The sequence below is a fragment of the Lontra canadensis genome, unplaced genomic scaffold (assembly GCF_010015895.1).
Source record: "Lontra canadensis isolate GAN:19392208 unplaced genomic scaffold, GSC_riverotter_1.0 scaffold77, whole genome shotgun sequence".
Lineage (NCBI taxonomy): Eukaryota > Metazoa > Chordata > Mammalia > Carnivora > Mustelidae > Lontra > Lontra canadensis.
This window is the reverse complement of record NW_022631071.1, coordinates 407,464-479,552: the sequence shown is the minus strand read 5'-3', so window position 1 is coordinate 479,552 and position 72,089 is coordinate 407,464. Positions and strand designations below refer to the sequence as shown.

The following is a 72,089-nucleotide window of genomic DNA, read 5'->3' as shown; positions in this document are numbered from 1 at the left end:
GAGGATGGGAAGAATGAATGCATGATTATCAGAAGACACCAAATAAATAAATAATTGCTACAACTTTGACCCTTTTCGTGGCTGTGTGGGGATGAGAGTCTGATCCTTTTGCCTAGTGAATGTTTATCTTATACTTTTATATTCCATATAAGCCATGACCATCTAAAAGACTCTCTGGTCTTTCTGCCAAATATAAAATACCAGGTATCTTCTTTAAAAAAAAATATATATATATATTTATATTTTTTTAAAAAATATTTTATTTATTTATTTGACAGAGAGCACAAGTAGGCAGAGCAGCAGGCAGAGGGTGAAGGAGAAGGAGGCTCACCACTGAGCAGGGAGCCTGATGTGGGGCTCAATCCCAGGACTCTGAGATCATGACCTGAGCGGAAGGCAGAGGCTTAATTCACTGAGCCGCTCAGGCACCCTAAGATATCTTCTATTTAGTCACTATAACAGCTGATACTTGTACAGCACTTACTGTGTGACAGGCCCTGTTTAAAGTGTTTTCCACATATTAATGCATGTAACCCTCACAACAAACCCCTGAGATACATATGCCACAATCATCACTATTTCAGTGAAGAACAAGTTGTTGAACACTGAAGTTAGCTGCCTTAACCAAAATTACACCAGGTAGTAAATGGTAGTTCTGGAATTTGAAAGGTAAGCAAGTAGACAAGTAGGCAGGCAGACAGGCAGAAAGTATGGCTCACGAATCCATAAGCTGAACACTTCACCTTTGCTACTTCTGTGCTTGAGTAACAGGAGAGCTATAACTGACTCCGAAGCCTGAGGCATGTTTGTTTAACAGAAATATTCTAACTCCTTTAACTGGGAAGTAAAGGAACAAAGGAATGCCTTGTGTAGATGATTGACCATTCAGATTATCCTGCTTTAAATGCCAGCTAATGGGGGAAGCAGTAAAGTTAGAAGTCTTCTTCCTCAAAGTTTACTGCCAAAACCATCTTATTAGCAGTTTTCCACATAATAACATTCCACTTCAAATTACAACTCAACAAGTGCTAAGAATATATTTTTCATCTAAGATGTTAGAAAGTTTGCCAGAATAGTTTTATGTGGTTAAGTTAGTGTGAAAATGGTGTGGCTCAGTCAGATGCTATGAGTAGATGTTAATAGAGCTTACCTTTTTGAAAGCCTGGACTTACTTTGGAAATTGTTTAGAACTCTTATGGAAAGAGATGGGAAGAAGAACAAGGGAATGGGAATGTGGGCAAGCTCAGCATGAAGCTGGAAGAGAGAGGCTGGAAAAAAGAAGAGAAAGTGCAGAAAAAGGAGAAGGGAAGAAATTCACTTTTTACATTATATGTTTTCACACTGTTGAATTCTTACCACAGTGAAAACTTTTTTTTCTTATTTATTTGTCAGAGAGACAGATGGCAGATGGCAGGCAGAAGCAGTCTTATGTATCTAAGTTGAAGATTGATTTACCTTCACTGTAGTGTCTGTTTTATTGTGTAAGCCAGCCTGAGAAAAGGAGTCTAAAATCCATCACTCACCAGGCAGCCATAAGAGAGTGGACCAGGAGAAGAATTGAGCCCATAGAGCATCCCAGAGAAACTCTCAGCTTTACCTGTCCCTGTGACTCCTCTCACAGGACATGGGGTTATGGATATAGCTCCCCAACATTTCTGAAGAGGAAGGTGCCAGATTAACAGTCCCACTAAATGAAACACCTTAAGTTTTGGGGTGGATGTAAAATTACAATGAAACACCCATTTTAAGAATGAAAAAAAATGGAAGAAGAAACCTCAGTGACAGAGACAAACATAAATCATTGAAAACAAAACTGGGCTGAATCACACTAATTTGTCCAGAAGCCCCTGTAAGAGAATTCTGCCAAAATTTTAAAGAAGAATTAACACCAATTCCAGAAAAAAGAAGCTTTCATTTTATGAAGCTAATATTACCCTAATACAAGACCAATACAGAAACAGTACCCCCCCAAAAAAAAGAAAAAAAGGAAAAAAAAAGAAAAGAAAAAAGAAAGAAAGAAAGAAAAAGGAAAGAAACAAGAAACTACAAACCAAACCATTATGAATAGAAGGATGAAAACCTTTAACAAAATATTAGCAAATAGAATTCAGCAATATATGAAAAAATTATACAGCAACATATAAAAAGAATTATATATCATGATCAGGTGTGGTTTGTTCTAGGGATGCAAGACTGGTTCAAAAACCTGTACAAAGCCTGTACAAAATGAAAAACTTTTAGGGAGATAATGACAATAAAAATCCTCAAACAGTGTAAGCTACCATATGGAGAGCCTAAAGGAGAAAAATGTTATTGTATCATTGACAGAGGTAAGAAAAATCTGGCAAAATCCAATACCCATTCATGAAAAAACTCTCAACAAGAGTAGAGGGGGAAGTTCTTCAGCTTGATACAGAACACCTGCAAAAGATTACAACTAACATTGTACTCAATGGTAAGAAACTGACTGCTTATCGTCCTAAAATCAGGAGCAAGGCAAGGTTTTACGCTGTTTCTGATCTTATGCAACATAGTGCTGGAGCCATTGTGGTAAGACAAGAAAAGGAAATAAAAGCATGGAGATCAGAAAGAAAACTACCTATTTGCAGATGACACGAGTGCCTATGCAGAAAATCTCAAGGAACGTATATTTTGTTATCTTTTAAATAACTCCCACATGAATTTGCAAATGAATATTTTAGAGAGAACATCTTAAAAAATAAAATAAAATGAATAAAATAAAACATTATTTGCTGATGTGTAAAGGATTCACCTACTCTATACAAGTGTCATGAGGCTACTTATGAAATGCTAAGAAGCTTGGTTGTGTTGAGTCCGCACCAGGCTACAGCCCCAAAGGAGTTCATGTTAAGCTAAGGGAAAGCTGAGGGAGCCAGAGAAATCATCCCATGTCCCCAGTTTGTACACCCAAGGGTTACAGAAGACTGTCACACACTCTGCCCACCAGGGAATATCCCAAGGATTAGGAGTGTGTGTCTGGGTGTCAAATGGTCTGGGTATGAGTCCCATCCTTGCCACTTAAAATTAGCTGTGCTGTGGACAAACCCTCCAGCCTCCATTTCCTCTTGGGTAAAGCAGGCATAAAAATGGTACCTACCTCATAGGCTTGTGGTGAAGATTAGATGATAGAAGAAGAGCACTTAACACAATCCCTGTCACACAGTAAGGAGTATTTACAGTAAAAGTTACTTACAACACCTATACAAAATGAGAAACTTTTAAGTAGATAAGACAAAAATACGCAGAGGCAGAGACAAATAAATCTGCTGTTTCTTTATGTTTTCTGCTCTTATGTCAGATGGCGAGGAGATCCATGGTTTTGTGAGCAAAACCAGAGCCAGCTATTCAGTACCAAAAGGTGATGCTAAGGAACTACATAATCTTCTCCCTCTCAGCATGTTCTTTGTTCTTCTGAGAGTGGCAGATGACAACTGAGTTTGAGAATCTGTCATCTTAAAGAGGCTGCCTCTCCTGGAGTTAAGTTGTCCAAAGTTGTTTCCAAACATGAAAGGCCATGCGTGACGCTAAGGTGATGAGGAGCAGAAGAGAAAGAATCAGCTGCAACATGAAACAGTGATAGGGAATCATATCTGACCAACCACCCATTGTGATGGATGGGTAGTTCACACAAAGAAGGCGCTCTCTTTACTTCGCCAGCATCAGGGAGTTCATCATTTTGTGCTAGAAGAGGAGTCTTCCCACAGCCACAAACCCTTCAGGTTGTTGTCCCCTCTTCACTCAGTCTAAATTCACAGTGATGGGTGATTTGGGCCAGAGGTTTAAAGGGCGTGTGACCAGAGGAGTTCAATGTCTGTTGGCCTGGCAACGGGGTGGCTTCATTATTACCTGCCTGTTGTGTTCACCCTGAAACCTCCCTTATTACCCTAGCACTCAGCTCAGACTCAGAGCTTTCAGTTCAGCCTTGGGTGGAAGAGCTACTGCTAATTTGACAACGACCTTGTTCACTGGCTGACTTATTTAGTGTTCCTCATTGTGTACTGAAGAACGCGTTGTGATTCCTTTCTGCCAGCACATCAGGAGTGCTGCAGCTTTCATTGGAAGTGTCCAACCACTGCCTTACCACATGCGGTTATCTCCTTCTTGGCTTTACCACAGAGCCTTACTCTTGCTTTGGGTGGATTATGCTGAACATAGGTTCCCCTTGCCTCAGGACCCTTGAGGAAAGACTTCATCCAAGGGCCCTCTTTCCTTTTTATTTTTAATTTAAATTCAATTAGCCAACATATAATACATCATTAGTTTTTGGTGTAGTGTCCAATGATTCATTAGTTGCGTATGACTCCCAGTGTTCATCACATCATGTGCCCTCCTTAATGCCCATCACCCAGTTACTTCATCCCCTCACGCACCTCCCTTTCCATAACCCTCAATTTGTTTCCCGGAGTCATGAGTCGCTCATGGTTTGTCTCCCTCTCTGATTTCTTCCCACTATCTTTTCCTCCCTTCCCCTATGATCCTTTGCATTATTTCTTATGTTCCACCTATGAGTGAAACCATATAATTGTCTTTCTCTAATTGACTTATTTCACTTAGCATAATACCCTCCAGTTCCATCAATGTTGATGTGAATGGTAGGTGTCCATCCTTTCTCATGACTGAGTAATATTCCATTGTATATATGTGTATATATACACACCACATCTTTATCCACTCATCTGTCCACGGACATGGACATGTCTGGACTCTTTACACAGTTTGGCTATCATGAACATTGTATAAACACTGAGTGAGGTACAGGTGCCTCCTCGAATCATGTTCATATCCTTTGGGTAATTACCTAGTAGTGCAATTGCTGGGTGATAGGGTAGCTCTATTTTTAACTTCTTGAGGAAGCTCCATACTATTTTCCAGAGTGGCTGTACCAGCTTGTATTCCCAACAACAGTGTAAGAGGTCCACATCCTTGCCAACATTTGTTGTTTCTGGTCTTGTTAATTTTAGTCATTCTGACTGGTGTGAGGTGGTATCTCATTGTGGTTTTGATTGGTATTTTCCTGATGACAAGTAATGTGGAACATTTTTTCATGTGTCTATTCCAAGGACCCTCTTTCTATCCTTTTCCCCAACCGTTCACAGGGAGCAGGGGTAATTTCTCAGAAGCCCTTTGCCCAGGCCTCAAAGGCAACTCCCTTCATTTTGCCAGGAGACCTTAAATTAATTCCTTTAGAATCTTAAAGTCCTTAAATTAATTCTTTTAGAAAAACTATCTACCGCATGAACCACCTTACTCTATGACTAACTCTTTCCATGTCTAAAACTTCTGGACTGAACAGAACCTGTGATTTCCAGTTCTTGCCCAGAAACAACCTTCTCCCAAAGGTGGATTCTGCCACCTCCCTGCTCTTCTGGATTGATCCACTGGGCTCAGAAAAAATGCTCCTCAGAAGGCATCCAGTGCCTCTCCATGGTCCAGTGGGGATGGTGTAGTCACTTCCTGACTTGGGGCCTTGGGCCCTTTTCCTTCCAGCCTCAGTGGGCCTGGGAAGACAGAAGCTGAGCGGTACATTGGAAGGGAAAAGGAAGGGGGACTCATAATTTTTGAGGGTGGATCTGCGGAGAGTTAGGAGTCTGGCAGAGCTTTACCCTACTGGCAGTGGAGGAGGCAGGAGACTGTGACCTGCAGGTGTGAATATATTTGAGGAACAACATGATCTGGAGAACATGTGGAGAGAAGAAGAAAAATACATGTGTATTTCTATTTTGACCATGAATCAATGTCATTTCTGTGTGGTGGAATGAGTGCCCTGGTGGGGCTGGGGGAAGGGAATAAGACAATTATAACTTGCTCAACTGAGTCATGTACCCCATGTATGGAATTTAGGATAAGGGAGTGAAGTCACCATCCACCCCATTCTTGTGTTTTCCTGGTCCCTTACCTTACCCCTTTGTTTTACATTAGAGTTTTTCCTCTGACCTTCTGAAGATGAGATCCAAGCCCATACCACAAAAAAGCCACAGGGGGAAAAAAAAGGAGCAATGGATCCTAAACTTAGAAATGTAAGACTAGGTAAGAGAGGTGGTTCATGGAACCAAATCTAAGAATATAATATTACCACAAAGATAGCTTCTTCCTACCCTAACTAGTTGTCTAACAGCTCTGAAATAGAATAAGCAGGAACCCCTGAACTTCCCTGTACACCTGTTTTCAAGGAAAATTCTCCCTGCCTTCACCTGTCACATTTTGAGGTTGAATGTGTGTAATGTCATCCAATTAAAAAACTTAAAGAACAAAATTCATGCATGGGAAAAAGTATAAACAGCAACTTGTCAACTCCAGAGATTAAGATCAGGTAACTCAGGGAGACACTTGATTTTTATTATGAAAGTGTTCCAAAATATTTGTTATAACACTAGGGAATTTGCTAAATTTCTTTTATGCTGTTCTGCGTTGTATGATGTTTTATAACCTATGCAATGAAAAGATATTTCTTCCAGAAAGGGAAAAATAAACCCTAGAATTACAAAAATAAAGAAAGATCTTATTAGTTAAATATATGAAAATTTTAAGGTTTATCCTTTTATTTTGTACAAACATATTACCTTTAACCAGATTTTATTACTGCTTGAAACAGTTTTTTTTACATGTTTTGTTTGATTGAAAAGCTATTCATTTTTGATGGCATACATTTTAAAACAAATTCGTATGTGACTTATAATACTTCAATAAAAAACATTATACTAAACATGTTAATGAGAATATGTTCAAATTTACCAGTAAACATAAATACAAATTAAAACAATGTGATATCATCTTTCTAGCTGATAGGCAAAGTAAAAGGCAAAAAAACAAAAACCCAACAGGGAAAATATGTGTGACAAAAATATCAGAGTTAATATCTTTAGTATTAAAAAAAACTTACAAGAGGAAAAAGAAAATAATGTTCCATGGGAAATTCAAAGAAGTGGAAATACAAATAGCAAATAAACATAGGAAAAGATGCTCAGGTTCTCTAATAATCAACTAACAAAATAATATTTTTTGCATATGGATTAACTAAGATGAAAAAGAATGATAATACTCCATGTTGATAAAAGTATGAGAAATAGTTTCTCTTAATTTCTGTTGATTTGAGTGTCAATGCATACAGCTTTTCTGAAGGTAATTTGATATTATGTATCAAAATTAAAAATGTACTTACACATTCATCTAGCAGTTCTTTTGCTAGGAAACAATTAAGTGTGTACCTCGGTGTATTTACGGGATGCTTATTGAAGTTTCTCATAGTAGGGGAAAATAGAAAAAATCTAAATAACTAGGTAGTGGTTAGAAATATTATGGTATATTCATACATAAGAATGTTATGAAGACATGTAAAATGATGGTTTTAACCTATATATGTATAGACATGAAAAGTGCCTACAATATTCAATTATGTGACAAAAGGAGGATTACAAAGCTATGAATGATACACTGTAATTTTCTTTCAATTAAAAATTTAAATCTTATTAGTAATGCTAAATAAGCACAGAAAAAAATCTTGAAAATTATTCATCAAAATATCTCTGGCTGTAGGGATTTGGGGGATATTTCAATTTATACTTCTGTATTTGAAAAATTTATATTAGTTGAAATAATTTCTGAGCAAAAATAGTAAACCTATTGCCAATATGAAAAAATCAGATTATGAAAAGATGTTACAAGGGTGCCTGGGTGGCTCAGTTGGTTGAGCCACTGCCTTTGGCTTGGGTCATGATCCCAGAGTCCCAGGATCAAGTCCCACATCAGGCTCCAGTCCCACATCAGGCTCCCAGCTCCGTGGGGAGTCGGCTTCTCCCTCTGAACTTCTCCCCTCTCATGCTCTCTCTCTCTCTCTCTCTCAAATAAATAAAAATAAAATCTTTTAAAAATAAAAGAAAGAAAAGATGTTACAAGGTTGCTTACTGCAGCAGAATTTATAACGACAAAAAGACTGAATACAACCTTAAAGACCAACAAGTGTAGATTGGGTTATTGCAAACAATGGGGTATGGTCGACAATAATATTTTCAAGCATATTGTTGATGTGATGTATTGTTTTTAGAAATCAAGCAAAAATACTATATTTTCAATGTGTTCTCAGTTTGGTAAAAAAAAATATGTGTGGCAGAACAGACACATGAAAAGATGTTCAACATTTATCATCAGGGGATGCAAATCAAAACCACAATGAGTTATCACCTCACACTGGTCAGAATGGCTTATTTCAAAAAGACAAGGAATAACAAGTATCGCCAAGGATGTAAAGTAAAGGGAAAACTTGTGCACTGTTGGTGGGGATATATATTGATTGGTGCATTCACTTTGGAAAACAGTATGTAGCTTCCTTAAAAAAACTAAAAATAGGGGGACCTGGGTGGTTCAGTCAGTTGAGCATCTGCCTTTGTCTCATGTTATGGTCTTGGGGTCCTGGGATCAAGCCTCATGTCATCGGGCTCTCTGCTCAGTGGGGAGTCTGCTTCTTTCTCTCACTCTCCCTCTGTGTTCTCTCTCTCTCTCTCTCTCTCTCTCTCTCTGAAATAAATAAATAAAATCTTTAAAAAAACTAAAAATAGAAGTACCATATGATCCAGTAATTCCACTTCTGGGTGTTTACCCAGAGAAAATGAAAACACTAATCTAGAAAGATACATGCACTCCTATGTTTATTGCAACATTATTTATAATAATTAAGATTTGGAAGCAACCTGAGTGTCCATTGATGGAGGGATGGAAAAACATAATGTGATCTATCTATCTATAGATAGAGATATAAAATTCAGATGTGAAATATTACTCAGCCATAAAAAAGAATGAAATCTTACCATTTGTGACAAGGTAGGTGGACCTAGAAACTATTATGCTAAGTGAAACAAGCCAGACAGAGAAACACAAATGCCATATGTGGAAACTAAAAAACCGTCCAACCAAACAATAACAACAAAGAGAGAAACAAACGCATACATATAGAGAACAAACTGGTGGTTGCTGAAAGGAATGGAGCTAAGGAGTTGGGTGAAATGGGTGAGGTGGAGTAAGAAGTAAAAAACTCCAGTTTTAAAATAAGTAAGTCACAGGGATAAAAAGTATAGCATAGGGAATATAGTCAATAATACTGTAATATACTTGTCAGGTTGAGTATACTGTAATATACTTTGTAATGCATATAATTGTTGAGCCACTATATTGTACACCTGAAACTAAGTATAATATGTCAACTATACAACAATTAAAAATTTAAAAAAGGAAAGAAAAGAAAATGTAGTATTGAAAGTCAAAGTTTAAAAAAAGCTTTATTAACTTGAAGGAAATTATTTAAGAACTATGATAGAAATGAAAGGAGATAAGAATCAATGAAATATTATATCATGCTCCTGCTGGTTGAAAAGATTTGATATGCAGAATTCATTCAGTATTAGCCAAAGTCTCTGAAGGGTGGACTATAGAAGTTGGTAAATTGATTTAAAAATTAATTGAGAAGAATAAAAGGGAATGTGAATATCCTAAAAACATTGAATTATACACTTTAAGTGGATGAATTACATGGTGTTTATTTTAAATTAATTTTATTTATTTTAAATTAATTTTATCTTCATAAAGCTGTTAAAAATAATAACATTAAAATATTTTCAAGAGTTTATTTATTTGTCAGAGAGAGAGAGAGAGAGAGAGAACAAGCAGGGGGAGCAGCAGACAGAGGGAGAAGCAGGCTCCCTGCTGAACATGGAGCCTGATGTGTGACTGGATTCCAGGACCCTGGAATCATGACTTGAACCAAAGGCAGCCGCTTAACTTACTGAGCTACGCAGGCATCCTAACAACATTTTTTTTAAAGTTAAAAAAAGAAAAGTATGTGTGGCAGGAGAACGTATCGAGATATCAATTCATTATTTTGCGTTTAGCTCATGGTATTTTTCTTCTCTTCCACCTCCCATCCCCAGTTCCAAAAAGAGAATCAGCTCCATTGTACTCTTTTACCCCTGGGGAAGCTGATGCTGTAGGCTGAAAACAGATGTCTGCCAACAACCTCCCTTCCTCACTTTTGTTTTCTGAAAGTCCTGTGTTCCTAAGGAGGATTGTGCTGTTGTGGGGTGGGGTGATTAGGGAGAGGTGATTGAGAGAAGACAAGCAGTCAGACAGTTTTCCAAGACTGGGAAGAGGGCTCGAAGACTACAGATCTTTTGTCTGGTGGCAACTCCACTCCCAAGTAATTTCCCAAAGAGATCGATTGCAGGAGTTCAGAAAAGAACATCTCCATTGATAACAGTTAAGAGGGTTGGACCCCAGACCAAAACTTCTAACCTCTTTTGTGTCTTGGCACAGAGACAGTATGGTTCCCTGCTCTCTAGAAAGAATTCAGGCTTAAATGATGAACATATCAGCAACAACCATAGCACCCCATTTTCTGAAGAAACCTTGGGGAGGGAAAACTCCACCCAACAACAACAAAAAATAATCAACTGTGATTGCAGTTTCCACTGGTCAAGTGGGATGGAATCTTGAAATCAGATTAATTTGACATTTTAAAAATAACAATGTGGCATTTCTTTTTTTTTCTGAAGATTTTATTTATTTATTTGACAGGGAGAGACACAGTGAGAGAGGGAACAGAAGCAGGGAGAGTAGGAGAGGGAGAAGCAGGCTTCCCGCCCAGCAGGGAGTCTGATGCGGGGCTCCATCCCAGGACCCTGGGATCATGACCTGACCCAAAGGCAGATGCTTAACGACTGAGCCACCCAGGTGCTCCCAATGCATTTCTTACACACAAAAGGTTATGAAGTAAGATTCATACCAGCTACACATGTACATATAAACAAAATAGTTCTGGAAGGTTAAACACCAAAACGTTAATATTGGCTTTCTCCAGGTAATGAGATTATGGATGTTAGTATGCTTTCCAGTTTCCTTAACTTTATTTTCTAGTTTTTCTGTAATGGATAGATAATTAAATACTTTTCAAGTCATATATTCACAATATACAGAAAATCATGTTTAGCAATATCATTCTTATACCTTTCTTTAATTTATTCTCTACATGCATATGTATATTAGTCTTTTTTTCTGTATGGTTCAAGGCAGTTAACTATGCATATTATCCAAGATCATTAACCTAAAAGTGACATAGCCCTGAGTTTCACAAATAACTTCGCAACTTAGTACCAGTCTCAGCTCATGTTTCCCAGAAGCAGACCTAAGATAAGACTTCATGTGCAAGTGATTTGAAAATCTCCCAGGGAAGCAAACTAGTAAGGGAATAGTTGAGGCAGGACAGGAAAGGGGAAGAATTCAAGCAAGGGTAGAATTCAGACAAAGTGGAAGGAAGCTTCAGCTTGATCCTGAAGGGAGCTCTAAAGTGTAACTTGTGCCTCAGGTTTGCCATGCCTCCAGGCAAGAGAGCTAGCTGGGCTTTGCTATCTCTAAGTCAGTCAAGCCTATTGGGCCACCTAGGGAAACATAAATTCCCAGGATTTCCTGCTTTTTGCATAAGTAAAGCAACTTCAGGAGCCAAGAGCAGAAAAGTCACAGATGTCAGCTATTAGAGGCAAATTGCACAGAAACGGGATAGATGCAGAGAAACAGCAGAAGGGATAAAAGGAGATCTGGGAGTCCATAGTTTCTCATGGTTCGCCTCCCCTTCATCTCCCCCCACTTTCATTTTTCCCTTCCTTCTCCTGTTGTCCTCCATGCTATTCTTTATGTTCCACAAATAAGCAAAACCATATGATAATTGACTTTCTCTGCGTGACTTATTTCACTCGGTATAATCTCCTCCAGTCCCGTCCATGTTGTTGCAAATGTTGACTAACATAACATGTAAAAAAATTAAAATAAAAAAAAGAGATCTGGGTGTAACAAAGCCAATTTCTCCTACACGACTTCAGAGTTTTTGACCTGTTTGTTGCTTTCACCTGAAATATTTTCTTACCCAGATATCTGCATGGCTCAACCCCTCTCCTCCAAATCTTTGCCTAAATGTCACCTTCTCAATGAGGTCTATTTACTTCATTCTTTTAAATTTTCAATCCCTCTCCTGACCTTCCAATCGCTTTTAAAACATTTTATTTGCATTCCATAGTTCTTATCACCTTCTCACATATTGTATAGTGTACTTATTTATTATATTTACTATTTAATGTTTGCCTTCCCCAACTACAATATAAGCCTCATGAGGTCACAGGTTTTTGTTTTGTTCCCTGTACTTCCTCAGTATCTACAACAGTGCCTGAAACATAATAGGTACTCATTAGTAAATATTGAATAAATTAGTCAATGATGTAGGAATTTATACTAAAGATAAAAATTAACAATTTAGAAGAAACAAAGTACTCAAAAAACTCTCAAAATATGTCACTGGATGAATGTGGTTTTGTTGACCTCTATCAATATATAAATCAATATATCTATTATTAACTCCCTATTCTCAATCTCAGAATAATTATTTCATGCAGAATAGGTAACGAGGAAAAAAAATGAACCCATAAAGTAAAGTGATGTTCAAGTCCTCTATGTCTTTATTGATTTCTTTTTTGGTCTTGTATTATTGATTACTAAGAGGTATATTAAAATCTTTCACTATTATTATAGATTTTTCTATTTTTCAAGTACTTCTCTCACTTTTTGCTTATACTTTCCATGGCTGTATCATCAGGTGCAAACAAATTTAAATTGTTATTGAGTGCTGATGAATTGAACTACTATTCCTATAAATGTTTCTTTTTATCCCTGGTAATTTTTTGTTTGTTTGTTGTTGTATTCCTTTGCTCTTTGCTTCAAAGGCTACTTTGCTGATAGTAATATGAAGTTTTTTGATTTCTAGGTATTAGAAATTTGGCTTGCAAATTACATGAGAGTACCACAGGAGTCTGTAACATCATAACAGACTCTTATTTCTTCAGTGCCAAAGAAACTTTCCTGTAGTGGGGAAGATCGCCTGTATATACTTTCAGCATTAACAGCTTTATCAGGGGATGTCGCCTTTTAGCTTATTAGGTTGATCATCATAAGCAGATTCTGGACTTTGTTTTCTATTTCACAAATCTCACTAGCTCATGAAATTTTAGCTCAAGTTTAGTAGCTTGGTAAATGCCCTCAGAGTAAAAACAGTTTTGGTGCTTTGCTTAACAATTGAGTTTTTTTAATTAAAATATTTTATTTATTTGTCAGAGAGAGAGAGCACAAGCAGGGGAGAACAGCAGGCAGAGCAGGCAGAGGGAAAAACAGGCTCCCTGCTGAGCAAGGAGTCCTATGCAGGACTCATCGCAGGACCGTGGGATCATGACCTGAGCAGGAGGCAGCCACTTAACTGACTGAGCCTGACTGAGCCTGACTGAGCCACCCAGGCATCCCAACAGTTGTTTTTGCTTTCATATAGATTTTGGCCTGGCAATGTCTTAAAATCTTATCAACTCTTTGATGCTTTTAAGAAGAGTTTTAAAATATTTTATCCAATATTTTTTGGTGAGAGCTAGTGGTCTGGAAGATCGGGAAGAGGACTCCCTCATTTATCATATTTTGACATGAACTTGAATTTATAGACTAGTGGAGAAAACACAAGAGAAGTGCAACAGTGGAACTGCAGAAAGAAAGTGCAGGAACTTGTCTGAATAGCAGTTTTCTCTTGTCAGTTACAATATCTCCTAAGAATAATAATAAAATCTGATGTGGAAATACATACAAATGTATGTTAAAAACTTTGCACTTGGTGTTGGAGACTTTGAAGAGCAAGAAGATGGTATATGGTGGCTTAGAGATTAGAAAGATGGATTTATTAGGGAAATGTAGTAAGATTGCCAGGCAATGTTCAGTGCCCACTTGTCAAAATTTAAAGGGCCAAGAGTTGGCAGAGATGATTTATTTTAGCTGGTCAGGAGCAGAAGAAGATTGGAGGTGAATGGGTTTAACTAGGCGCAAGGGAATTAAGGGTGTAGGCAAATGAAATTAAAACATAGTTATGAGCTAGTGAAGTAAGAATAGAAAGAGGGTGATGAAAAATGTAACGTGGTAAGGCCAATGGTCTGAAGATTCTGGGGGAACTGAAGAATTTTTGAAGTAAGGCTACTAGAGCAAGTGACCTGGAACGACAGAAGCAATCACTGAAGAGTGGGATGCTCGAAATCAGTATTTTAGAGATGGTGTCATTATTGGTGGTGATAAGGTTCAGAGAATGATGAATGGGAGTAGTTAGCTGACAGGTGGAGGATAAGATCCAGGGAGATGAGAAATGTTGATGAATTGTTAATATGGGGTTGAACCCACCAAGAAAAACAAGGTTTGTAGGGAGGAGAAATGAAGACAATGAACTAGATGGTAAAGTCTTCAGTGAGGGAGAGATAACAAGAAGCAGGATTTTAGATGACTGTAACAAAGAAGATAATGACAGCTTAGGCTTCAAAAGAACTGGAATGTGTAAAAGATGAGGAGAGACATAGTCTGGAAATGGCAAGGAAGAGCAAAGAAAGAAAAATACATCACCTCAGGCTCAGTGTTGCCATGGGAATAAGAGAAAAAATAATAGAGAAAAATTGCTAAAATTCATTCATTATTTTATTTATTTATCTACTAATGTACTCAACAGCTACAATGTGATAAGTAGTTTGATATACTGTGGAATTAGTGAGACAAAAACACAGTGAAAAGTTGCTAGTGACTTTGTCTAATAGAAGCTAGAATGTATTCTCCTTTCATGAACAGATAATTTGGTCTAGTCCCATACTATCATGCCTGACTGGGTTGGCCCCAGGCCTAAAATGTTGCTGCCTAAGGATAAAAATAGTAATTGATTTGGAATCTGTCTGGTTCTAAAGGAAGGAAAGTTATCTTATTTAAGTACAACTGAACTTGATTTTAAAATTTAACTGTATAGCTACTGTAATCCAGATAGTGTGGTTTTGGTGTAAGTATGGACATAAAGACAAACGAAAAATAATAGAGAATCCAGAAATAGACTTACATTTCCATAGTCAACTGAATTGAATTCCCACAAAAATTTCAAAGTAATTTCATGAGGGAAAGACAGTTTTTTCAGCAAGTGGTACTAGGACAATGGGATATCCACATGCAAAATACAAAAACAAAACAAAACTCTAGAACTTCTCTTCACACCATATGAAAAATTCAGCTGAAAATGGACCATAGACCTAAATGTAAAATATAAACTCGAAAATTCTTGGAAGAAAACACAGAAAGAAATTGTGACTTTGTGTTAGACAAAACATTCTTAGACATGACACCAAAGCAAAATCCATTAAAGAGTTGATAAAGTGGGTCTTATCAAAATTAAGCATTATTGCTCTGTGAGACACACTGTTAAAAGATGAAAAGATAAGACAAATGTTGGTAGAAAATATTTAAAACCATATATCTAATAAAGGACTTGTATCCAGAATTCATAAAGAATTCTCAAAATTTTATGGTAAGAAAACAAACAGCCCAAGATTAATATGGGCAAAATACATGAACCAGACACTTCACCAAATAACATATTCAAAAGGCAGATAAACAAATGAAAAGATTCTCAACATCATTGGTCATGATGAAAATACGAAGTCAAGTCAGTGAAATCACACAATTCCCCCAAGGATGGCTATACTTAGAGGGCTGCCAGTATGAGATGCTGGAGAGGATATAGAGTGACTTGAACCCTTACATATTTCTGGTGAGAATGTGGAATGGTGCAGTCACTGAAGAAAAACAATTTGGTACTTCCCCAAAATGTTCAACATAGAGTTACCATATGACCCAATAATTCCACTCCTAGTTATATACCCAAGATGAATGAGAATATATCTGTACAAATATATACAAATGTTCACAGCAGCATTATTCACAACAGCCAAAAAGTAGAACCAACCCAAATGTTCATCAATTGATGAGTGGATAAATAAGTGTGTATGTATGCACATACAGTGGAATATTTGCATGAATGAGATACATGGTAAACATAGGTGAATTTTGTCAAGATTAGGGTAAGTGAAAGAAATCAGATACAAAAGGCTACATTTTTGTATGGTTCATTTATATGAAATATACACAATAGTCCAATCTACAGAGATAGAAAGTAGATTTGTGTTTGCCTAGGGCTGGAGTGTGGAAGTGGGAGGAAAATGGTGAGTAACTGCTGATGAATTCCTTTGGGGGTTATGGAAATACTTTATATTTTAATTGTGGCAATTTTTACATGACTGGATGTATTTGTCAAAATTTATCAAACTGTATGTTTAAGGATAGTTGATTCCATTGTATGTAAATTATACTTCAATAAAGCTTATTATTTTAGAAAAATGATTCAAACTTAACCTACATTGATTAATAACAAGGATCCATACTTTTGTATGGCAACTCTTGACTATATCCATTATAAACCACCTTTTGAGAATTAACTGAATTGGGCTACAAAATTTTTTTCACATTTACTGTACCCACTGGAACTTTTCTTAAAGGTTCACCGCATTTTTCATAACGGCATTCTTTCTAAGAAAACATTTTTCATTCAAGAATCAGTAAATGGGGGCGCCTGGGTGGCTCAGTGGGTTAAGCCTCTGCCTTCGGCTCAGGTCATGATCTCAGGGTCCTGGGATCGAGTCCCGCATCGGGCTCTCTGCTCAGCAGGGAGCCTGCTTCCCTCTCTCTCTCTCTGCCTGCCTTTCTGTCTACTTGTGATCTTTCTCTGTCAAATAAATAAATAAAATCTTTAAAAAAAAAAAGAATCAGTAAATGGAGGATTTGAACTACTTATACTCTCCCAATAAGAAAATCTATGAATACTATTGATTCATATTTTGACTAAATAAAAGTTATCTTCTTACAAATATGGTGTTATCATTTCAACCTGTATAAATGGTAGTTTCATATGGTTCAATGTAATGTTTTGGAATGTCACTGTAATTGGAAATATATGCTTTGAATTAGAATTTAGAGAAATTAGAACTCAAATTTAGATAAATATAGTCTTGGAATTTAAGTAACTGCCGGTGATACAAGTAATGGCTAGGTTTGCTTGAAGGGTGAGTAAATAAAAACCCTTAGAACAAATCTCTTATTACAGCTGGACGCGAATAGCATAAGACCTTCTATTGGAGTATGTCTGATAATCATTAGCTTGAGTACACCTAGCCTTTGTTAGTTTGGTTTTCAAAATAAACTCATTATTAATAACTTTTAATATGCTCAGGATCTTATTATCCTGTAGATTAGAATAATTATTTGTTATAAGCAATAAAAATTTTTAATTGCAAGTTTTAATATTAGGCCCACAGCATTAATGAAACAATTTTATTAGGAATTTAATTAATGTAGGGTTGTAATACTAATCATGTGCTGCTGAATTATGTATTGAGTTCATCATGTAAGATTTGATATGGTGTGTTTTGGGCTATGAAAACTCCAGAATTTACAAAAGTTGTACTGGAACATTTGATGAATGCATTGTACATTCTACTCAGAGAAATTTCAGCGTTTTCTAGACCTCAGTGTCTGAGAGCACTTTATAGTTCTGTATCTTAGAATGTGCAAGTCTGTTGGTTAGTACTGTAAGTCAGTGTTTTCCAAAAGTTTTTTATTATGGGTCTCTATTGGCAAAAAATGTTAGCATGTACATCAGTGTATATATATTTATCTATTCATAAATAATAAGTGTACAATATTTCACTGTTATGTACATTATAAAACAGAAAACTTAATCATTTAAAAGGGCATGATAAAAAGTAAAAAGCACCTTACATGTCTATTATGGCCTATCCACTCTTCTTGGAAGACCAGTGTTTCTAAATAAGAGAAGTACATAGAGTTATCCTTGGTTGGGAGCAAGATACAGGTATTAGTCCGTGTGGAAAGGGCAACACAGGAATTAATGTCAAATTTAAAAAACAAGGAAAATCGAAATCATAGATTTAAAGTGAGTAATCACTAAAGAAATGATACACTTTAATTAGAAATAAGAGGGTTCTTATATTAATGAGAACATTGTTTTAGTAGCTTGTGAAACCAAATAATCTGGTTAGCACAATCTAAAAGAGATGAAGAAAAAGACCATATGATTTCACTCATATGTCAAATATAAGAAACAAAACAGATGAACAAAGGAGAAGGAAAGAAAAAATAAAATAAGATGAAAATAGAGAGGGAAGCAAATCATAAGAAATGCTGAACTCTAGGAGACAAACTGAGGGTTGCTGGAGGGAGGTGGATGGGGGGATGGGGTATTGGGTGATGGGCATTAAGGAGGGCACTCGATGTAATGAGCATTGGGTGTTATATGCAATTGACGAGTCACTAAACTCTACCCCTGCAACTAATAATACAGTATATATTAACTAAAAAAGAGATGAAGATATAATCTCAGGAAAAGAATAAATTAACTGAAAAAGAATTTGTAAGAGGAATAATTTAACTGTTAGCCAAGGCATGATAGTGTTAAACTTGCTTTATAAATGTTAAAAACTAAGAGTAACAAAAGAAATATATATATTAATTTGTGCCAAATGGCATTCCCAACACAAAGAAATCAGATTCTTAAACTTAGAAAGGAGACACTCTTGTTTATCTATTTGAACGCAAAAAGGAGATTCAGACATAAAAATGAAACAAAAAGCTGCTCAGAGATGTGAGGACTAAAGATTCTAAAGGTAGATATTTCTGCAAGAACAACTATGGTATCTTGAAGAAAATTCACTTCAGTTTGAGAATGTGGCATTCAGGTTGACAACATTGATACATTACAGATATGACTTATTAAACCATAACAGTTCCCTGATTATCAGTAATGACCAGTAATGAGAAAGCAAAATGGATAATTAAAAAAATATATATTTGACTGAGAAAATGAGGTAAAATCTGACTTTGGCAGTAAATTATGAAATAATTCTTTCACCTGGTTTGATGAGATAAATCATGCAACTATAGATAATTTTTAAAAAGATCCTAAAGGAGGGGAGTTATTTTGGTAGATGGAAGCTTCATTGAGGTAAACACACACATAATCAAAGGGCTTGGAAACAAGGTGAAAGCTAAACAAGTAAAAGCCAGCCATAATGGATGTGATGAGTACCCTATCGAACACAATTGAAGGACTTGCCTGCTCAGGTATGAGAGCAGAATATGTACACATCCAACATTGCTAGTCAAGGTTGAGGGACCAGCCCTGGGGACCAGCCAGATGGAGGGGAAGAAAGAGTGTGTTCCAAGCAGAAGGGACAACACGTACCAAAGCTAGGAGGCGAGAGAGAGAATGACACATTCAGAGAACATGAATAAGTTCGGTATGGCCAGAACAGTGAAGGAGAAGTAGGCAGGGATGGGGCTATGGAAGGCCTTGCCTGCCCCTAAGGTTGTCTGGACCTTATCCCCAGTGCAGTGGGAAGCCAGGCATTGAGGTATTTTAAGTCAGATGTGAAGGAACTCAGATTTGAGGCAGATCACATTGGCTGCAGAGTGTGTTGGAGCCACTCTCACCCCCACCCTCTAGTGTGGGTAGACCAGTTTAGGAGGCTGTTGTCATCATCCAGGAGAGAGATGATTGGGCAAGGTTGGCAGAAGTGATAACCGGGAAGTGTGGACTGATGAGAGACAGTGCAGAGGTAAATGGATGGGATGTGGGCATGAAGTGGAGGAAGGAGTCTGGCTTGGGCAATGGGGTGGGTTGTTGAGTGAGACCCCTTGGAAGAGGAGAGCAGGAGGAAGGGGAAGAAGAGGAACAGTGGGAGGAGGAGGAGGAGGAGGAGCTCAGGCTGAGAAAAGTTGAATTTTAGGAGTCGGTGAGTTGTCCAAATGGAGTTCTTCACTGGCCAGTTGATCACATGGATCTGGACTTTGGGTGCAAGATAAAAGACGTGGGTATCATCAGCTTACAGACCCCAAGGGTGAATCCGCTGGCTATAGGAAGCCAGATCATGGAAATGGAGAAGGGAAATGGGAAACAGGGGAAAACCAGAGACTCAGACAGCAGAGGCCAAATGTGTATCACATGGCGTGGAAAAGGAGAACTTTTGTGACATCCCAAGTCAATATCATTTCTTTCCGTACTACTTTGGTTTCCTAATTACTGTGGGTCTGTGTTTCTGGAGGCCGGGTGGGCTGGGTTGGGGTGGGAGTGTGTCGTACTTTTATACTCCTTGTATCCTTGGGACCTTTGAGGGCTCTTGGTGTTCTTCTTCTCTTGAAGGCAATTTCCTTTTCCTTTTTTCCTCCCTCTTTTGGGCTGTTTATGCGATTCTGTCTGCCAGAGCCTGCTGGTGGGGCCTTCCTAGACATGTACATTAAGATGCAGCATAATCTAGTGGTGAAGAGTGTGGGTTTGGTGTCAGAGTCCTGATGGTTGTCATGGTTACCCAGTCATTAACATGGCTAGTAAGTAATTCTTGAGAAGCAGGCCATTGCCAGTGTCTTGGGAATCCTTCTTTAGTCCACAGCTTTAGAGACTCAATTGATTTTCTGTAATTAGTGTAAGTCATTTTATCCTTTCAAGCACTGAATTATACCTTTTAATAATAAAAAAGATGCTTCATAAAAGAAAAAAGTAAAATGAATTATAGGAATAAATTTCAACATAAAATAATTTTAACAATAAGATAGTAGCGACATTCCCAGGGACTCAAGGACCTGATTATATCATCTGACTCTCATTCCAATGTCTTGTTCATCAGACCGAGATTGTGCTTTGTGGATCTATAGTATCTTAATATTCTGGGGTTTAAAGACAACACTGACATCTAGTTCATGCGTATCTCCTAAAGGAAACAGGAAGTCACCCTGTACTAATGATACATGTGAATTGGGAAATATTTAGAAAATACAAATGAGTGCTGCTTGGAGCCTAGAGTCAGAACTGCAGCTTGAACATCAGAGAATGGGAATGTTGGGAAGGAAGGTAGGAGGGAAGGAATAAAGGGAAGAGGGACTGCTACTTTAACCTCCAGACCCAGCTTTCCAGAAGTTTGTATAGCATAAGAAATACATCAGGGACTGGCAGCCTCCACTGAGATTTTCTCAGCTGACTTGCATCTAGTCTATGGTGTTGGTTTCTCCTATTTCCTCTAGTCTATTGTGTTGGTTTCTCCTATTTCCCATCCTCCTCTTCCCCCTTCCTTCTTCTTTCCCTCACTCTCCTCCCCCTTAGTTTTCCTCCTTTCTTCCTCACCAGCTTACTCCTCCCACAACATACACAAAGCAGAGTGGGAGCAACTACCATTCAGAGAAGCCAGGGAGCCATCTCAGTCTTATGGAATCTAACATTCCCAGCTAAAAAGAATGCGTGTGTGTGTCTGTGTGCACGCGCGCGCGCGCGTGCATGCGCAGGAACAGACACACATTCAGGGTTTAAAGAAAAAATAAGATCTTGCTTGCAGCTTTTTTATTGTAAAAGGTATACTTGTTTATTGAGAAAAACATAAAGGATTTACTAAAGATAAAATAGGAATACGTTTGCAGCTTTTTTCTAATTATAGAAATTATACTTGTTCATTGAGAAAAACCTGTAGGATTCAGAAAAGATAAAGAATATATAAGTTACCTAGAAACCTATAACTTAAATGTTCAGTTGTGTTTCTGCATTTTTTTTACATTTTATTTACATTTATATTTATATTTACATTTTATATTTAGCCATTGTAGTGAATGTCTTCCAATGTCAGTAAATATACTTGTACCTCATTTCGTAAAAATTTGTAAAACAAATTCTTTTCATGTTTCAAATTTTAATCTCTATTTTTCTGATTTCAAAGGTAAAACATCCTTGTAAAAGTCAAACGAAATAGGAACGTATAATATAGTCTTTGCATCTCCTTCACCTGTGAAGTCTGTGGAAATATTCTTTATTTATAGCTTGAAGAACATTCCTTCAGAAGAGTTTTTTTTGTTTTGTTTTGTTTTGTTTTGTTTTTAGGGATACACACATATATTGTTACCACATAAATGAGACCATACTAAAAATATTATTCTACATATATCTTTCTAATTCTATCACATGCTTACAATGTTTGCAGGTTGCTCTTTTTACTTAGCAATGAATTGTGAATGTATTTCAGATCAATAAATACATTTTTACATTCTTTTGTGAATCACTCACTATTCAATAAGATTTCCTCCTTAGTTAAAAAATTTTTTTTAAAGATTTTATTTATTTATTTGACAGACAGAAATCACAAGTAGGCGGAGAGGCAGGCAGAGAGAGAGAGAGAGGAGGAAGCAGGCTCTCCGCTGAGCAGAGAGCCCGATGTGGGGCTGGATCCAAGGACCCTGGGATCATGACCTGAGCTGAAGGCAGAGGCTTTAACCCACTGAGTCACCCAGGCACCCCCTCCTTAGTTAAAATTTTTAACGAAGCTTTTTTTCTGGTTACAAACTATATATGCTTGCTGTAAAAATTCAAATGACACAAAATTACATAAATTAGAAAGTGGAATTTTCCTGTATCTCTCCCCTCCCTTATCAAGATAGGTCTTGGTGTCTATTCTTCCTGTTACTTTCTTTGCAAAATACCAATCTCTCATTCTCTCTCTCTGTCTCATTCTGTGTGTGTGTGTGTGTGTGTGTGTGTGCATAAAAAATGGGATCCTACAGGGTATATTGTGTAGCAAATTGCTTTTTTTTCTTAACAATATATATTAGACATCTTTCCATGATAGTACATATAGTTCCACCTAATTTCCTTTAATCCATTTAGAGGATTCCATTGTTTGAATGTACAATTTTTAATTTAACCAATCAGCTATATATGTGTTTTAGGTCCTTCAAAAAATTGTTCACTGTTACAAATTGTGCTGAAGTGGATATTTTTTACACTTATCTTTACTTAAGTGTGCCCATTACTTTTGTGTGATAAATTTTTATGAGTGAAATTGGTGTCTCAAAGAACATGCACATTATATTTTTAAATTCATAATCAATGTGGTTTCAAACCAATAATTTTAATGATTACATAAATTTTCAGATTTTTTGAATAATGTTTATTTGTTTAGACACATATATACTTATTTAAATATTATAACCATTAAATAAGTACAAAATTGGAAGTGATAATTTAACCTATCATTCAAAAATAACCATAATTAACACTTACTGTATAGCATTCATCAGTCTATCCATATACACAAGGAGGAGAGATACTGTCTAGGTAATAATTTTATAAATACTGGTTATTACTATGTGTGGATTTTTAAACAAAATATTGGAATTTTATCTGATTTAGCTTAAGTTTAATTGAAATGAATCTATAAACTATATTGAACTTTAGGTGTATATCATTATATCTTAATTTTTTCCTCTGAAAGATCTCACCAAGATTAAGAATTAATATGTGAATACAGTTTGAAGTCTTTATTTTTAACTATGTATTTTTTATTTTAGCAACAGCTGAACTCTTGCTATAGAAATAATCTCATGTCTAATATGTATTACTTAAAATTTTAATTTGTCAATATTTATGCCATCCATTTTCCTCATATTTTGAAGGAGCATGCACATTTTAAATTTGACTTCAAAAGTTTGAAGCAATTTATTATTCTACCAAGGGTGTATGAGAATGACAATTTTCCACACTCTGCAACACTGTATCTCATCAATATATTTAAAGAAATGTTTGTCTCCTAACCCTGCCAAAATCACACATGTGAATCCTAGGTTTTTAAGTAGTTTTTAAGAATCCTAGGTTTTTAAAATTGTCAATACTGACAATTTTTCTTACTGGTAGTATTGCTGATAGTAGTGGTATACTTGTGTTTCTGCTTATTTATGCAACTGCCTAGAACTCTTTTTTCTTTTGCATTTTCTTTGCTGCTCTTCCTGGGTGGTAATTACTTCTTCTTTAAATTAATGTCTATGCCTAAATACTGAAACCAGGGATTTATAGAGATGAACATTATTGTAACTTTATCCTTGTGCATATTCTGAGCTTTTTTTTTTTTTTTAAGTAGGCTCCACAAGTGTGGAGCCCCATGCGGACCTTGAACTTATTACCTTGAGACCAAGAGCCGAGCTGAGGTCAAGGGCTGGTAGCTTAAGAGATGTCCTTCAATGGATGATTGGATAAAGAAGATGTGGTTCATATATACAATGGACTATTACTCAGCCATCAGAAAGGATGAATATGTACCATTTACATCGACATGGATGGAATTGGAGGGTATTATGTTAAATAAAATAAACCAATCAGAGAAACACAATGATCACATGGTTTCACTCATATGTGGAATATACGAAAGAGCACAGAAGATCATAGGGGAAGGGAGGGAAAACTGAATGGGAAGTCATCAGAGAGGGAGACAAACCATGAGAGACTCTTAACTATAGGATATAAACTGAGGGTTGATGAAAGGAAGGTGGTTGGGGGCAATGGGGTAACTGGATAATGAGATTTTAAAAGGGCACGTGATATAATGAACACTGAGTGTTATATTCAACTAATGAATCATTGAACATTACATCAAAAACTAATGATGTACTATACCTTGGCTATTTGAATTTAATAAAAAAATAGAATAAAAAAAATAAAAAGAAGTCAATGACTTAACTGACTGAGCCACCCAGGCACCCCTGAACTATCGTTTTAGATGAACTCCTCAACATAGGATTGCTGGATGAAAGGATAAGTATATTATAAAGCCAAAAGCTTCATTTATATGCATGTAACTCCCATTTCTCTATTGTGCAGACTCCTCTGAGTTTTAGACCTGATAATAAGCAACCTTTTTTCACCTTAAAATTTCAAACTCAAGATGTCCAAAGCTAAACTCGTCATTTCTGTTCTTTCCCATCCTCCAGCATAGTCCTTCTTTATCTTTCTTAATTTCAGTGAATGGCAGGCAGCTTCATTCACTTTTAAAAACCAGAAGTGTTGACTTTTATCTCTCTGTCACATTCATTTCCAGTCTACTCCAAGTCCTATCTCCTATTCTATCTTCTAAATATATTTAAATCTGTCTGCTTCTCTCCAGTACCATTGCTATCATACTAGTCCAAAATAACATCTTTTCTTAGCCAGACTACTATAAGGTCCTCCTAACTGATTTTCTTTATCCATTTTTTTCAGAATAAATGCCATTTATTTATTTATATATTTTAAAAGGTTTATTTATTTGGGAGAAAGAGACTGCACGAGAGCATGGGAAGGGGCAAAGGGAGAGGAAGAGAGAATCTTAAGCAGACTCCCTGCTGAGCAGGGAGCCCACCTTGGGGCTCCATTCAGGACCCTGAGATCATGACCTGAGCCAAAATCAGGAGTCAGAAGCTTAAGGAACTAAGCCACCCAGACATCCCAGAGTAAATGGTATTTATTACATGAACTTCCAGGAATATGAAACATCAGGCAAATTATATCACAATCCACATAGAAACACTGAATTTCCCCATCTTGCACTGTTTTTAATATTTAGCCTCACTTTATTAAAATATGCAAAAGACACTAACGTTCACTGTTTGAAACTAGATGCCACTAATGAGCAAAGTGTCAGAGTGAGCAAACAAAAAACCTGAACATTGTAATTTCACCATTCTTTTTTTTTTTAAAGATATTACTTATTTATCTGTCAGAGAGAGAGAGAGAAAGAGACAGAGCACAAACAGGGAAAGCTGCAGCTGAGGGAGAAGCAGGCTCCCCTCTGAGCAAGTATCCTGATGAGACTCGATCTCAGAACCCTGGGATCATGACCTGAGCAAAAGGCAGATGATTAACTGACTGAGCCATCCAGGCATCGTCCATTTTTTTTTTAAGATTTCATTTATTTTTTTGAAAGACAGGGAGCGAGAGCACCAGTTGGGGGGAGGGGCAGAGGGAGAAGCAGATTCCCTGCTGAACAGGAAGCCCACTGTGGGACTTGATCCCAGGACCTCGGCATCATGACCTGAGCTGAACCCAGATACTTAATCAACAGCCACCCAGGCGTCCCATAATATTACCATTCTTGAAAAAAATTAGGTGTTTCCAACATAACTGATAAAACAATATGCAATTATTTTTTGGTTTTTGAAATATTATTAGACATGTGATCACATGCAAATCTTATCTATTCTGATAATACCATAGACTTAGGGAGAAGTCTAGAATTCAGAATGCAAAATTAATGTTTCTTTTTCTGGTTGTGGAAACAAATAAAGAGTAACTTCTCCTAAATGTTTAAGGTGAATGGAAAATATATGCATATATGGAATTATAATTTTAACTGAGAAATTGCAGACAGAAAATGCTCACTTTTCTTTACCCTTATTCTAACCAATTTCTCTATCACACTCCTTTCTTTCCTTCTTCCCTCCCTCTCCCTCTTCTTTCTTTTCCTTTTATTTCCTTCCTTTCTTTTTAAAAAAATTTTATTTATTTTTTAAATTTCTTTTCAGTGTTCCAGAATTCATTGTTTATGCACCACACCCAGTGCTCCATGCAATATGTGCCCTCCATAATACCCACCACCAGGCTCACCCAACCCCCCCCCCCCCCGCCCCCCCCCAAAACGCTGATTGTTTTTTTTTTTCAATTTTTTTTTTATTTTCAGCATAACAGTATTCCTTGTTTTTACACCACACCCAGTGCTCCATGCAATCCGTGCCCTCTCTAATACCCACCACCTGGTTCCCCCAACCTCCCACCCCCCGCCGCTTCAAACCCCTCAGATTGTTTTTCAGAGTCCATAGTCTCTCATGGTTCACCTTCCCATCCAATTTCCCTCAACTCCCTTCTCCTCTCCATCTCCCCATGTCCTCTGTGTTATTCCTTATGCTCCACAAATAAGTGAAACCATATGATAATTAACTCTCTCTGCTTGACTTATTTCACACAACATAATCTCTTCCAGTCCTGTCTTTTTTTTTGAGATATAATTCATATACCATAAAATAAAGTGTTGCACAATTGAGTGGTTTTTATTTTAGTTACAAAGTTTTGCAACTATCATTAATATCACAATATTTTCATCACCCCCCCCCCCCAAATATTCTGTATATATTAGCCATCACTCTCCATTGTCCCCTCTCCTTATCTCCTGGAAAACAACCTATTTCTGTTTCTCCTGATTTGTCTGCACTGAACATTTCATATAAATGGAACCATAAAATATAAGGCCCTTTGAATATGGTTTCCTTCACTTAGCATAATGTTTTTGAAGTTCATCCACATTGTAGCATATATCAATACTTCATTCCTTTTTAAGGCTGAATATTATTTCACTGTATAGATATACCATTTTTAAAATCCATTTATCAATTGATGGACATTTTGGGTTATTTCCTCTTTTGAACTGTTATGAAGAGTTCTATGAACATTCATATACAAATTTTTGTGTGGATATATATTTTCAATTTTGGGGGTATATATACCTAGGAGTAGAATTGGCAAGTCATATAGTATCTCTCTGATTAAATTTTGAGGAATAGCCAAACTGTTTTCCAAAGTGGCTGTACCATTTTACTTTCCCATCAACAAAGTAAGAGGGTTCCAATTTATCCACATCTTTGTCAATACTTATTATTGTCCATTTTTAAATTATAGCCAACCCAGTGGGTATTGAGTGATATCTCATTGCGGTTTTAATATGCATTTTCCTAATGACTAATGATTTTGAATATCTTTTCATGTACATATTGTTCATTTGTGTATCTTTTCTTGATAAATATCTATTCAAGTCTTTTCTCATTTTTATTTTTATTTATTTTTTTAAAGATTTTATCTATTTTTTTGAAAGAGAGAGACACAGAGAGAGGAAACACAAGCAGGGGAAGTGGGAGAGGGAGAAGCAGGCTTCCTGCCAGGCAGGGAGCCAGATGTGGGCCTCGATCCCAGGACTCTGGGATCATGACCTGAGCCAAAGGCAGCCACTTAACGACTAAGCAATCCAGCTGCCTTCAAGTCCTTTTCTCATTAAAAAAAAAAAAAAAAACCAAAACTGAAATTCTGTAGGTTTTTATTAACATGACAAATGGTAATTTTATATTACTAGTATTTGGGGGTTTTAGTTTATTGAGTTAATAGTCAAGATTATTGTTGACATTTTTTCCTCTTTTCTTTTCTGCATTTATTGAGATGACCATATTTTTTGCCTTTAATCTATTGACATATCTAATTATTCCATAGATTTTTTAACTTTTAATTCATTGAATTTCAGGGATAAATAATACTTTGTATGTTCAATTGAATTTACCTATATAAAGTGCTTTGTCATACATATTAATATTGGGAATGGCATCTATTCAACGTGCAGTAACAGATGCCTAATACAAGCCACTAACACAAATGCAGTAGTTCTTTTTGGAGAAAGCACAGGTTCAGAGGAAGTTCACAGCAGCCATTCATTATTTCTCCCTTGGAAATGCATTCTAATTGGCGAGATAAACCATTTGAACAGAGCATTATTATGATCAAGGAAAATGCAAACTCGCCCCCAATCTTCTCTCATTTTACATTGAGTTGTTTTCTTGTTGAGTTTTTCTTGTGGTTGAATTTTAAGAGTTCTTTGTATATTCTGGATACTAAACCCTTTGCAGATATGTGACTTGCAAATATTTTCTTAAATTCTTAAATATATCTTAAATCAATGTTTTATAGGGATGCCTGGGTGGCTCAGTAAGTTAAGCATCTGCCTTCAGTTCAGGTCATGATCTCAGGGTCCTGGGATCTAGTCTCACATTGGGGGGGCCCATGCTCCGCAGGGAGCCTACTTCTTCCTCTCTCTCTGCCTGCTTGTGCTCTTTCTTTCTCTCCCTCTGATAAATAAATAGGTAAAATCTTTAGAAAAAACAATTTTTATAGTTTTCAGTGTAAAATTCTTGCATTTCCTTAGTTATATTTATTCTTAAGTATCGTAATCTTTTTGATGTTACTGTAAATGGAATTACTTTAAATTTCATTTGTGGATTATCCATAGGTGGCATATTAAAATACAAATGATTTTTGCATATTGATCTTGTGGCCTGGAACCATGCTGAACTTGTTTATTAATTCTAATAGTTTATTTGCAGATTCCTTAGGATTTTCAATACACAAGATCATGTCATCTGGAAATAGAGATCGTTTTATTTCTCTTCCAATTTGGATGACTTTTATTTCTTTTCCTCTCTCCTAAGTTCCCTGGTAAGAACATGTAGTACAATGTTGAATAGATACGGCAAAGCAAGGATCCTTGTCTTGTTCTTGATCTTAGTGTATTTATCTAATTTTGCTTTTGACTCATTGTCTATCCAGAGAAAAATTTAAAAAGTTAAATTATACCAGGTCATTACCTTTCTTAAATACTCCAATGGGTTCCAGTCGTACTTAGAATAAATTCCAAATTATTTTTCTTGGCCCTCTATGCTATTTTCTCCAACCTTATCTCATTTTACTTTTTAAAAACTCTTTGCACAATAGCTACATGAATCATTTGTAAGATCTAAAATGCAACGTGTTCTGTCCTTCCACAAGCCCTATACATATGCTACCTTTTTTTTGGGGGAGGGGACAAGCCAATTTCTTCAATTCCTTTACTTCTTTATCCTGATTTAAAACTACCTGGAAATATTCAATCCATGAAAGAATCAATCCACTTCCCATTTTTTGTGTTCTTAATATTATTTGTGAGTGCTACTGAGAAAAAAAATTACATAATCTCAAGATTTGGTCTCAGAGTCTAGTTGTGCCCAGTGTTTCTTCAATGTTTCATTGCTGTTGTCTTTCAGTGAATTTTTATAGTGACCATTTCGGACTTTCTCCAGTGTTCTTGAACCTCTGAACTCCCCCCACCCCCATCTCATTCTACTTTCTGTTTAGGGTTAAGCCCTTCATCTTTGTTTTGGATCTTTTCCCCTACTGCCTCTTCTGTGAACTTACTCCATCAATTATTCTCAATTTCTTCTGTAGTTTCAATCTCTCTTTCACCTCCTGTCCCCATTGATTTTAAATATACTCAGATTGTTCACAGAAAAAAAAATGAAAAAATAAATCAAAGCCTTTCCTTGTCTCTATGCCCATCTCCAGCTATTGTCCTCTCTCCTGCACTTCCTAACCAAACTACCAGAAAGAATCATATGTTTTCTGTTTCCAATTTCTTACCTTCCCCTTTTCCACCCTGTTTGTATCACTACTGCTTTTACGAAATTGTTCTCACTAAGGCCATAAATAGCTTCATTTTTGCAGAATCAAATGGATAACTCAGTCTTTACATCTAAGTGATCTCTTGCTAGAATTTAGTCACCTCTTCCTTTATACATTTTCTTTTCCTATGTACAAGGCAACTCTATATCTTTTTAAACAATCTAAACACTTTAGAATTATGGAGTATATAAATGGAAAAGCCCTGTAATCAGGATTGTTAACATATCAGTGTTTATTATTCAAGCCTTTTTTCCCCTATGCCCAAACTAATATACTGTATATAATAATAATCTTTGGTGAAAAGGGCTTATATTATTCATAATTGTCTTGCAACCTCATTTGTAACTTATTACATCTTGGACCATTTCCCATGTTGGACCATATTATAGTTTGTCTCATTCTTTTTATGATTGATTCATCATTTTTTCAAGGCAAAGATTTTTTGTAATTTATGGAACTCTCCTACATTAATGGGTATTTGTTTACAAATAACTTGCAATTACAGACAATGCTGCAGTAAACATCCTTGTAACTTGTGTAAATGTTTCTGTGGGACAAAACTGTAGAGCTAGAATTAAACCATGTAAATGATATAAGGAGGTAATTTTTATTTTAGTAGAAACATATGGTTATTTTAAAAGTTTGGGTAATACATCAAGTTTAAAGAAAATAAAAATCACCACCAATCTCCCGTCCATAGATAACTAATATTATTTATCACTTAGTATGTGTCTAAAGTGGTATAATGCTGTCATTTTGTAATACATTGACTCATTTAACCTCTATGACAGTCCTGAAGGATCAACATTATTATATACAATTTTATAGCTTAAGAAACTGAGTTTATGAGAGGATGAGGAAACTTACTGACAGTCACATGACTAGTAAGTTTAAGAGTTTGCATTCTGGTCAAGGCACTGTGCTAGTGTCCCTACATGTGCAATACATGGAACTATTATCTCCATTCTCTAGATTGGAAAACTGAGACTTTGAGAGAGTTAGATGTCTTGCCCTGGGTCAACAATGAGTAACTGACAAAGCTAAGTTTCCAACCTGGGTCTGACTTCAAAGCCTATGTGTTTTCCTCTAGATTACATTTTCCATGTCTTCTTACTATTAATATTTTATGGATTTTTATGATTATGAAAGTAACTTCCTCTCATTTATGAAATTGTAGAAACCACGATCAAGTTTAGATAAGAAAATGTACATAACAAGTTATCTTACCACCCACTACCAACTACTATTTTGGTATATTTTGTTCCATTATTTTCTATATCTGTAGGCCTTTCCTTTCCTGCCTTCTCATATTTGCACATTTGTTCCTTTTGTTTAAACTCTTCTTCCAGATCTTCATTTGACTGATTTCTTGTCATTCAAGGCTAAGTTTAAATGTCATTTTTCAGAGAGTGCTTTCTTGACCATCTAACCTAAAGGAGTCCAGAATTACTTTCTAGCCCTTACCCTGTTCTTCATAGTACCTGTTGCTTTTAACTTATTTATTTTTAAAATTTTGTTTTATTTTGTGTATCTATCCCAGAAGCTAGACAGTAACATACAGATGGTTGAGGACTATGTATATCTTGTTCTCTTCTGTATATCTTTTGTGCCTGAAACAGTGCCTGCTACATGGTATGCAATCAATAAATGTTTTGAATCCCTAAACTGATGAATACTCATAGAACAAGAGCAAAAGTAAGAGAACTATACAGATATTCTCTGATAGGTACAGCTGTCCAGATACCACATAACTCTGTTTGCTTATTGAATCATGTTTTTTTGGGCTATGCTTATCCCTCTGAAATTTTGAACCCTCAAACAATAATATGCTCTCTTTATTACATTCAAGTGCTACACTCTCTAAAATATTTTAAATAGGTATTTGTTTATTGTGTATTTTCTCCAGTTAGAATATAAGCTGTAGGATGTTCTTCCATTTTGTTAATTGTTGTACCCCCAGCACATAGAATGATGTTTGGCACATAGTACGTGCTCAATAAATATCTGTTGAATGAATGAATAAGCATCTCTTGATATCAGTGGTGGATTAGTGATCCTGCCTCTTAGACTAAGAAACCTGGATCTGTGGGCCACATGGATTGGATGGTCAGCATGGCCAAATGGCTTTCAGAAGGAGAAAAGCATGAGAGCAAAAAGCTAATATGTGTAAGGTACTTAAATTTTATCTCATAACAATATTTTGAGGTAGGTATTATCTCCATTATGTAGCTGAGAACACTAAGTCTTTAAAAGTTAAGTTCCTTAACTTAGGTCACCCAGCTAGGAAGTGACTGAGTAAGGAACTAATAATATCAAATAGAGTCTGAAGCTCAGTTGGCTAATATTCACCCACAGACTGTCAGAAGTTCAATGCAGTCCTCATCCTGGTTACTACCAGTTTTGGATCCAGTCTCAATTATGTAAGGATTGTTAAAGCACTAAAAAATCCTTAGACTGATAAAACTGTTTTAAATTTATATCAACCTATTATTAAATATCTCACAATAAGGTGTGTTTTATAATCAGAAAATAAAAAATGTTTTCTATATGGCCTAAACCACCATTGAAAGGCATATGAGAAACAGTCATAAAACATTTGCATCATATATTACAGGCAGAGGGCTAATATATTTAATATGTAAATATTTCATACATTTTACACAAGAGAGATTATCAAAGGAAAGTAACAAGAAATTTAGAGAAAAAAATCAATTTAAAGAGATGCTCTATAGTATTAATCATTTAAAAATTATGAATAAAAATAAAAGTACTTTTTGTACCTATCAGGATAACAAATATGAAAAATGTAAATAACAGCCAGAACTATTCAGGATTGGCAAAACAGATATTTTCACATTCTATGGAAGACATGTAAATTGCTGGATTTTTTTTAAAGATTTTATTTATTTATTTGACAGAGCGAGACCACAAGTAAGCAGAGAGGCAGGCAGAGAGAGAGAGAGGAGGAAGCAGGCTCCCCACTAAACAGAGAACCTGATGTGGGGCTCGATCCCAGGACCCTGAGATCATGACCTGAGCCAAAGGCAGAGGCTCCAACCCACTGAGCCACCCAGAAGATCATATGGCACTACCTGCTAGTGTATTCATATCATTTGGTTCAGAAAGTCCACTTTTAGGAATTTATCCTACAAAAATCCTCTTTTAAATATACAAACATGCATGCTTAAAAATTAATTGTGGCAATAGTTACAACACAAAAAAATTACAAGTGAAACATCAAAAAATATTGGAAACCTGAAAATAACCAAATCTCTACCAATGGAAGAAAAGATAGATATATTTGAGTATAGTACTTTCAAACAATAAAATATTCCACAGATTTAAAGAGAAATAAAGAAGCTTTCTTTGTATCGACAATAATATGTCCAAGATACATTAAGGGAAAAATTATCTTGCAATTAAGTTATAATTGTTTTGTAAAAAATATATGTAAGCGTATATATGCACCGTCAAATTAATGAAAAATACATAAAATATTAATAATATTTTTAACTGGGAAGTAGAAGAGAGTGACTTTCCCCTTTTTGCTTTTATGTATTTCTAAATTTTCTATAATGAAAATGTACTATTTGTGTAATAAAAAGTTAAAGATTGAGAATGTATTTTCATCAGAAATTATTAGGGTCTGTTAGTGGAAGTCTAGGTTATATAATATCCAATACATTCAGTATGCTGTAAATTCTTTTTTAGCTTCATGGTATAGATTAGAGTATAACTTCAGAGAAATTAAATGTGACATTTTAAATGGGTGAGGCCACACTTTGGTGGCAGTGGAAAGTGTATCCAAAACTACTTTCAAGAATTGACATTACTTCAGAAAATAAAAGAAAAATAAATAGGAAAGTGTAAATCCGTAAAAGAACTTGAATAACCAAGCAACCTTAGAACATATCTGAATGCATCATTCTCCCTGATTTCAAACTACATTGCAAGTCTATAGTAATTAAAACAGTATGATATGAGCATAAGAACAGATATATTTGTCAGTGGAGCAGAATAGAGGGCCCAGAAATAAAGCCACATATGTATGGTCAATTAATTTATGACAAAGATATACAATAGGGAAAGAACCTTTTTTTCAATTAGTGGTGTTGGGAAAGCTGCACAGCCATATACAAAAGAATGAAACTGGACCACTTTCTTACACCACATACAAAAATTAACTCAAAATGGGTTAAAGATTTGAACATAACATCTGAAACCATAACAATGAATCTTGGGACACTGAAAAAATAAAGTTTAAATAAAAAAATAATTAAAAAAACATCTGAAACCTGTGTTTTCTAGAAGAAAACATAAGTGATAACTCCTTGACATAGGTCTTGGTAATTATTATTTTTTTAGAATTTGACACAAAAAGCAAAAGTAACAAAAACAAAAATAAATAAGTGGGACTGCATAAAACTAAAAATCTTTTGCACAGAAAATGAAACCATCAACAAAATAAAAAGGCAACCTACTAAATTGGAAAAGATATTTGCAAATAATTTATCTGATAAAGAGCTAATATCCAACATACATAAAAAACTTATACAACTCAATAACAAAAAGCCAAACAATCTGATAAAAAAATGGACAGAATATTTGAATAGACAATTTTCTAAGGAAGACACATGGATGAACAACAACATATGAAAAGATGTTGTGCATTATTCATCATCAGGGAAATGCGAATCAAAACCACCTTACATATGTTAGAATCACTACTATCAAAAAGAGTAGAAATAATGAATGTTGGCAAGGATGCGGCAAAAAGGGAACTAAATGCACACAGTGAAAATGTGTACTGTTGGTGAAAATGTAAATTGGTGTAGTCACTACAAAAAAACAGTACGGAGGTTCCTCAGAAAATTAAAAATGGAACTACCATGTGATCTAGTAATTCTGCTTCTGGGTATTTTTCTGAAGAAAACAAAAATACTAACTTGAAAAGATACATGAACTTCCATTCACTGTACCATTTACAATAGTCCAGATATGGAAACAGCCCAAGTGTTCAACAATGAAATAACAGGGAAAGAAATTGTATAATATATATGTACAATGGAATATTATTTAGCAATAAACAAGAATGAAGTCTTGCCATTTATGATAACATGGATTGAACTCAAGGCATTATGCTAAGTGCAGTAAGTCAGACAAAGAAAAATACCTTATGATCTCTTTTATATGTGTATTGTATATATATATTTATATTGTACATATATGTATGTATGTATAAGTATGTATCATATTTATATTATATATATTTCTATCTATCATCTTTTTTTTTCTGAAGCACATACATTGTGATTGCCAGAGGCAGAGGATGGGGGTGGGCAAAATGAGTGAACTGTTCAAGTTTCATTTTGTTTTTACTTTAAATGAAGTGAATACATTTTTTGTTTAATAGAGAAAGAGTAGTCTTTTCAACCAGTGGTGCTGGAACAATTAGAAGTCCATACAAAAATATGAACCTAATCACAGATATTACACTTTGTACAGAATTAATCTAAAGTGTGTTATATACCTAAATGTAAAATTCAGGTAAATTGTAAAATTGTAAAATGTAAAAATACTATAAAAATTCTACAAGAAAACATAGAAGAAAATCTGTGTGAACTTGGGTTTGTGATGACCTTTTAAATAAAACACCAAAAAATACAATCTATTAAAGAAAAAAGATGATAAATTAAACTTTGTTAAACTTAAAATCTTTCATTCTGTGAAAGACACAGATGAACTTATAGAAGCTCTTGGTTTCTAGCAGTATTCTTCAAATAAAAGGAGCCAAGTCTCTTTGAAGAAAAGCCTAGTTCTAGGACTGGGATAGGTACATACAAGATAAACCTGGAGCATATTGTAGTGCCACAAAGTAGGAAGAACTAAAAACAAAATGAAGCAAAATGCCATACACAACTGTGGGAGAATGTCAAAAGTCACAGAAGAAACTGAAAGAGCTTCTTATAGACAAAGGTGGAATAGTTGGAGGGGCCAAATAAGTAATATAGTATTGGATTATAACAAAGTATGAGATAAATATCCGTAAACCCATATTAAGGTAAATAAGTGATTAAATAAATAAATAAATAAATAAAAACAAATAGAGAAGAATAGCCAAGTTTCCTTTACAGAAAAATTCCAAATAATTTATATAGATACTCCCTCCTCAAGGTGTGGGGAATGGGCATAATTCTCCACTCCTTAAGTGGGACCTGTGTATAGTGACTTCCTTCCAAATAGCACATTATAGAATGGAGGAAAAAGAGTAATTTTATAGTGAATAAATCAGACAAACACTGCTTTTGGCAGGTGATCACATTTTATATCCACAGTGATATCATGTTGGTAGCATGAACTCTTGCTATGATGTGACGAGAATATCATCTTACCTTCATGGCTCTTCTCCCCCAAACCCATAACTCCAGCTTAATCATAAAAAAAAAGAAATCCCAATGCAGATTTGTTCTACAAAATGTCTCTCCAGTACTCCTCAAAAATCTTTAAAATCATCAAAAACAGGGCAACTCTGAGAAACTGTCATAATCTAGAGAAGCCTAGCAGGAAACACATTAATTGAATGTAGTGTGGAATCCTGAATGAAATCCTGGAACAGAGAAGCATTAGGTAAAATCAAGTAAAATCTGAATAAAGTATGAATTTCAGGTAATAATAACATTTAAGAAGGGGAAAGTATAAATCCCCTAGACTATGTAAATCCGATGGAGGAGAAATGCCAACAGTCTCATTAAGATGTGAATGATGGGGAAATATCATGTTAGACTTTCCAAAGAGAAGCTGATTGAATAAAGAGGGTTTGGAAAATAACCCCAATCCCACAGAGACCTACTGACCACAGACACTGGAAGTGGAAAATGTTAAGAGAAAAGCTGGTCTGTTCTCTGGAAGAAAGGGTCAAGGATAGGGTGAGGGTCAGGGATGGCTGTTGCATACATAGCTTGATAATCAAAAACACTCTTTTGACATTCAACATTGACATTTTGAAGCAGCCTTGACATAACAGATGCATTAAATCAGCCTAGTCAAAATGTCCTGCTTTCCTCTGAGAGAAAGGGCCTCTGCAAGGGAAACTAGCATTAAGGATGACAATGAGCATGCATTGAGAGACTTGGGATTGAACAGAGACCTATAATAAGAAAACCTACCCAGTAATTAGAGTAATATTTGCGCAAATTCTGCCTCTTGTGACTAGGAAAGTACAACCATTTCCTTAACTAGTTTGATGGAACTGGTTATAGGCTTATCATCAGTTATTTAAAAAAAAAAGATAAAAAACAAGAACAATAATATAAATACATGGAAGCTACAGTGGAGTGCTTTCCTAAATCCCAAAATAATTTGGAAATAAGCATACAAACTGAGAGTTTAAGAAGAATAATCTACTGGGGCACCTGGGTGGCTTAGTCAGTTAAGCATCTGACTCTTGATTTCATCTCAGGTTGTGAGATTGAGACCCACACTGGTTGCCATGATGATCATGGAGACTGCTGAGGATTCTCTCTCTCCCTCTCTCTATGTCCCTCCATTCCCCACTAGTGTGCATTCTCTCTCACTCTCTACTGAAGAAGGAGAAGGAGAAGAATGAGAATGAGAATGAGTATGAGAATAAGAGTAAGAATAAGAATAAGAATTATCTACTGACAGTGTTGATTGTTATCTAAACTCCTGGACTAAAGATGGAGATAATCACTACATGTATTACTGAAGGATCTGTGTTTCAGTTCTACAACCAAAGGGAACCAGCAGTAATCTTATGGTGGCAGGGCTGAAATGCACTTGCATTTACTGAGAAAAATCCAAATCCAAACTGTCCAGGAGACACAATAAAAGCAGTAATAAGCAGCAGACATCAGAAATCATAAAGAAAATGTAGAAATTTTTGGAAGAAAATGAAGGAATGGATGGCTTAAGTTTGACTCATGAGGTGGTAGAACTTCAGAAATATTCAAGACGGAAAGGAGAGGTAGAATGACCCAAACATATCTAAGATATTGTGGATCTCTGGCCTTTAAGGAGAGGGCATCTGCAAGGGAAGATGACCATAGTAAGCCCCATACTATATAACATCCTTGTGGATCAACACAGGCCTGTAGTGAGAAAGCCTACTAGGTAATCAGAGGAAGCCTGGTACAGAGACAGTAAGCAGAACTTTATTGTGAAGGACTATATATTCAGGTTGATAGACTCCAGTTCTCGTGGGGCCACTGATCACTAACAGATGACCAAGCAACAGATGGGATAGAGATGTATCTACAGATATCTTCTTGGCAGGAGATTCAGAGACCGGAAAGTTCTCCATTAACAATGTTCTCATACTATATAAGACTTCACATTCCAGAACTTTGGCATAGCTCCAGGAAATTAGAGGAAAGTGATGTAAGAGAACTGTATATCCATCTCGCCCAACATGGGCGATATGATCAGACTGACAATGAATACACAAGATGAAAATAAGGTTTGCCTAAGAATAAAATAAAGAAGGTGTAACATCTCTTTGGGAGACTGTGAAAGCAAACCCTCTCCCTCCAAATCTGAATTAAAATCAATTTCAGAAAGACAAGCAATTGAAAACTATACAATATGATGTAAATAGTGCCTAGTCAGTTTAAATGTTAAAGGTGGGATTCCCTAACTTGAGAGCAAAACTTATAGTGGTGTGATTAGGTAAATCTTGGAATAATGAAGGAACAAAAAATTATATCATTATTATCATTATTATCTCTTAATTTTATCTTATTCTTCTTTTGACATTCAAAATTTGAGGTTCTTTCTAACATTAACATAATATTAGCCGCACTTACAGTTTAAAAGGAGGCAAGAACACTGTCAACTAGAAAGTGAATCTAAAGGTTATTTGTGTTTGCATTATAGAGTAACAACAGAAACAGGTGGCTGATCTGGAATATTACTTCTGAGTGTTGTTACTACACTGAAGAGTTATTTATAGCAGTGGTGCCAAGCATTAGGAAATGAAAATTTCTGTTTTTCCCTGTTAGTGTTTAGTATCCTGAACCCTTTCCTTCACTTGTGAAAAGATAATAACTTCAGCTTCCAAGAGATACTGTAGTGATTTACAAGTACCCCAATGGAAACTCAGCATCAACTTACTAACCAATAGTAAGGACCCATTTATAACATGAATCAGTGAGATGATAGGCACTGAATTGAAGAATAAGAGCCACATTTCTCAACTCTTATTTAGGATTTGAGTATTGATTGCTTGGATATGCAGTTACATGTATTTATGGACTATAACATCTGCTAGATCAGGGTTTGTAAGTATGGCCTGTGGGTCAAATTCAGCCCACCCTCTGTTTTTATAAATAGTTTTATTGGAACACACTGACAATATTTTAGCACTACATCAGCATAGTTAAGTAGTTGAGCCAGAAACTACATAGCCCCAAAAGACCAAAATATTCACTATCTGGCCTTTTACTAAAAAAAATTTTGCCATTCTTCAGGCTAGATGGTCAAAGTAGATAGAAACCAACCAATATAATTCTTTCAGCAGGTCCACTTCTGCTGAAATTCTGTATTAGGTCTTCTGTTCTTTTTGTCTATCTTCTATTTTTCTGGAATTGTTTATACAAGCCTGGGGACTAGTATCTTAATTCTCAATGAATTAGTCATCTTAGGGATAATAGGTTTAAGAAATTAATATAATCCTTATTTCGTTCTGAAGAATATTTCATTTATTTGTTTATTTATTGATTGATCGTTTTTATGGCATGTGAAAATTTATTATTGTCATGTTTTAATCAGCAAAATTTATGATCTTGGTCTTTCCTTTTGGCCTTTGCATAAGGGCAGAAGAGAGACATTAGCTACTTTAATTACCCTAAATGAACTCCAGGAATGTCACCAACAGTATGATCTTTGTGACCAAATCCAGCAGCCAGAACCTCATCCTTTTCCTCAATAAAATTCAAATAACCATCATTGGGTACAAAGGCTGTGAATTTTTTTTTTTGCCATTCTTGATCACGTAGACCCTGACACACTTCTTGATGGCAGAATTTGGCTTTTTGGCTTCAACCCCTATTTTTTCCAGCATGATTCTCTTTGCATGGGCAGCGCCTCCAAAAGTGTTGATCTTCAGAACTGTGCTCAAAAGGGCTTTCTTGTATTGTTTATGATGCCATTTCTGATCTCGTCAGCAGTTACAGAGCTTTCTGGAAGTACTAAGACCAGGACTCTTGCCCATCCTGCCGGCACCACAGGCCTGAGTAAAGAGCTCTAAAGAATATTTTTTAAAAGTAAGCAAACAAAAATACCTCATATCAAATCTGGATGAGAAGCAATTGGACGTGGACATTCTGTCATTGTGGCAAGCAGCATCAAAGTCACAGATATGGATGACTGAGACCTGAGGACTCTAACAGAATACAAATATCTAGGAGAGAAACAAGTGAAACTGCTTCTTGATGAGGATGAGAAGGGACAGGATCTTTGTGGCAGAAACTTGAAGTGAATTATGGGGATGTACCTTAGGATTTCGTAGGGATCTGGGAGAGATGGTGTTTCAGATTATACTAGTACATTTAGAGAAAAACATAAGTTTGTGAAGGCTCTTAAGATTGAAAATTTATGCAAGGCTTTGCTGGACCTTGAGCTTTCTGGCTCACTCCATGAAAGGGCCTCTTATACACAAGGGCCTCTCAGAAGGGGAGACACCAGCTGTGAGTTATATTTTAAAGTTCTAGAAAACAGGCTACACAGAGGGTCTGTGTTTATATTATGAGTCACAGTAGGGACAGGTGGTGGGTCTGGAGCTTAATATCTGCAAATGATGTCTCTGACTGCCAGGATTGTTCAGAGGAGTTGTTTGTTTGTAGGAGTGAGTTTGGAAAAGAAATGAGGAAATGAAAAGGATTCTTTCTCTCAGTGACCATTTTAAATACTGGAATCTTTCCTTGAATTTGTTAAGGGAAAATGGTACCAATATACAAGGACTGTTGTAGCAACTTAAATTCATCAACAAAATATGAGCAGAAACTCCAGTGAAAAGAACTGAATGCTAGATAGTACCAGCATTGGGAATAATATAAGAGTGAATAAATAAATGAATGAATGAATGATGGGGGCTATTCTGGATAAGGAAAAACTAAAAGTAAACACTCTAGTTTTCTTGACTAGAGCATCCGAATTCAAATTAACTGCTTGGAAACTTCATTATCTTGTCCTTAAGTCTCTTCCTTTTACTCCTGGATTTATATCTCTAAAATGTTATGTGCCTTTTGACAGATGTCTTAGCTTGTCACCACAATATCTATCAACATTTTGTGGGTCCATTCCTCACTCAGTAAGATTGACATCAAGGACACATTATACATAACTGACAAAGAAGTCAGGCCAAATACAATTTGCTGTATCCATCTAAATTTTGCTTTAACTGTTTTGACAAAGTCCTGAATTATAGAACAAAAGAGAAACTTGGCAAGACTGGCAACAACAAAGAAAGAGGAAGGTACAGCACTGCTCTATATAGAAATCCACACACATGTACACATATTCACACAAACATAGAAATAAACAGAAAAACTTGTTTTGGACATCCACTCCCTATACCTTACTGCTGGTGGGGCTATCATCACCCAGCCCATTATTAAACCAGGGGCATTTGAAGAGGAACAAGGAGGACATGTTCCACAATTCTGATGAGAAAATTCAACCTTCAATGTGAGTTACAGGGTAGTAATAAAGACAGAGCTATTTCCTCCAAATTTTGCCATCTGTTCTAGGTAGATTTATGAAGACCCGTTGAAGTATCTGACCCATACTTAGCTCTATTTCTGTTAAAATTTGCACTAATTTATGAGTGTACAATGGATAGTGAAAAACATTAAGTCTGAAATGTATTTTACAACTCATTTGGCTTTGCCGTTGTGCTAAACTGTTGCCTGAGATATATAACTGGCTTTTGACTGATTAGGACCGTCTTAGTCCAAAGAACTCCTTTCTGCAGTGTCTGCCCCAGCAGTCCACTTCCAGTTCTTGAGCAGGCCAGATGTTCTCTTGAATTCCGTAACTTTGCTCACATTGTTACCTCTGCATGCTGTGTCTTATACCCACCAGTACTCACTCAGTGTTTTTTATTTCTTGGTGGTGTTGATAATAGTCATGTCATGCTTTTCATTGGGCTAAGAAGCTAGGGCTAGACACTCCAGGAACTTGAATTAGCCTCATGCCAATGTTTTGGAATGGAAAGAGCACTGACTGGGGAAATAGAAAGGCCAGATATGAATTCTAGGTTCTGTCACTTATATACTACTATAATATTCAATTAATGAAATGTAAGAATGCTCATCTGAAGAACTGAGATAATAAATGCTGCCCCTTAGGCTTACTTTAAGTATTAGAGAAGATGGCACATGGAAATCTGCTAACACACTAACAAGTACAGTTCATATGAGTTTTCTTAGTTCTGTAGAGAGCAGGATCCATGTCCATCTGAGTCTCATTTGTGTTTTATAAATGTTTGTTGACATTTCATAAATAATTTCCATTTGAGTGTCCAATATGTAGTGTTTTGCTATTCATACAAATTCATTTCTGTTAAAATAATTCCTTGGCCTTAACAGATCTTCCCAGCTGAAAACCCAGAGTGTTTGTCCAGCTTGGGTCTTAAGGTTTCCACAGCACTCCAGGATAGTTAGGTAGGCTTCCCAATTTCATCTTGGTGATCAATCCAGGCTGAAAGAAGAGAAGTGACTCACCGAGGGTCCTATCCTCAGGGTATTTCCAGTCCTGGAAACCAGGCAGCTCTTCTGACCCTCTCTCTAGCATCCTGCCAGCAGATTTATCACTGTAGCTTTGTGCTCCTATAGTCTTTCTGGGGCTAAAAGGATAAGAGTGTCAACCATATTTTGGACCTTCCCAATGTTTACCTTTAGATATAGAAAAGGGAGAGGTGGGAAATTCAAAGGAAAAAGAATGAATATTCTTCTCCTAATTGAACTCAACACACAAATAATTCTATTAGATTGAAAGATATGAAATTACTGTTTTTGTAGGTCAAAAATGACTGAACATCAGCAATTTCATGTGGTTTGGTTAAATATAATAAATAATGTACTGTTTCCTACATAATGTAAATGTCTGTGGTTTTCTTTTTGTAGCCATTCCAAATGCTTTTAAACATATAGTTGTTCAACTGCATTTATGGAAATGCTATCTCTGCTATAGAATAGAGGGGATGGGATGAGAAGTAAACTTCTGCTGAGTACCTAGTATGGGCCAGAAACTCTGTTAAGCATTTTACCTACTTTTTCTCTATGCTCAAAAATGCACAGTAGACACCAGTATCTCTTTAATTATTCACTTTGTCATTAAGTATGTGCTGTGAAGCTCAGAGAAGTTAGTTACATTTTCCAAGTTTACACAATCAATAAAAAGCAGAGGAGGTGTTTTAATCCAGTTGTGCCTGACTTAAAGGCCTAAGCTCTCTTCACACTGCCATATGGCTTTCCCTTTAAGGTAAACTTTTATTTTTGTTATTTTTATTGTGTTATGTTAGTCACCAAAAAATACATCATTAGTTTTTGATGCAGTGCTCCAAGATTCACTGTTTATGTACAAAACCCAGTGCTCCAAATGCAGGGCCAAAGTTGATCTAAACTTGTTTGGTATAGTTCAAATGGAGTCATAGACATTCAGTTGGTTAGTAGTATTTATCTTCTTCAAATGGGCCTGTGTAGTAGGGAGTTTGTTATATGAGTTTGGAATTTAGGAGAAGTAAGTTATGGGATGAAGTTATGGGATTGGATTCCCCCTGCCTGGCACATAATAATATCCAATAGGTATTTCTTGAATTAATGAATTATTGGATGAATTATAGATTTTGAGAGTCACCAGCAAGTAAAATCAAATGTGTGTCCATCTATTTTTTTCTATGTATATCCATTTTTAAACTGTTTGAGATCATACTATACAAACTGTTTCATCATCTCTTTAGAAATAACTTCTATTTGATTTTTAGTGGGTACAAATTTCCAGGATCTAAAACTCAGCTGGTAAACAATTCTTTGTTTTTATATAACTAATTTTAGTATGCATTTTGAACCCCACTCTACCTATTGCAAAAAAACCCCAATCTTTCCAGCTGAAGGCCATGACCTCAGTCATCTTAGGGTTTTCTCAATCAATTCAGTGTGAGATAAATCAATTGAGGCTGGAGTTTAAGTCCCGTAGGTGGGGGACTTATACTACATCACTGAATCATGAATGGTTGTGAGTAAGTAAGAATAATTTGTCTGGCAGCAGTTAGGCATGGAAGAACAAGTAACCACCCTTAAACGATGTTGGGGGGATATAACCAGTATTTATCCTTATCCACCTCACAAAAGGGGGCCCTGAAGATGATAACACCTATTTGTTGGTTTGTATATGCAAATTACTATTGTAGATAAATTTTGTACAGCAACTTCATTCTTACTTTCTTTGAGGGGTGATACCTACAGAAATATATTTTCTTTGTAAGGGAAAAAGATTTCCTAGGGGTAGTAAGTGTGGCAAGATGAAATATAGTCCGATATATCTTTTAACTTGTGATATTTCCCTCTCCCTATTTGGATATCTGAGAAACTATAGCCTCACAGGAATTCTAGGTGTCACCATAATGTGGGTTATAGTATAATAGGAATGGCTTCCTTTCATATGAGGGTCAGAGAAAGCCCAAGGTAGATCCACTCAGTTTATCATATCCCTCAGAGGTGTGCCACACAGTCCAATCTTTCTGTGTTCACAGCAAGGGAAAAAAGCTAGCTGAACAAGAGTGGTTGTGGTCCTGAGCCAGTCTCAAGGTCAGGATGAGATGTTGCAGAATCGCAACATGAACCATATAGGTTTAGATGGGAATTCAAATTCAAATATCTTAGGGGATGTCACCAAGGACAGTAAAGATCAAGACACTACATAAGCTCTGAAAATTTAAATATCATATGATGGGAAGTAGAGACATAAATTAATTGGATTTATCATACATTCACAAACAAAGATGAGAAGAACTGAATTTACACTGAATTAGAGACTGTATACTTCTTACAAAAGAATTGGGGCTCAAAATAGAGATTAGATTCAGTTACAATGTAGAAAAGTATACCAAATAACACTTCTTGTACTTCTGTGCTTTGCTATGTCTTGAAAATTCATAACTGCCATATTTTTTCCTCCTTGTAAAAATTATATTTATTTATTGGAGGAATTTTATAAAACATAGCAGAATTTCAGCTCTTGATCAGAGCCAGAAATGAAGCTTAAATATCTTAGACAAAAGAGGGAAAGAAGGGGTGAGGGGAAGGATCATTGCTCTAAGCCTGTATGAAGACATATCTGAAAGTTTTTTTGGTAAAGGAAATATTGCTAGAATCCCCAGTTATTTTCAGAACGCTTTAAGACATGTGAAAGAACTACATAGTTGTAAAAAATTTAAATAATGCAGACATGCATAAGGTGAACTTTTTTGTATTTCCCTTCTTCCGAAGATATCCTTTGATTTTAAAATTCTTTAATAATTTCTTTGCTTTTATTATACTAACATCTATGTATATATGACCACACACAAAATTGTTCATATCCTTACCCTATTTTTCTGTTGGTGTGTAAGTGCTGTTTATATATTAAGAATATTGACCACTTTTATAATACACTTCACAAATCTTTCAAGATTTTTTATGGCTTTTAAATGTATTCATGATGATTTTTGTCATATAGAATGTGTTGATATTTTGCTTACGTACAAAGTTCAGCATAAATAAATTTGGATCAGAAACAGTGCATAACTACTAAATGTATAAGCCACTCTCTTAATTATATAAATCTGAAAGTCTCCTTGCTGCCAGCTCCAACTGAGCTTCCAGTCAGTAGCATGCATCAACCTTTAGTATGAACAACTGAGGCTCTTTCTGAACTTTTGACCATCCCAGAACTCCAGTTGAGACCATCTAAAACCAAAGAACCCCCTAGCCAAACCAAAGCATCATTACAAACAATAATAATAAATTGTTGATGTTTTAAGCCTCTATCTTTGGGGTGACTTGTTATGGATCAGTAGTTAACCAAATACTGCCTACATTTGGATTGGTTGAATAAGGGAAAGACTATGTATATATTTGTGAATACCATACAGACTTCTATTTAGATGGTAAGCTTTCAGAGTTTAAGGATTGTATAATTTGAATTAGCTTGATAAAGCATCCATGCTTGGTCATACATGTAAATACATATTATGCTCTCAAGATCTGACAAACTGTAACTCCCTGAACCACCTCATGAAAGTGTGTCTCCTATATGGGGACTTCTCAGAAAAGAGACACAAGCTTCAGATTATATTTCAAAATTCTAAAAGACAGGGAGTTGCTTATAGAGGCTACTACATAGTTAATGAGTTTAAGAGCCTAATGTCTGCATAGGATACCTTGTGACTGTATTTTTTTTTTTTTGGAGCATGGTAAGAATGGTCCCATGGTTTTGAAACATAAAGAAAGGAAAGAAATGGCCTCCTTCTCTCTGATTATTCCCTATCCTGGACTGACTTCTTTCATTTTGAAAGAAAGAAGTCGATCAACATCCAGGGGGTGCTGCAGTATTCCATAATCACCAACAGACCCTTATTATAGAATCCAATGAAAAAGACTGTACATGCTCCTGCTAAAATTCAATTTGTTACATAGCAGAAGTGATGGAGAAGAGAAGAAAAAAAACCTTAGAATAAGAAAAAAAAAGTACCATATTTTAATAGAAAGGATTCTGAATATTAGTTGTTTGGACACCTTGCTGTCATGATTGCATCTCTAGAGTGGGATGTATAGTTGTCCCAGATAGTCAAAATAACATTCATTAACATTCAGTACATCCATTCCCCATTAGCAGAGGTGGTGGTGTCAGGGTCAGCATACCCTGAACTCAGTTCAGGTATGATTTTATTATAATCACATAAAAGTGAGCTTAAATTATTTGATAAAGGCCCAGATTTAGAGATAAAAGAGAATCCCCAACAAGAGGACAGCAATGAAACTGCAGAAAGGCATGCAGAAAATTGTAGGTAGGGGCAGAGATACAAACAACACGTTTGTGTGTGTGTGTGTGTGTGTGTGTGTGTATTTATAGAACACTGCTGTCTCAGAACAATCCCACTTTCAGAACAATATCTCGAGGCTGGCTGGAATAATTAAATGAACAGACAATATAAAGAAGTAATCATAGTGAGAGTTCCCTCAACTTGTTCCCTAATGGGCAGTCTTCATGTGTTTTGGGGTGGCCTCTGAATTCTACCAGGTACCCTGGGGATTTAAAAGATAAAATTAGGGGCACCTGGCTGGCTCAGTAGGTAGACCATGTGATTCTTGATCTCGTGGTCGTGGATTTGAGCTCCACGTTGGGTGTAGAGATCACTTAAATAAACAAGATCTTTAAAAGATAACTATAGAAGATAAATAATTAGTAAAAGACATATATTGGGTGACAATTCTCTAGAGGCCTAATTTTCCTACATATAATTCTAGTTAAATTGATTCCTTGTACATGAAAGAGCTTCTTACTTCCCTTCTGAGGAATCCGAGTGCTTGCAAAAATGGGTATTTCATTGATCTCCACAACCTTTCTGAATACTTGTGGGTGCTTTGTCTTTTTATCATGTATCACTAGGAGATGGGACCCAGACAGCATTCCTGACTCTTGTTCTTGTCTCCTGCCTGCAGATTCATCATTATGCATGCCGTTTCTACTATATCTTAATATTCTGAGGCTCAAGGAATATAGAATCTTCCAAGCCGTGTGTATTTATCATGTCAATCTAAAAGGTCCAAGTGGGTTAGGAAAAGCACAATGATTGAACTTTATCAGCCAATGTGTTCCATTATACAGAAATGATGTTGGATCACATTCATGATATAAATAGATGTTTAATTTTCTTTTTGTTGTCACATTTCTGAATGTTCTCTATGATATAGTTATGTTATTGAGTTCAGGGCAGAGTTATATTTGCTAAAAAAAGAGAAGAGATGGAGTGGGAAAAAATAATGTGTAAAATTTTCAGAAAGAATGGTTGAGTGCACTACATTCCATATGGTTCCTTTGAAACCTGGATAAAAATCCCTTTGTACAGACCAAGAAGTTATGTCTTGGAGATGCTAAGTAAATTTTCCAAGTTTACACACCTTAAATGAGTGGCAGAACAGGATTTTAACCATGTTTGCCTATTTAAACCCTATGCTCTCCCCATGTTAATACCATATAGACTTCTATTTAGATGGTAATATCATATAGACTTCTATTTAGGTGGTAAGCTTTTGGAGTTCAAGGATTGTATAATTTGAATTAGCTTGATAAAGCGTCCATGCTTGATCATACATGTAAATACATATTATGCTGTAGTTGGATAATAGGGCTTGGAACTCTGAAGAAAACGCCTGTGATGGAGATACGATTTGGTCTGGTAGTGCCTTGCACTTACTATGTGTACAGTAAATATTTGTTGAATGAGCAAAAGAAAGAGAGAAAAAAATAAATTTGTATTTGTTAGTCATCAGTTAGAGAATAAAACTTAAGAAAATCTCCTTTTAAAAATTATGTGATTGAAAACAGAATTGGGATAATTCCATACAAGCTATTTAATAAAATGCTTTTTATAAATAAAGGAAATTGGGGGTGCCTGAGTGGCTCAGTTGGTTGAACGTCTGACTCTTAGTTTCAGCTCAGGTCATGATCTTAGGGTCCTGGGATGGAGCCCTGCATTGGGCTCAGTGTGGAGTCTGCTTCAGATTTTCTCTCTCCCTCTCCCTCTGCACCTCCCCCTGCTCATTATCTCTCTCTTTCCCTCTCTCTCTAAAGTAAATAAATAAAATCTTAAAAAAGTGTATTTCTTTTGTTTTGTTTCACATTTTGTTGTGAAAAATGGTATATTTAGTAGATGTAATACATTGTACACTCACAAAGCTAATGCAAGGTAAAAACTGTAACACTTTTAGTATTGTCTAGAACACAGTAAACTTTGAACAACAACTACTTCTGTCTCCTTGCCTTGTTTTTCCCATTAAAGATACGATTTTCATATAAATTAAATAATAAATTTATTACAGAGAATATTTAAAGATGCTGACAGCAACATATGAAAATGTAAATACATTTTTAATAATCTGTGAGCTTCAGTGTTATTTTTGAGTTGTAGGATGGATCACCTGATAAATATGGGAGAAGGGAAAAATAACCATTATGCTGTTTCCTTTAATTTTGTGTGTTTTCCTTTCTCTTCTATTACCTTCTTGTGGATCATTAGAGAAATAGTTTCCTACTGAGTCCAAGAAATGAATGACGCTAATGACTCTGCTCATTAGAAGACCAGAGATAGAAGATCAGGGATCCAGATAGCAGACCTCTTACCAACTATTTTTTAGATGGGCATGTTTCTTCCTCTGGGATGGCCTCATTTCCAAAATATGAAATGTTGTATATTAGATTGGGCAATAAGAAATTGATATTATTTTGGCCAGAAATGCTCTAATATTGAAAATTTCATACAATTCATTTTAATATAACAGTGAGTAGGAGTATGGGCTTGCTATGATAAGACCTGGGTTTAACACAAGGTTCCACATCAAGCTAGTTGAATCTTCTGTACCTCAAGTTTCTCACCTTTCAAATGGGGATAAGAACTCTATCTACACCACTATGTGTAGTCGAGAATTAAGCATAATAACATAAGTAAAGTGTTAGATACATTGCAAATGGTCAATAAATATTAGTTACATTTATTGTTGTGTTGTTGTTGTTATTATGCTTGACTTTCCAGAGAGCAAGTAATGGGGGAAATGTTACTTTTTAGCTATTAGAATGTTCTATGAAGAAATAATATTAAAACAGGATAAGACTGGTGGAAAAATCTGAGATATAATGAAATAGAAGAGAATAAAACTCAGTCCCCAGAAGATTTTAAAATGTGATAAACTTGGCATTTCTGACCAGTAGGTAACATGTATTTTTCTAACCAGTGGTAACATGTATTATTCAGGAAGTGGTGTTGGGTCAGTTGATAAACTTTTCATTAAAAAATGTAACTTTGATCCTTTTCTCACATCATAAAATACGAAGTAAAAAAAAAAACAAACCCACCATGGTACTTGAACAAAAACTAATATACAGTTTAAGGAGGGCACAGATTGCATGGAGCACTGGGTGTTATATGCAAACAGTGAATCAAGGAACACTACATCAAAAACTAATGATGGACTATATGGTGACTAACATAATAAAAAAGTAATAATTAAAAAAAGAATTTTTAAAAACCCAGAAGTTTAATCACATTACACTGTGTGTATTTTAAGTATTTGGCACTCAAATTCTTTAGTAATTTCTAATTAAACAAAAATGAAATATCTTTTATCTCATAGACAAGCAAAAATTAGAATGGTGGATAATGCCAAGTGTTTCTGGGGGTTATGGGGACCTGCCACACTGCTGGAAGAAGTTCATACTAGTGCACTCATTCTGGAGATCGAAATTGAAGTGCTTAGTTATAGCAAAGGTATGCATGCTCAATGACCCACCAGTTCTGCTCCTGGATATATATCTCAGAGTCCTTTTTTATATAGCTAAATAAGAGAATATGTATAAGGCTATAATCGTGGTGGTGGGAAATTGAAGGCAAGTTGTATGTCTATCACAGGGATGGTGGAAAATACATGTCTGTTTTTCAGAATCGTTGCTGATTTCTGTTTCTAATATGTAGTTCTTTCTCATCCGTAAATCAATTCTGTCATCAATAAGACACTGAACTCCTTCTAGTTTCTTTTTCCTCAACCAAAAATAAGGAAAGTGTAAATCCACTTATCCTTTTTACATCCTCTGACATATTATTTCAATGGACATTCCATAAACCTTTATGTTTTCATGCCTTTGCCCTTTTAACATTAGAATAATGGGCAATAACTCTGAATAGTAGTTTAAATATTAGGAGTTTGATTCTCTTTCAAAGGAATCTCTACTGTAAGATCTTTATGTAATAAGAATAACCAGTTTGTAATTCACTTATTCAGAATACTATAAATATAGATAGCCTTATAGTGAGTGTCTATGGAAAAACATAAAACATGAAAGAGTAGAAAATGGCGTTTTGTCGAACACTGAAATTTTACTTGAAAAAAGGTCAGAGAAGCCTGGTGTAAAACCCAGTTTATCATGACAATCCTTTTTTTTTCTTATTTTCCCTCTTATTTTATAACTTGGCCATTTAAAAACCTTATTTTTAATTCTAAATCACAAAAAGTAATATATGGTAAAGTATGAAAAAAATGTTAATGGTAATTATAAAAATTTCAATTATTTTAGGAGTGTCTGAAGTAAAATGTGAAAGTCTAACCCTCATAAGCAAACAGTATTATGTAATGTCTTTGTCTACCTCTTGCAAATTGTCATGTAATACAATGAAACAAACTTGATTTTTCAGGCCTCTTTCTGTAGCCTCTGGCTGAGTAGTACTGTGTTCAGAAGGACTCTGCTATGCCAGACTATATCTGCTGAAAAAGAAAGAAGAGCTTATGTTCAAGTAGGAAAAGTAATGGCTCCCTCTTTCCAGGGTCTAAAGAATAATGTCTGGAGTTGCTTAATTGATTTCTGCCTCAGTCATTTGGCCCTTATATAAACCTTTTACTATTCAGAAGTTTCACTTGGGGACCAAGCCAGATCAGTCCAGCACCAAAATCAACAATCTCTGTCCAAGTCATTTGTTTGAGCCATTCTATCTCTTAGACATCAAAAATGAAAGTACCAACTTTTACATTTCAAAACAGGCGCTAAGCCTTCAGAACATGCATCTGAAATATCTTTCAAAATCCAAGCATCTTTCTCTTTATCAAGGAATGTTTGGCAATGAATATTCAGATAATAAAACAGAGCCATGTGCTTCTTTCAGAAGATCCTTGTGATCAGTGGACAAAACAGTCTCCTGCTGAGGAGATAAAGTAGGAGAGCATTTGACCCACACATTGGTTCAATAAGAACTTGAATTAACTCTGGTTAAATATGATGTTGGCCTGAGGGTACAATTTGTCTCATACCAACTATAATACAAGGATTTTAAAAACAGTTTTATATCTTCTTCATCAAATTGCCACTGTAATCCAAGATGACTGACTTCAAGTCTTGTGCTCTTTCCATAATTTAAGCCCATGCTGTTACACGATGTGCTTATGTTTAATATTGCTATTCACTACTGATCACTTTGAGGTGTATTTACTGCTATTGTGACCTTAAAGCTGCTGTTCAGTGGAATCTAAGGCCTGCATTTTCTAACAGAACATCAGGAGAGCCATGCTCCTTACTTCCCTGAGGCTTTTTTTCACTTAATTCCAGTTTATGGACTTTAAATTGGTACAACTTTTCTGGGTGGCAGGTGGGGAATTAAATTAAGTATGTGTATACCATTTGAGGCAGCAATTCCATGTCTTGAAATGTACCCTAAGGAAATAGTTAAGGATGTGCACAAGAGCATGGAAACAATAAAATTCATCAACTTAAATTCCTAATTTTTGTCTTTACCACAAATGTATATTTATTGAAATATAAAAAGAAAACAAAGGATATCTATCAATGAAGGGATATATGGAAACACAGATAAGTATTCTAGAAACACACAAACACACATGAACACTCTTGTGTACACACATCAAATTAGTCACCAAGTTCTGCTCATAAAAACCTAAAAAGTACCTATATGGGTTTCAGGTGCACAAGAAGGACAAACTCATAAATGAGCTATATCTATTCTTCTTGTTTTTGTTTTTTTAGTTTTTAATTTTATTTTTTTCAGTGTTCCTAGATTCATTGTTTATGCACCACACCCAGTGCTCCATGCAGTATGTGCCCTACTTAATACCCACCACCAGACTCACCTAACCCCCCACCCCCTCCCCTCCAAAACCCTCAGTTTGTTTCTCAGAGTCCACAGTCTCTCATGGTTTGTCTCCCCCTCCAATTTCCCCCAACTCACTTCTCTCCATCTCCAATGTCCTCCGTGTTATTCCTTATGATCCACAAGTAAGCGAAACTGTATGATAATTGACTCTGCTTGACTTATTTCACTCAGCATAATCTCCTCCACTCCTGTCCATGTTGATACAAAAGTTGGGTATTAATCCTTCCTGGTGGAGGCATAATATTCCATTGTATATATGGACCGTATCTTCTTTATCCATTTGTCTGCTAAAGGGCATCTTGGCTCTTTCCTCAGTTTGGCGATTGTGGCCATTGCTGCTATGAACATTGGGGTACATACGGACTTTCTTTTCACTACATCTGTATCTTTGGGGTAAATACCCAGTAGTGCAATTGCAGGGTCATAGGGTAGCTCTATTTTTAATTAGCTAGATCTATTCTAAACACAAATGTGAAATGCCTTCTTTAGAGATAGAGACTGACAATGTCATTCATCTCACCATTATTTATTATAAGAAAAATGCATTAGTTGTGTGGTAGGATTATGAAAGATTTGTGTTCTTTTGATTTTTTAAATTATTTTTTTCCTTATGGGTAGGTGTTATGAGATAAAACGTAAAGAATGGAGATCTATCAGTCAAAAATTGTGAATTTCTCATTAATATAAGTACACAATCTTCTGTAATTTTAATAGCATGTGGAAACTCATTTGGTATGACCTAAATCAAGTTAAATTATAATGAAATTATGAAAGGGTGAGGATATTCTTCAGTATAGCAAAAATCAGCACTAAAAATCCACATCACTTTTGAACATTAATAAAAATACAGAAATGAAGACTTAGAGGTATAACACATTACAATGGTAAAGAAACAAAAGCCCATAGATATCAGTCTCAGTCTCCTCAAGCTTGTAGTCTAAAGGGTAAGATAGTGAAGCCAGCAATAATGATGAAGGATTGTAGCTGCTATGACAGGGGAAGTCAGTGTGCTGTGGGAGCAGAGTAGATAGCACAATTACCCAACTGGGCTTGGGTGTGTTGGGGAGGTTTCCCACGGAAGTGATGTTTAATCTAGGACCTGAGGGATAAGAAGGCATTAGCTGAGTAAAGAGAGGGCTGGGCTAATCTGAGACCCAAGCCAGATATAACAGTCAGGAAATACTCTATGACCTGCTTCATCCCCAGGGAAATCCTGTGTGGAATCCACTCCCAGCCATTGGGCATGTCCGGAAAAGTGTGTGAAACTTAACAGCACAATTGTAGAAAGTGCCTGAACTCTGCAGTTCATGCCCATGAGAGAAACCATGAAGGAGACTTCCCAAGATCTGTCTCATCTTTAACTCTTTCTACACCATCTTTGCAGTGAGCTCTAGTCAGAAGGACACAAATCACAGATGGTAGCCACAATTGTGAACATAGCATAACATATAGAGTTGCTGGTTATTATGTTGTACTCATGAAACTAACATTGTGTGTCATCTGTACTCAAAGTAAAAAAAAAAAAAAAAGTGAATGCATAAGTGAGAAGGTACCTTAAATGCTCAAAACACCAGGATGATTCTACTCTACTACTGCCCCCTCCCTTTAGAAGTCTGTCTTCCAGGATTCCTGGACTCTGGTTTATGCTAGTGGGCTGCAATGTCTGATCCTGGTTACATGTGTACAAGTGAACACTAACACTGGGCATATCTGGTGGAGTGTAGACTATTATACTTCTGGAACTCAGGAAAGATGAGCTCAGGAAGCCAAGATTCAGGATGGCCATGGGAGGCAAACAGGAGACACTCAAAACACTACCTGATGAACGGAAGGGTAAATGAATGAATGAAAGATTTTAGAGAAAGCAGAAAACGAAACTGTGTGTTTATCTCTTCAGGGAGTTTCCCTCCATACTTATCTTTTGAGATAGATTATAATTATATTATATATCTGTTTTCTAATCTGATTTTTTAAAATATTGTTAATTTTTATTATTAGAAAGTCATTTTTTTCCTTTCAATAAAAATACTCATTTTCATTAATGTGGGTTGTAGTTTGAATATCATAGGGCAGGAATTTGGGGAATAAGAAAGCTGTTTGTGCTCTGTCAACCAGAAAGAGCTTTCTGGAAGTATTCTAGAGCAAGATATTGCTAAGGAACTTAGGAACTGCCTACGACTTGAGAGAGAAGGAACAGGCAACCTGAACCCATCTTAGAAGAAGATGTGTGTATGGAACATTCTCCAGAATGGATCACATATTAGACCATAAAACAAACTTCAACACATTAGAAAAGATAGAAGTCATACCATGCATCTTTTCTGACTACAATGATATGAAACTAGAAATCAACCACAAGAAAAAATCCAGAAAGACCATAAATACAGGGAGGTTAAATAACATGTTCCTTAACAGTAAATGGGTTAACCAGGAAATCAAAGAAGAAATAAAAAATTACAAGGACACAAACAAAAATGAAAACACAATGGTCCAAAACTTTTGGGAAGCTGGAAAACTGGTTCCTAGAGGGAAGTTTATAGCAATACAAACCTACCTTGAGAAGCAAGAAAAATATCAAATAAACAACCTAATCTTATACTTAAAGGAGCTAGAAAAAGAAGAACAAACAAAAGTCAAAACCAGAAGAAGGAAGGAAACCAATAAAGATTAAAGCAGAAATAAATGATATGGAAACTCAAAAACAAAACAAAACAATAGAACAGATCAAGGAAACGGGAGCCGGTTCTTTGTAAAGATCAACAAAACTGATAAAGTCTAGCAAGACTCATCAAAACAAAAAAAGAGAGAAAGGATTTAAGCAAAATCACAAATGAAAGAGAGGTAACAGGGCGCTTGGGTGGCTCCTCCGTTGAGTTAAGCATTTACCTTCAGCTCATGTCATGATCCCAGGGTTGGCAATCAAGCCCCACATCTGGCTCTCTGCTTGGCAGGAAGCCTACTTCTCCCTCTCCCACTCCCCCTGCTTGTGTTCCCTCTCTTACTGTGTCTCTCTCTGTCAAATAAATAAATAAAATCTTTTTAAAAAAGGAAGAAAGAGAGGTTACGAACACCGCCACAGAAATAGAATTACAAGAGAACGTTATGAAAAGCTATTGCCAACTAATTAGACAACCTAGAAGAAATGGATACATTCTTAGAAATATATAATCTACCAAAACTGAAGTAGGAAGAAATAGAAAATTTGAACAGACCAATTACCAGCAAGGAGATTAAATCAGTAACCAAAAAAAAAAAAAAAATCCCAACAGGGGCACCTGGGTGGGTGGCTTAGTTTGTTAAGTGACTGCTTTTGGCTCAGGTCATGACCCAAGAGTTCTGGGATCAAGCTCCGCATTGGGCTCCCTGCTTCTAGGGGAGACTGCTTCTCCCTCTCCCTCTGCCTGCTTCTCCACCTGCTTGTGCTCTTTCTCTCTTTGAAAAATAAATAAATAAAATCTTTAAAAAAATCCCAACAAACAAAAAAAGTACAGGACCAGGTATCTTCACAGGTGAATTCCACCAAGCATTTAAAGAAGAGTTAATACCTAATCTTCTCAAACTCTTCCAAAAAAATAGAAGAGGAAGGAAAACTCCTAAATTCATTGTATGAGGCCAGTATCACCCGGATACAAAAACTAGGTAAAGACATCTCTCACACACGCACAAACAGACAACTACAAGCCAATATCTCTGATGAACATGGATGCAAAAATTCTCCATAAAATATTAGCCAAAAAAACCCAACAATACATGAAAAACATCATTCACCATGGTTAAAGTGGGATTTATTCCTGGGATGCAAGGGTGGCTCAATATTTGCAAATCAATCAACACGACACATCACATCAATAAGAGAATGGGTAAAACAGTATGATCATTTCAATAGATGTAGAAAAAGCATTTGGCAAAGTATAACATCCATTCATGATAAAAACTCTCAACAAAGTAAGTCTAGAGGGAACATACCTCAACAGAATAAAGGCCATATGTGAAAAACTCAACATCATCCTCAACAGGGAAAAACTGAGGGCTTTCCCCTATGGTCAGGAGCAAGACAAGGATGTCCACCTTCGCCACTGTTATTCAACATGGTACTGGAAGTCCTAGCTACAGCAATCAGACAACAAAAAGAAATAAAAGGCATCCAGATTGGCAAAGGAAAAGTAAAACCTTCACTATTTGCATGATATAATACTGTGCATATAAAATCTTGGGGGAACCAGGTGGTGGGTATTAGAGAGGGCATGGATTGCATGGAGCACTGGGTGTGGTACAAAAACAATGAATACTGTTATGCTGAAAATAAATTTAAAAAATGATTAAAAAAATCTGAAAGACTCCACAAAAAAACTGCTAGAACTGATAAATGAATTCAGTAAAATTGCAGGATACAAAATCAACATGCAGAAGTCTGCTGCATTTCTATACACTAATAATGAAGTGGCAGAAAGAGAAATTAAGAAAAAAATCCCATTTACAGTTGAACCAAAAATAATAAGATACTCAGGAATAGACTTAACCAAAGAAGGAAAAAGTTGTAGTCTGAAAACCACAAAACACTGAAATGGAAGGCATTCCATGCTCATGAATTGGAAGAATATTATTAAAATGTCTAAATTACCCAAAGCAACATACAGATTTAATGCAATCCTTATCAAAATACCAACAACATTTTTTTACAGAGCTAGAACAAAAAGTCCTAAAATTTATACGGGTACACAAAGAGTTAAATTGTCAAAGCAATTTTGAAAAAGAAAAGCAAAGCTGGAGGTACCACAATTCCAGACTTCAGGTTATATTACAAAGCTATAATCATCAAAACAGTGTGGTACTGACACAAAAATAGACACACAGATTAATGGAACAGAATACACCTCAGAAATAATCTCACAATTATACAGGTCAATTAATCTTTGATGACATAGGAAGGAGTATCCAATGGGTAAAAGACTGTGTCTTTAACAAATTGTGTTAGAAAAGCTAGTCAGCTACATGCAAAAGAATGAAACGGGACCACTTTCTTACGCCATTCACAAAAACAAACTTTAAATAGATTAAAGACCTTAAATATGAGACCTGAATCCATAAAAGTCCTAGAAGAGAGCCTAATGTCTTTGACATCAACTGTAACTCTTCTCTAGCTATGTCTCTTGAGATGAAGGAAATAAAAATAAACTTCTGGGACTACATCAAAATAAAAAGCTTCTGCACAGCGAAGGAAACAATCAACAAAACTAAAAGGCAACCTAAGGAATGGGTGAAGATATTTGCAAATGACATATTTGATAAAGGGCTAGTATCTAAAATATATAAAGAACTTTTACAACTCAATAGCCCAAAAACAAATAATGAGCAGAAGACACGAAGAGACATTTCTCCAAAGAAGACATCCAAATGGCCAACAGATACATGAAAAGATGTTCAACATTACTCAGCATCAGGGAAATGCAAATTAAAACTATAATGAGATATCACCTCCCATCTGTCAGAATGGCTAAAATCAACAGCACATGAAACAACTGGCATTGGTGAGGATGAGGAGAAAAAGGATCCCTCCTGCACTGTTGGGAATGCAAACTGGTGCAGGTGGGAATGCAAACTGGTGCAGCTGCTGTGGAAAATGGTATGGTGTTTTCTCAAAATGTTAAAAACAGAACTACAACACGATCCCGTAATCACACTATTGGGTATTTACCCCCTGAATACAAAAAAATTAATTCAAAGGGATACATGTTTTTACCTTGGTACAAAATACTGATGTTTATTGAAGCATTATTTATAATAGCCAAATTACAGAAGTAGCCCAACTGTCCATCAATAGATGAAGGGATGAAGAAGTGATATATATATATATACATATATATATATAATTTTTCATAATATTCATATATATATGAATATTAGTCATAAAAAATGAAATCTCGACATTTGTAATGATGTGGGTGGAGCTTGAGAGTACTATGCTAAGTGAACTAAGTCAGTCAGAGAAAGACAAATACCATATGATTTCATTCATACATGGAATTTAAGAAATAAAACAAATGAGCAAAGAGAAAAAAAAACAAATGAGCAAAAATAAAAAACAACAAATGAGCAAAGAGAGGCTAATTGGGAAACAGACTCTTAGTTACAGAGAACAATCTGATGTTTACGGGGGGGTGGTTTGTGGAGTGGGTGAAATAGATGATGGGGATTAAGGAGTGCACTTGCTGTGATGAGCACTGGAAGTCATATGGAACTGAATCACTATATTGTACATCTGAAACTAATATAACACTGTATGTTAACTAACTGAAATGAAAACATAAAAAAGAGATGTGTGTGTTTGTGTGTAAATATTTGGGGTTATATATTTCTATAATTAACTATAGTTAAGTTTTTTCACGTTTTATTGCCAGTAGTATTCCTCTGTGAAATTTCTGCCTCTTAGTATTTATAAATTTCCATTTATCTCCATTATTATTTATAAATTCTTGACTTATAAGGCAATAAAGCAAGTGTCTAAAAATCCACTGATGGGGGCACCTGGGTGGCTCAGTTGATTAAGCATCTGCTTTCAGCCAGGTCATGATACAGGGGTTCGGCATTGGATGGACTCCCTGCTCAGCAGGGAGCCTGCTTCTCCCTCTCCCTGTGCTGCTACCCCTACTTGTGTTCTCTTTCCCTCTCTCTCTCAAATAAATAAGTGAAATCTTAAAAAAAAAAAAAAGAGAGAGAGAGAATGCACTGGTGGGCATTCTTCACTGTCCTGACCATCTCTAGGTAAATTCCAGTGCCCTGAATAATTAGATTCAAAGCCTTAGGAGGCTGCAGATTATTTGGTAAGATCTTGGGCCTAAGGGACAGTATAGATTTTGAGTCCCTCCTCTGTCACTTACAAGCCTGGAGATTTGCGGCAAGTTACTTAACCTATGAATCTTATAGTCTTTATCTGTTTAATGGCAATAATTCTAGCTACCTGGAATGGTGGTTATTAAGAATACAGGAGATGAAATATAATGTTTATCCCATATAGTAGAAATTATATAAATGCTATGTTTGTTCTTATTTCACCTTCCCAAATTGCAACACCAATACTTCTGCCTGAACCCTACACCATCTCAGGAACCAGCTAATTCATGTGACCCCTTGCTTAGTTGTCCTAGCATAAGGTGCACATTTCAGCCTACAGTCATCAATACAAAAGACTGCTGCATTATTTATCATATGTACATGATACAGATGACACACTAAGAAAATAATCGAGCCCTTTCCTGTTGTTTCACTTTCCAGTTAATTTCAGAGGTTTCCCATTGAGTCCTGGAAAGGCAAGATGTTACAGGTGAACAAAGCATAAAGAGCTGCTCTGTTTGAGAGATATTTGCATTGAGATTCAGGTCACCGAGTTGCAATTATATTTAAGTCACTTATCTTCTTTCAACTTCATTTTCATAACAAAATGATGCTATCCATAAATTGTTAATAACGTGGATTTTAAATACACACAGTCCATCACCATAACTCTGCCAATAACTGTTTTATCTCTAAACAGAACATAATAGTACTACCTATTCTACATGGTGGTAGGGAAGAATTAAATAGATAATACATGTAACAGTCTTAGCATAATAACTAGCACATAGTGAGTGCTCAGTTAATTTTAGCCATTATTGCTATTAGTGTTCCTCTCAACCAGGGCCAGGATGACGATGAGGTAGGTAAATTAAGTGAGGCACCTAGAGCACACAACTTAGGGGGGCACTCACTCTCAGGATAGTACAAATGCTGATTCCACACCTGGAGAATACGGACTGTCTTTTTGAGAGGGAGGGCTTCTTTCAGGCAGGCCCCACCCTGGTCCATAACAGGATTTCAGGTGTATGCTTTTTTTTTTCTTTTTTCTTTTTTCTTTTTTTTTAGTTTTTTGCCTACTAGAGAAACCAGAGAACTCTGAGCATCTGCATTGTACATGGCACTGCGATTTGTCCCTTATGTATTTTACCTAATTTATTCATCACTCATAAATCTGATGTAGGTAACTGTCTCCTCCATTCCACAGGTTAGGAGACCAAGACACAGAAAAATGAAGTACATTTTTGGGGCCACACATTTACTAAGTGGGTAAATAGAGATGAGAAATGTCCTTCTGACTGTCACCTCCATGTTTCTTCCAATATATGACAGAGCCTCAGTTATAACTTCCACATTTGTAAACTAGGGGATATTTTCTTACTGTGTTCATGTGTAACAAATTTGAAATGCTATGTTTTTTTCTGATATGTAGGTCCTAGTCCTTTCTCTTTCATTCACCAATTATCTTATTTTGGGCAAGTCATTGAACTTCTCTGGGCTCCATTTTGTCACTTGTAAAAGTAAACAAGTTAGATGTCATTGCCAAGAATTCCCTATTTTACCTCCTATAATTTATTATTTTACAGTGCCTATCCTTTAGCTTTGTGTTTTTCTGCCTTCTTTCTCTTGTTACATGGCAACAATGTGCAAAATGTCCTTAAAAACTTTGGGAGTGGAACTCTCTCAAGCCTCTACAAAGGAAAATATAAAAAATGAGACTATAAATCTTCTGTTTTATGTAACAGAATATCATATATGGATATAGAGTAAGACAGGGTATATTTATTTGGAAATGTTCAGGATATAGAAAATATTTTTTGGCTTTGAGTTGGGATTATACTAGACAAAAAGTTAAGAAATAAATCAAACAAAACCTGAGTGTAGGGGCGCCTGGGTGGCTCAGTGGGTTAAGCCTCTGCCTTCGGCTCAGGTCATGGTCTCGGGGTCCTGGGATCGAACCCTGCATTGGGCTCTCTGCTCAGCAGAGAGCCTGCTTCCCCCTCTCTCTCTGCCTGCCTCTCTGCCTACTTGTGATCTCTCTCTCTCTCTCTGTCAAATAAATAAATAAAATCTTTAAAAAAAAAAACCTGAGTGTATTGGCTATGACTATAAAATAATAACCCTGGTTATTTTTTTTTTAGGATTATAAACTGGTTGTGAAGCCAGTTGCCAAAGTCTTGATCACTGATAATCTCATTGCACAAGTGTGTAGTTTCATGGTAATGGAGGTCTATTTTGAAGAACAAACCTGGTCTGAAGTTTAAATTCTGGTGTTGGTGAGAAGGGACAGAGGTGTACCTCATTACTCCATTATCACTTGAATACAGAAGGGGGGCCTCCAATTTAGAAGAGGAGGACACCATATATATAATGAGAGGGCAGCTAGATTGTATCTCTTAAAGAAAAGGACATACTTCAGTTTGGTAGGGACTTGAATGAACTCTGAATGCTTAACTGGGTCCTATTTTGCAGTAAAATGATAATCTAAAAAGTTTAATTCATGGGGATTTAAAGTATTTTCACATTCTTCTCCTAAAGCTGGAATGGCACTCATGGTAGACTCTAACTCCTGTGCCTTAGGCAGCAATTAGTTCCAAGATACCATATATTTGTTCCCTATAGTTGGGGACACTTGATTATAATGTACAGCTCATTTTTAACCTTCACAATCCTGGATGATTGAAAAGCAGGACAAGTAGAATTCAGATAAGTGAGGTCAAAAGAGGTGAAGGAATTTACCCAAAGTTGTCACAGAAATACTGAGTTTGGTTTGTTAGGACCCTCAAAGTTCTCCCAACTTAGTTGGACTCTCCAGAAGCCATGCCAAAGAAGGCTCCCCCACCCCCGCTATGAGTGTCTAGCCTTTTAAGGGACAAAGGAAAATGATTCTCTGATGTTAACATTTAGAAAGTAAAATAAGAAGGCAGGAAAGCACATGGAGCATAAGAAGCTCATGCATAATGTTATTTATTTTTACCTCCCTCCACTACCCTCTAGAATTTCCTGTGCCCTTGGGAAGGGAACTCTGACTTGAAGCAGAAAAACATTTCTCTTTAAGGAGAGCACATTGGACATAAAGAACAACAGGAATTCTAAGTTGCATAGGTCACCCTTCCAGGGGTGAGGTAAGCCCAAATATCTCCCAGAAACCTACTACTGTGGTATGTCAGAAACAGCTACATAGAAACCCTTTCTTTTATGAGAATTCACTATGCTCAGATCATGATTAGATCTCAACAAATATTTGTCCAATTTAGTTGTATTGAACTGACTCTTCAGTAAGGTTTTATAGGTCTTAGTCAGCTATATTCAATGGAAACCCTTTTAATAAGGTGACCACAAAGTTCAACAAACCCATGGATCAAAAACCCAGCTTGACAAGATGGGACAAGTAGATAGACAAAAAGCAGAGGGAAGAGCTAAACATGAAACTTAGCCAGATAATCCACAAAGTCACTTCTTTATATGTGAGAAAATTTTGTATAGAAATGTAACACAGCTCAGATGTGTTTCTTTGTACAGCAGCTCTTTCTGTCCACGAGTCCTGTCCCCGTGTTTTAATAAAATCACCTTTTTGCAAAAAAAAAAAAATTCTTTTTCTTTGAATAAGTATTTCTTGAATGAATGAATGAACAAGAGAGGTACAGATTTGGGAGTCATCATAAGCAAATAAAAAGAATACACTATTTCAATTTTTTCCTATCCATATAAAGGTTTTCAAATACTTTGTATCGTAGTGTACATACTGTTTCATAATCTGTTATTAAAAAGTACAACGATTACTAGTGTTACAGAAATCAAGGCTTTTCTATTGCAGCAAAGGTTGTATATTGAGATAATCACCACCTGCTGGTCAGAGTCAGAACTACATCTCTCGATATCTAAGGGAGGAGGCTATACAAGGATTTGGGGAAGGAGGAGCCTTTGTTCTGACCCACCAAACAGGGCTTGCTGGAGGCCTGAATGGCACAGGCCAGGCCTTCCTACAGAATCAGATGCTGTTTAGCTCTCTGAGCTCTTGACAGGAAGTTCCACCCCTGTTTCTGATGAAGAAAAAGCTGCCAGTGTGAGTGTTCCTGAGGGAGTGTGTATCTGTGTGTGTAGGGGTAGGTGTGTGGTGTGTGCGTGTTTGTGCATATTTTGATTTTGGGTCACATCTTTTAGACACGTTTGCTTTATTATATGTACTTACTCATACACATAACTGTATTATCAACAATAAATAGAATCATATTGTACATAGAGTATAATCTGCTCTTTATTATTGCCTAATAGTGAATACTGTTCTAATAGATCTATAATATTATTTGTATGAGCTATATCATAACGAAATGTTTCTGGTGCTTTGGAAGTTGTATTCCAATTACTTTTCTGAATTATAAAATTGAAACATATGTACATAAAGGACATCAAATCATAGAGAAATGTATAAACAGAGGTGAAACTGCTGTTTGCCCTCCTCCTAAGATAAAAGTTCTTAATAGAGTGTTAATGTATTCTACAAATGTTTTCATCCTAATGCAATGGTACTAGCATATATAAATACTTTTGTGCAAATACATGCACAATATATATATATGCACAATATAAATATACAGCTATACATATTTTTCAGCAAGAAGAAAAAAGACAACATGCTAATCTTCATTTTTCCTTTTTTCTTCTTATGAAATCTAAGATTTTTATTTGTATTTCTTTCATTATTGTGTTTAGGTTATCTTTTCATTGATTGGTTGGGCACTTAAATTGCTTTTTATGAAAATTACAAGTTACCCTTTGCCCATCTCTTACTATTCAAAAATAATTATTTATATTGAAGATGCCTGTAAAATTTGTTTGAACTGGGCACTTTTGAGAGTGAAGGATGCACTGTTAAACAACAGACATAAATTGGGAGCATCTTAAACCATATGGTCACTTTCTCATGTATCATGAGAATACTGTATTGTATCATGAATACTGACTCAATGTCTATAGTATATGTGAATGATTTCCTTCCCATTTTATATTTTGTCTTATTTTCTTGCAATGCAAGTGTTCTAAAATCTTATTGATTTTTATTATTAAAAGACAACATGGTTAATTATAAATGTTTGAAGAATACACTGGGGTGGAGTAATTGCCAGTCTACAGGGAGGTTAGACAGAGAAAGCATTCAAAGCCCATGTGGCCATACGAAGCGGAGGGAAGAGTTCAGGTTTTAGAACAAGTCCAGGTTTAGAGTTCCTGGTCTGTAATTTATAATACTACTAACCTGACTCTATTGGCTTGAGCTCTAGGTTATGAAGAGTATAGTAATCTCTATCTTGAATGTTTGTTTTCAGGATTAAATGAAATGAGATATGAAATTACTATGACAGAGAATGAGTTTGGTGAATGTTTATTTTCATCTCCCAGGTCACCTTCCTAGTTGTTTAAAAGGCTGAGCTTGTGTACTAGCTCCACTCATTGCCTCAGGGATCAGCCAACAGATTTGGTCCCATATCCAGATTCCTTAGCATAGGGGTGGGATTTCACCTACTCTGTCATCTTCATCACCCAGAGGGGTTGCTGAATGAGTACTCAAGGGGCCACAGTGGCAGGGGAGTGTGATCCAACCATTTCTCCAGCCTCAGAAGCCCAGCTTTCAGAAGGGAGGCTGCTCTATGTCTTTTGTTGGGAGAGGGCAAGAGCTGGAACCTCTATTCCTGCCTTTTACAAGATCTATGTGTGACTCTGAAAAATTTATTTACTCTCTGTGAACCTGAATTCCTCTGCTGTAAAATGAGAAGAATTTGATAGCTTTCCCATGGAATTGTGTGGGGAAAATGAGAAGACTTAAGGAAGTGTTTGGCATATAGTATGCAACTTAAAAAAAAGTTTGTCCTGCTCACCTTGACTTTTCTGTACAATAAAAGAAACTGACATAAAGCAAAGAGCAGAACTGTCAGAGAGATTATTGGGAAATGTAGCAAGAATAAATGAAATGTTTAAATACATAATGTATGAAGTTGGGTGCCATTTTTGTGCTGTGGAATGAGTTATCTGAGGAAATTAGGGAAAGGGAAGATAGCCATTGCCTTATTTCCTTTTCTTCCATGTGATTTCCTGTCCCTGTTACTTCACTTTCTGTTTGAACATCAGAAGAAACAGTTTTCCCTGAGAGGAGACAGTACAGGTGAATCAAGAACGGTAATGAACCTCAAGACCTTGGATGAGTCATTTCCCCTGTGCTGGCCTCACCTCTAATATGGAGTCACATGCAATATGACTATGGTTAGGGGTTTGGGCCTTGGGTGTTACCATTTTCTGGTTGCATGATCTTTGGCAAATTCTTTAATTTATTTGAGCCCCATTAAAAAAATCTTTCAAATGGCTGTTATAACAGCAATAACCTACAAATTAAGTTGCAGTGAAAGTTAAATAAAAAAAACACATGTATAACATGTGGTGAAATGTCTGGCACTAAGTGCTCCATAAATGTTATCTTTATGTTCCTTTATTATTAGCTTTCTCAAGCTGATCAAAAGAAGAATAAAGAGCTTGTGCCTTGAAAGGGATGTAAAGTATTACCTTGGATGACAAGGTTCTATAAAGATGCAGTATTAAAACAGCTCAATACTGCTGCAAGAATTGACATATATGTTAATGAGACAGAATAGAAAAATAATCAGTAGAACCAAGTGCATGGAAACACTGAATATTTGATAAATGCGCTGTTTCCAATTGCTTCAGAATTCATAGTCACTAAGAATTGGTGCTGGATCATTGGTAAATTCCTACAAAGGAAATGGAAATCTTATCCTTACACCAAATAATATAATGTGAAGGTCAAAAATTAGTGCACAGTGCCATATATCCATCCGATGTGACTTTAATCACATAAAAGATATGTGTAGCTGACTTGTATATGTATATGTGGATGTTTCTAACTGTAAGGGAATGCAGCAAACCATTAAAACTGTTTGTTAATGAGAGTGAGATTGGAGGTTATTTGTGTATTTATATAGTTGCCTTGCTTTTGATAATATCTTAAATGAACATGGATTACTTTCATAGTCAGAAACAAAGCTCATGTATGCTATTATTACATAATATTATACACATTATAAAGAATATAAGGCAGTGTGATGAGTTGAAAAGAGAAGAAGGCTTTGTGGTCATACACACTTTATGTTATCTGAGTTCTGCACATTACTAAGGAGTGACCCAAAGGTAAGATACTTAACCCCTCTGTGCTTCGGTTTCCTTATTCTGAAAAGGAGGAAAGTAACCCTTTCTTCACAGGGTTATTGAAGTAATTTGATGGAATATCAGAATGTAGATTAAAGTGCTGTGTTTTATTCTGAAGTACACCTGGGATCCCATTCCAACTCTGTTACATACTTCTGCAAGTTTCTTCACCCCGCTGAACCTCAGTTTTCATATCTTTAAATGTAGTGATAATACTGATCTTGAAAAATTATATATGTTAGCTCTCAAGCAGTGTCATAGTAGGCACTCTCCCTGGGTAACTATTTCCATGAATATTACATATACTAGTAATAGAAAAGGAAGAGATGGTTATTTCTGACTAGTGGCAGAAGAATTAATGGTAATTATTATTTTTTCAAGCGATTCTTACTTTCTTCTTTTTTAAGTATTAAAAACTAAGTATTTTTAAAGATTTATTTATTTGAGAGTGAGAGAATGAGAGAGTGTGCATGTTGGGGGAAGGGCAGAGGAAGAGAGAGAATCCTGAGGGGATTCCCTGCTGAGCATGGAACCCAACTTGGGCCTCAAGCTCACAACCCTAAGATCATGACCTAAGAGTCCTATGCCTAACTTACTGAGTCACCCAGGTGCCCCAAATTAAATATTTTTTGAGAAATATTGAGAAGCCTTGATTTAGCCATTCTGTCCTTAGGAATTTATCTTACAGCAAACTTGGTTCAAGAATTTCTTATTTGAAACAATGGTACAATCATGGTGATTGTGCATATATTTTTAGAACTTCTGTAAGATTTTCCATAGGATAAACTCCTGACAGTAAAAATTTTCAACCGAAGCATATGGAATTGTCAAATGTAGATTTAAAATGTTCAGTACTGATTTCCACTCCCACCAATGATGGGTGAAAGCTTCTCTTTCCCCATAGCCATCCAGTAGGTTAAAAAGGGGTTTGTGCATTTTGACCCAGCAATTCCTTTTGCAAGATATTTTTCCTGCAGGACAATCATCACTGTTATATATTGCAGGGGGTTACCCCATGGTTGAGGCAGGAGGACCAAGGGACAAGAGAGTAGAAGATCACTGAAGTGAAACTGTTGAAGTGATGGGCCATACATTTTAAGCTGGATTGGAAAGGAGGGTACAGATTTAAGGAGCTAAGTCACTAGGAGAAAGTAGAAGGGTCAGATGATGTGTTCCATGGGCCATTCCACCACTTCCCACCTCTCCACACACTGGGGAACTCAAGGAACTCTGGGTACCTACTCTGTGTCTGGAGCTGGGATTGTTGCTGTACAGTTTTACCTCCCTTAATCCTCATGACAGTTTGATTTTTCAGGTCTGTAATTCTAGATGAGGAAACTGAAGCTCCAACTAGTGAAGAGCTGTATTTCATTGAATATAAGATGCCATCACTTTTAAGACACATGCTATTTTAGGGATGCCTGGGTGGTTCAGTCATTTAAGTGTCTGCCTTCAGCTGTGGTCATGGTCCCAGGGTCCTGGAATCGAGCCCTGCATTGGGCTCTCTGCTCAGCGGGAAGCCTGCTTCTCCCTCTCCCTAAGCACCTCCTTCAGCTTGTACTCTCTCTGTGTCACTCACTCTCTGTTTCTCAAATAAATAAATAAAATCTTTTTTTTTAAAGAGACATGCTATTTTAGATAATACCAAGAAAGATAAAATGCATGCTGTAGCAATGCTAAGATACCAGTGACTGAAGTATTAAAAAGTGAAACAAATGTTTTTTTTTAGAATGGATGAAATGCAACAGCCTGTGTAGGGTTGTTATTCATTCTGTGGAAAAATTGTGATTGGAGGCTATCTTTTTCTGATTTCAGTCAGACTCCACGTTCTTGACATAATACAAATAAGACAAATCAGGTATTGTTTTCTCCTCTTATTGCCTTATTGTGTGGTACAGTAGAAATCTTTGTATTCCTTTCTGATAGCCAAGTGCTAGTCCTTTGCCTCCTGCATAGTGGTTCTATGACCTAGGGCAAGTCACTGCGTATATGTGTGCCATATTTTCCTCAGCTGTGGGTATTAAATAGAGGTATTCTGTCATCCAGATCACTTTAACCCATTCACATTTTATTATTTAAAAATCTGACTTTCCTGACAGCCATACATTACTCTGCCTTCCTCCAATCTTACTTACAGAGCAATTTAAAAAGAATCACTTAATACCTTCTGATTAGGGTCCAGGATTGCTTGGGGTGGGGTGAAATGGTGAAGGGTGGAGGGTGTTTTCTTTGAAAGATGCCTACAGTCACATAGCTAAGTAATGGGATTTACTCCTTCATTCTCCTACTTAATGGATTCCACATTACCATATATGGAGCTTTCTTTCTTTTTTTTTATTTTTTATTTCTTCTCAGCATAACAGTATTCATTGTTTTTGCACCACACCCAGTGCTCCATGCAATCCGTGCCCTCGCCAATACCCACCACCTGGTTCCCCCAACCTCCCCCCCTGCCCCTTCAAAACCCTCAGGTTGTTTTTCAGAGTCCATAGTCTCTCATGGTTCACCTCCCCTTCCAATTTCCCTCCAGGAAACCACATGTGTTGAAGATGTGGTCCATATACACTATGGAGTATTATGCCTCCATCAGAAAGGGTGAATACCCAACTTTTGTAGCAATATGGACGGGACTAGAAGAGATTATGCTGAGTGAAATAAGTCAAGTAGAGAGAGTCAATTATATGGAGCTTTCTTAATGCAGATCTCGTATATACAGAAAGAAGTGGAAAGTGCCAGAAGGTTGGAAGCAAGTCAAGCAAGACCTGGTAAGGGCTTTTGTATAAAATATGTGGAAAGATTACTAAAAGGTAGAAAATAAGTGGTTTTGGTTGAGTTTTAAAATTCTAGTTAAAAAAAAAGAAAGCTTAGGGAAGATGCAAGCAAGGCCATTCGAAAATTGAGAATTTTTATTCATTTCCTTTTAATACCATTATTTTATTAAAAATTCATACTTTAAAACTTATATTTATATTAAATTAATTCATTAAATTCATTTATTTATAAATTCATAAATATATTTGTTTATAAATTTATAAATTAATTTATTAAATGATTAAATTTATATTTAAAAATATATTTTAAAATTTATATTCTAAAAATTTATATTTTAATAAAAATTATCCTTTTAATGTTGACAATACAGACATGTGTAAAGTAAACTTACAGATTATTGTTTCCCTGTCTCTGTATTTCCAGATCACTCTGGATTGCTAACTACTATCCTTACAGAAATGATCCTCGCATAAGATTGTTTGTCACTGTTTGTAAATAAAATTTAAAATTCCCTATGTGCATGGACATGGATCACTGTTTTTCTCCTCTTAAAAGTGTAGGGACCAAGCGGTTAAATGTGCTAAAGTGAGACACGTCACAAATTGCACTTTCAGAAAGGAGTAGAGTGCAGAATAAATATTCCAGGAGAAAGACAAATGAGAGAGCTACAAAATACAAAATAAGGCCGTTTTTAATGTTTATATTGTGTGCATTATAAAAGAATATTGCTCACCATATGTGCCTTTAACAATTCAAAAAATAAGTGAGCATATAAAGTAAAATCTGAAAATATCCATGACTTACCAAGACCTTGTTGTATAATGCTATGCATCTCCTTCTGTGTGCCTGCAGATCAAAGCATTTGTCTGGTATTGTTTTTACAAGGACTCTGAAAAACTATTTCTTGCTTACAAAAGTGGGACATCATGTTGCCTCTGACCCACGTGAATGCATTTTTATCACTCATAGCAGGCATTCAGAAAAAGAAACTTCACACTACTTAACATTCCATCCCTTTTCAGTCTAAGGGGCTTCTAGAAGTCCGTTCCTGGCCAGACCTACAGGTTGAAGAGCAGAGGCCACCCAAAACTGAAAACAGTCAAGATATTTGAATCTTCTAGAAACTTTCATAGACTGCGTGGTGTCTTTTTCTTATTGATTTATATAATAGATTACCTATTCTTCATGAATTCTGGATATGAATCCTTTGTTCATTATATTATTGCAAAATATATTTTTCTACTTGGGCTTGCTTTTTCATGCATTTTAAAATGCATGTTTTGGAAAAAATGCATGTTTTGATACACAAGTTTTATATTTCATTGTAATTTAATTATCATTCATTTGTTTTATGGTTTGTACTTTTTGTGTCTTGGTTTAGAAAGTTACCCTACCCCAGTGTCAAAATTTAATTACTATATTTACCTCTATGTGTTTCAAGGTTTTTTTTAGATTGAGTCTTTAATCCATCTGGGACTGAATTTTTATTGGTGTGAGATACAGAAGCAATTTTACTGTATTTTTTGCATATAAATAAACAATTGTCCCAATACATATTGAATAACTTATCTCCTTCTACTGACCTGATCTGCTACCTCTGTAAAAGCTTAAATATATATAGGGTTGCCAGATTTAGCATATAAAATGCATACCATTGTTTATCTGAAATTCCAGTTTAACTGGACTTTCTGTATTTTATCTGGCAAAACTATTTGTCGCTGTGTCTATATCACACTGTCTTAATTAATGTATATTTCTAATGGGTCATGGTGTCTGGTAGGACAAGTTTCCCTATCTTATTTCTGGCTTCAGAATTATCTTGGCTATTCCCAGCATTTTTGCTCTTTCTAATACACTTTAGAATCAACTTGTAAAATTTTTTACATTTACTTTATGAGCTAGTGTGTCAATTTTTGTAAATGTTTCATTTACAAAATGCTTACGTAAATGCTTAAAAAGAATTTGATTTCTCTAAATGTTGGTGTAGAATCCTATGTCTGTTAGATCAAGATGTTAATTTCATTTTTCAAGTCTTCTATATCTTTACTGATTTTTTACCTGCTTGATATGTCAATTACTGGGAGAGAAATGTTAAGAACTCTCACTATAATGGTAGATTTGTCAATTTTTCTTTGTAATTTGTTGATTTTTGCTTTGTAGGTTTTGGAGCTATGTTATTAGGAAGCATAAAAGCATATAGCTGTGATAACTTCTAGGAGAATTATACCTTTCATTATTCTGTACTGACCCTCATTATCTTTAATAATGCTTTTTGCCTTAAAGACTTTTTTTTTGGCAATA

The 72,089-nt window shown here is 35.9% G+C and overlaps 1 pseudogene; it reads right to left on the bottom strand.

Moving 5' to 3' along the window:
* Positions 1–39,835: 39,835 nt before the first annotated feature.
* On the bottom strand, positions 39,836–40,271 carry LOC116881795 (annotated as a pseudogene).
* Positions 40,272–72,089: the final 31,818 nt, after the last annotated feature.